Source organism: Tribolium madens, unplaced genomic scaffold, assembly GCF_015345945.1.
Source record: "Tribolium madens isolate multiple individuals breed KSU strain unplaced genomic scaffold, Tmad_KSU_1.1 Scaffold_96;HRSCAF=242;Tcas5.2_LG5, whole genome shotgun sequence".
Taxonomy (NCBI): domain Eukaryota; kingdom Metazoa; phylum Arthropoda; class Insecta; order Coleoptera; family Tenebrionidae; genus Tribolium; species Tribolium madens.
In genome coordinates, this window is record NW_025401068.1 from 4,216,701 (window position 1) to 4,286,701 (window position 70,001).

Genomic DNA, 70,001 nt, shown 5'->3' on the forward strand with positions numbered 1-70,001 from the left:
GAGACAAACCTCCCTAAGCATTTTAGCTGCCATGTTCAGTTGATTCAAAATTCATTAATTAAGCATTGTTTCGTGTTTTGCAACCAAACCACAAACACTTTGGTGGCTAACTTGACTATAAGCACCTTACATTACATGCAACATTTAGACACTTGGTAAATACGACTCATAAAATTACAATGGAATTTAATTTTACTTTGACGTACCTAGCCATAAATGCTAAAGCGAGCAATCTGGATGAAACTAACCGCCAAACACACCTAAAAACACATACACCACAACTGTTAACAAAAACTTCAACGAACGAGAAAATCATAATTGCAAAACGCGAAGAAATGTAGCCAATTTCGTCCCTCGGTGTACATCGACGTCTATTACAAATAAATTTAATCTTTGTTCTTTAAAATTTTGTAAAAATTTCAATAAATAAACTTCTAGATTATAAAAACAGTTGATTTAATTTCTATGTTCTTATTGTTTTCATGGTGCCGGAAGTCAACAAAATTTAGTCAAAACATCCAGATGTTATAAACGTAGATATGTAGATAAACATTTTTTTAAACAGTACGATCTGATATTCATAATGTTTCATTTTATGTTGTAAAAAAAGGCGCCAATCCACATTTTGCTAAAAATTTTGATTGGCTTGCTAATTAAGTTAAAAAAATCATACAAAAATAAAGAATTCGTAGACTCTTATACACTTGTGTCAGACATATTCTTATGTGTTGTATTTGTTAATCCAGGCTCTAGCAATAAGAAAACGATCTTTGACTATTTAAGATAATTTTGCGGTTATATTTTGCAATTTTTTAATGATCAAATTGTAAAATAGTAATTCTCAAATTATCTCAATATCTTTTATTATTTAAACTGGTGGAAATTCAATTTTATAAAGATGAGGAGATTTTCTCGAAATTACCTACGAGAAAACAAAGTTGTTCAAAATTCTGAAACGATTTTACGTCTATTAAAATTAATTTACAAAAATTATTAATCATCACTAATTGTCAGTTCAGTGAGAGATTTAAATCTATTTAAAAATAAAATGACACTAAAAATGAATTAGAAAAACGTATTATAACATAATAGACTATTCGATATTGGAAGTCCCAAAAAAACTATTATTTAATAAATTTAAATACAAAAACATATTGCATATACGTATATCAGATATGCTTTTAGCAAAATTTCATTGTTCACTAGATACAAATACAAAAATAGCAAAAGTAGATATTAAATTATTAAAATAAGTCACTGAAATGAAGATACACGAGTTGCATACATTTGTTTCCAGTAATCATTTAAAGTTTGTTCTAACTATTTTTAAAAACATTGGAACATTGAGATCGATCGATATTAATTTTTAAGCTTTAATAATATAATATAGTCCTCATGGTTTTGTTAATTGTCGAAAAAATATTGACGCTCATATCAACAAATAATTTTTTGAGAAAATTTCGAGTAAAAAAATAAATAATTTGACAAAAATACAAACACAAAAGAAAACAACACAAGATGATTCAAAATAAGGACCGGACCATCACTGGGCCACTGTGTAGAATCATTTAATTAAGTTCAAAAAAGCAAACAAAACTTTTCTAACTTTCCTGAGGTAGATACATCTCCTCAAAGGTGCAACTTCTACATTCATTTTTTATTAATTAAAAAAAAAATAACGTGTAACAGTACCTATATCGATCTAGAGAAAAAATGTTTATCTGCAAACGTCACAAAAGTGACCACTTTTTTGACTAAATGACACAGGTAAAAGTTTTACTTTTCAGACATGGAGTAAAAACACTGTTTTTACGCCTAGGCGTTTTTACTTTTACTTGACACTTACTTTGACATTTATCACTGTTGTCTCTTTCGCTTTTTCAGCATTTTCTGGAGAGGTACAAGGTAGATTATCAGCATTCGACATTTTGCACTATAAACTACACCAGTTATTCACCAGTTAAATCAATCCACACTTGTGAAATCTCAACACAAATTCCGAAACTGACGCGTGACGTTTGTTATGATTTTATTGCAAAGCGTCCTGACTATTGAGGTGATTTACTTGATTATTGGTGTGTTGCTCTTTTCGTTCCATCTGAATCGTTTGCAGATAAAATAGTATATGTTATTTGGAGTAAAAGTGAGTTTATGTGGATCAGCTGAATCCATTTGCCTCACTCCGTTCGGCAAAATGAACGTTCAGCTTCGCCACATAAACAATCACTTTTACTCCTAATAACATAATCTACTATTATTTATTTTATATCTACTAGTAAATAAAAGCAACCCATATTTTTTTCTATTCTGGGGATTTAGAAAATACTTTAATTAATTTATATTTTAATAGACACATTTAGATACATTTTCGCCCGGCGCATCCACTATTTTTATTCACCAGCTTTGAAAAGATATTGTAAAAGCAAAACTTCCGTTACTAATAAAAACAAAAAATTCCAATAATTACATTTTTCTTTTTTGACATTAACTAAATGAATTTCTAAATGTTTCAACATTTTAACAATCTTAAACGTTAAGTCCTACATTTTTTAAAATATCTAATTAATTAAAAACCTAAAAACTAAAACTGAACTAAGTTTAATCAGGAATTTACTTAGATACACGTTAGATTAAAAAAAAAACGAAAAAAGCAATAATGGTTTCATTCTAAAAATTACGTTCTTATTACACCGAAAAAATATTATAAAGAATCGTATATACCTACTTAGTCATAAATCTTATTGAGATTAATTAAGTGCGATACAGTAGAAAGTTGATTAATAAGACAATTATTATTACGAGTACATTGATTGACCAAAATGAAAGCAATTATCTCTGAAGTGTTATTTGTTAGAATTGCAGAAGCACTAAACAGTAATCCAGATGCAAGTAAGTTTCAATTCGCTCCAGAGTCGTTGATAAAGCGAAATGTCGGAAATTGTTGATCCACACATCGCATATAAATTAAACGTACGTTGATGCCTTGAAGAGAACAGAAATGTAGTAAACAGGTGTAAAGTTGTAATTGCAGCAGGAGCAGTCGTGTCAGGTATAAACATGTAGTCGAAAAGCACAATACTGTCGTCGTGATATGTGCTCGCTTGCAGTTTCCAATTATCCAGGTTGGAAAGTCGGGCTATAAATATTGGGAGCAATAAAATAAATTCGCGAAACAAACCTCTTTGAAAAATATCAATTTGCACATATAACAATAAATCGGAAACAATTCAATTTGCATGCCGGCTATATATTTCCGTTTCCCCAGTTTAAGATCGAATCTGTGGCCAAATAATAAAATATTGCTCTTAGGCCCTATTCGTCTTCCAAATTTATCTTGTATATTGGTATACAATACTGCGACCACCCCACATAATTCAATAAGAAGGAAAACTAAGTCGTGTGACTAACATTAAACCCTACCAACGTTTTCAAGCATCCACTTGATGTAAAAAACTAGCTATTTGAGCGTTGTGAGTCTTCATTATCAATTCAGCATGGTGCTTCTGTACATATTTTTCGCATTCGGACAATTGAAATGACCTTTTAAGTCGTATTTTATGGCTAAGCTTGCTTTTAAAGTGAGCTCTCTCAAATGCATTTCGGTTAGTGCTTCTCGAAGTTCATTTTGCCGCTGAGAAGAATTAAAATATTTTTACTGCGTCGGCGACCATTACCTCCGACGCTAATTAAGTAAGTTTCATTCAGGAATTCTCAAATCTGAGATAAAGAGATTTTATTAACGCCCCTTATTTTTATTTCGCGCTGCGAAGCTCTCTCTGTAATTAAAAATTAATACAGTTCTAAGCGCTCGCTTTAAAGTAATGATTAGCAAGATTGCCAAACCGTTAACATCAAATGCTGCATAGTTATTTCATTATCTCATAAACGGCTGTCATCGTTTCATTAGATTTTTAGTTCTCGGTCAAAATATTTCAAATATTCAACTCAAATTAAATTCCGTTTTATTGGCAAAAAGTAATCAGATGCATAAAAAAGAAAAACATCTTAGTATTAATAAAAGCTTGCCAGAGAGGATTTCATTTTCCAGAGCATAATTATGAAAAAAAAAAATAATAATAAACCAAAAAAACTGCTGAATTTAAAGAAATTCATTTGCAAAATACTGTCCAACAAAAAAAACTCGTTTTAATTTTCAGAAAATTGCACTTGAAGTTTTGGACTTGTAGAAACTAACAGGTTAAAAAGCATTTAAGAAAATCTATAGAAAAAAAAATTACTCATCGTAATATTTCAACCAGTTCCTAGTGCGGAAATATAAGAGGTCATTTAATGACAAAATAGAGTTGCAAGCCCATAACTTATCATGTTCGTGAAAGATAACTTAAGGCTGAACCACAGAGCGTAATAAATTAATAAAAAAATCACATTTATTGATGATACCTCAGCTGTGTTCGTGTCACATTAAATGTTCCCTAAAAATGAATAATTTATCCACCTCCAAAGCAAATCCCCAAGTCCAAACAGTCTCGGATTACAACGATATAAACCTCGTTTTGTATGTAGCTGATTTGTTTCTGTATTCTATTATTGACGCTTTGTAGCCGACAAACAAGTCTCCGATCATTTAGCCGAGGAGCGACCCTCGAAAACAGGAAACAATCTCTCAAGTGTGCGAAACCTATTTTTCGGAGATCAAAACCCATGGCTAATTAAATTCCTTGTAAACGTCCCATTGCCGTGACAGTTCACCTCGTCCCATCCCACATCTAACATACTATTAGGAAGTCATTCAGACGGTCGCCGTCAGGAGGCGGGCGCTCTCAACCCAGACAATATCGCATCGCGCCCGATTGTGTTCTGTTTTTCCCCGCAAACTGTGATACATGCCGCGGCAAACACTCCGAATCTGATGTCATAAATATCCGCTTGAAAAAACTCGCTGTCAACACAGGGCCGTACTTTGCTGCTTCTTTATCGCTATCACCTCATGAAAAATTTATAACCGCATACGGTAAGATTTTCGCGGACGCCACTAGGACCATATGGAAATTGGGTTGGAACACCAGGAAATGTTTGCACTGCTAATAAAATCAAAGCGAGTTATGAGAACCCAAAAAACATATTGCGGACCTGTGCAAACAATCGAACAATCATGAATACGGAACATTTAACAACTATATACCATAATACTTCTACAATTTTCGGACTCAAGCACCAAAATTTACAACCGGATTTATCATTGTTTCTAACTACGTTTATCATATTCATAAAAGTGCAACTTTAACATCAATTTCATGAAAAATAAATCTGAATTTATAGATCTCTAAAATGATCTACCTTTCGGTTAAAAAATAGTAACCTTTCTATGTTAACGATAATTAAAGCTTATACTAAATTAAACTGAAATACAGAAATAGGTTTTTGTCTTACCGTACCGTCACTTATCTATGACCGACGTACCATAAAACAAATTGCAGTTTTTGATTTTTTTTACAATCTTCATCCTTTAATTATCCAAATCACAAAATAATAATAATTAAGAAACAGACAACATTTTAATGTGTAGTCTTCTTATAGTGAATTACAATTTCAACAACAAAAAATGTATTATACATATGTCTATTTAGATATTAAGTCATAGTTTACTGTTAATAATTTAAGATTTGTGCACCCCACTCACAAATTTCTCAGTTAGTGCATTAAAAAATTTTCAAGAAGTTTCTATATTAGGTACAATGCAACATTATGAGATTCATAGAAATAGTATATTTAAGAAGCAATCAATCAATGTTAACAATTTTTTGAATATATACAGAGTGTAACGAAAAGATAGGGACTAAGAGGAAAAATTTTTTATGTCTATTTAATGATATTGAGGACCTTGTACGTTTTTTTCATAATTATTTAATAAAAGTACAAAAATTTTGCCCATAAAAGCCACAAATAACATTAAGCAGAGTTACAATTTAGGATACAGCTTCCTTGTTTCCTCTTCCAATAGCCTGTAACAAAAAAAATAGAAAATTATTTTGTAATTTTTTCCATGTTCCTGGTACCCTACCTTTTTCTTTGGGGGGTTCTGGCGCACCCTTTATAGATAAGTTATGTTAAATAGCCTTATTTTGACTTGGGGTCTCTCAGATTACCTCGTCCCATCTTTTCGTTACACCCTGTATAAAAACGGAAACTATAAATTTTAACGGCAGTTATAAAGCATCTAAACAACCTTAAAATTATTAATAAAACAACAGAAAACATACGTAGACTAATATTTTTCTAAAACTGGAACACAAAAAAGAATTCCATTTTATTTCAATAAAATATAAAAAAAATTAAAGTAAGTAATTGTAAAGCATTATAACTATATAACCTACCATGTAACTACATAATTTCTTTTTATATAGAAAATTTAGAAATATTTGTATTTTCGCCCGGCGCATCCACCATTTTATCAATATATAAAAACTTCCTTTAATTGAAATAACGTAAAAGCTAAACGTTTGGAAAAGTATTTGTTTATTATTTGCTTTTTTACAAGCAAACCTTCAAAAGCATTAATGTTTCTTTCTTAATAATTATCATTAATTGTATAATTCTCTATTATTTCAAATTTTTAACCATGGATTCTAATGTTACTACAAAAAAATATTACAAGTCGTCAGCTATTTTTTCTAGAACATTATTTAAACAACAAACATATTTCTTTTTTCCTACATTCTTTTTCAATTATCGAAGAATAGTTTAGAAAGATTAAATTATATATTTATAAATAATGAAAAGGTGATATGTAAGTAGAACTTATTCGCAAAGGATGGTAATAAGAGGTAATTTGAAGTGGGCGAAGAGGCCTCGGAATTTCTACAATTTAAATTAAGTACCTACCTCCCACCTCAGTAGAACAATTTCCTGGTTAGACCAAACTTGATACTCATCCTCATCCTTGACATTTAGTTTCAGGAAAACGACGCTACATATTTCACCTGCCAAACATATCAAAGCGACAGATTTATTCAGTTTGAATAAAAGATAAGAAAAACATTAAAATTATTTGAATATACCTTCTGCAAGCAAACTTTTGTGCTTTTTTACCATTCAAGTCTGTAATTAAATTATTCATGACGATTATTCATTTGCGTCGCAAAGTCGACTCCATTTTGCATAAAAGTCCCTTCTCGATGTTATTTTTAAAAATTATGAGCAATGTTTCATTCCATTGGCTTGAAAACTAGTGAAAAGCTGGATGAACCGGGCCTTTACTCGCAAAGTATTTATCACTTGAGCAAAACAATAAAGCCCACATGGACATGAGTGAAGTGCACAGCGTGGGTTCCTGCTAGGCCCCAACTGGCGCGCCATAAATAAACACAGCATGAACGAATGCAGATATCTTTGCGGCGCGTTTTTACGAATCAGAACTTAAATAAATCCATTATTCTTTTCCTAATCCAGTGCGCTCGCTTTATAAATCATCGCCGAATGAACAACATCCCGAAAACACATAGCCTTCCGACTTATTGGAATTTTAAAGTTGGACGAGAGCGATATGAATTTTCAGCAAAGAATCGGAGAAAAGAACTAATGAAAACCTGCGAGATACATAAATTCGGTCGCAACACTGAGCAATTATTGACAATACATCAAAAGTCGTCTGCGAGCTCTCAGCTAACTCGAATTTCTTTCATCCACTTCATTATTAAATTTAAAACAAAACAAACTTCCATGGCAGTTTCGCCCCATCGAAACAAGAACAAATTGCTTCTTAAGATCTAATTAACAACAGACATTGCGACTAGAGACACCCCAAACCGTATATATACCTTAATCAATCCTTGAAGGATTTATAACATTAAACAGTAATTTCGTCTTTCGATTCGGAATGTTTGCTTCTTCCTTTAAGCTGCAAGTATTTACCTACTTGTTTTCATTTTAGAAATTAATGAAACAATCTGGGATGCTCGGAATTCTCGGCGTAAATTCTTATTTCTTCCAATGCAACGACGAGATGCGAGGAATTTACAAATCCCATTACAAAAATAAAAATTCAACATGCAGACATTCCGCATTTAAAATTCAAAATCAAACAACTTTATATAGTCAATTTGATTGATTTATATTCAGCATAAAACCTCTACATTCGGATTGTTTGCAGAAAATTTCCCTGTACTTCAAGACCAACGAGAAGTTTTTGTTTATGAATAAATAAAATCATAAAACATTTCGTATTTCTAGCAACAAGCAAACCCTTTCAACATACCAAAAACTAGACTTCAAACGTTGAGGATTGTTGGTAACAAATAATCATCAATCGTAAAAAGAATTTAAACAATAAACTTGTAGGTGTATAGTTGGTTGCCTATATTTAGTAAAAAAACTACAAATGACATCTTATTTGATTTGTACAGTTGGAGACAAAATACTTTGGTCGCCACATTTCTGACACTTTAATGTAATTCAAGTTTTAATGAATGACAATTTCAAATTAATGACAGCTATTATATCTTTCTATCAAAAATATATACAACTTGTCAACTATGATTGACAGTAGCTAAAAATAAGGTTAACAGTCCTAAAGCATGCTTTACAATTTAATGTCACCCAAGTGACATTGACGACCAAAGTATTTTGTCTTCAACTGTATTTAAAAAATTCTACTCGAATCTATAATTTTAAGTACAATGCATATTATATTTATTTTCACAATTTTGTATTGCAACAAAACAAAATTTTAATTTGAAAACAAAAGTCCTATTTAATTTTTTGTATGTACAATTCGTTAAAGCGCAATTCCAAATAAATTGTTGCAATTATTGTACAGTTGCGGAATTAAAGTTTCGGGCAGTATTGTCATTTTCATAATGTAAACTCTAAAACAACCTTTACATTAATAACCATAATATTTTTTACTCTTTGTCATGTTTATATCGTTTTGACTTATTTACTTTCAAAAATAGTGATTTGTGGCATAATAACGAGTAAGCGGCAGATCAAAGCGACGATTTAATTACACTTAGTTCAATTAATAAATTTCCTAAGCCAGACAAATTGTTTAATTAACAATTTTAACAAGAACAAAAAAGTTTAATTGTCAAATCTCAGTCATGATGACAGTAAAGGGTATAGTTTACAATGAATTTTTGAACGTGACAGAAAAATACTGCCCGAAATTTTAATTCCGTAACTGTACACATTTTGGAATATCATAGATTATCGAATATAAATAAGCTCATCTTAAATTGTTATACCCATATAATCTTCTCGTACTTGTCTAATCCTCTATACCACTGTTTTGCTATTAATTCGACATAATTCCATCAAGAGCAGTTGTTTCCGATCAGTGCTCTGATTCATACAATGAAAATATGCGCAATGTTAATAGCTTAATAAAAATACAATTAATTTATCTCGAGAAACAATCTCCAGCATTTGCTACAAAAGATAATTTATATTTCATGCTCGACTTCACGTCTGATGTGTTCATCATAGAATGTCTCAAGTCTCAAGAAACATAAACGTCGCTTGAACTTGAATTCGATATTTGCGACATTGATTTCAATTGACAAATTCCTGCCACAAGCTTTTTGTATGAAATAATGGATTTTTCAACCACTTTTATCTATCATCGGAGCTTAAAGATTCACACTTTATATGGCACTTACTTGTGTTTTATGAGTAGTAAAATGTGGGAACTATAGATATTTGATAACATCTACAGACAACGGCTATAAAGGATCACTCAGTGTTTTATATTCAACAATAAAAGCAGCCGTCGTCAGTTTCAATAATAATTATGATCAGTTATTTCATCCCTTTGGAGGAAATAAATCAGAAGATTCTCTCGTCTATAAAAATGTTAAATCTCTATCTAATCTCCAATTCTCTGCAGAAATTAAATGCAAACAGTTATTTTCTGGTAAGCTGAGTGATAATATCTAATTTCATTTGAAGTCAAAATCGCGAAATAAAATATTAAATCAATGCGACATTTCATCGAAATAAACATCTCAAACTTGTAAAAACAAACTTAGGTTTAAGAAAACAAGACAAAAAGCTGTTCTATAAAATGAAATGTGGTTAGTGAAGCGTTCAAATACTCGTCAACGATACTTTTTATCTTCCTCATTCGCGTTCAAAACTTTAGCAGACTTCCTTTTTGATTCTTTTTTTACTTAATACGCCGTTTCCTAATCCTGTTATTTCGAAATATGTTCCAACTTCCGAAGCAAACGGTCTAGAGCCGATCTTGTATTTCAAATAACTTCCACAATGTGTGTCCCAAAGCTGACAATGAACCGAACTACTACATTTACATTTTGTCAGGTATTATTTAAAAAAAAACTAAAATTCATAAATAAAGTTAGATTGACACACATGAATATTTAATTAAGCAACATTTAATATATTTATGTAATATTTGAGTATTAAACCGTAATCAATTAAGGATGGTAGAAAATAAATAACTCATTGTAATTCATCACTGTTTATTGTTTGAATTAAAAAAAAACTGTACATATAAATCTAAGGTCTGCACTTCCACTTCGAAATCGCGCACTTCCTTGATAGGGAGTAATTGGGTAGTCTCTCAGAGTACTGAAAAAATGTTTAAAAAATTCTGTCATAAAATTTTGACATTTGAATTTTTTAAAGTCTATTTAATGATACTGATGGTTTTGTATGTTTTTTTTTATAATTATTTACTACAGATACAAAAATTTTGTCAACAAAAGCCACAAATAACACTAAACAGAATTACAATTTAGGATACAGTTTCCTCGTTTCTTCTTCTAATAGCCTGTAGCAAAAACACTTGGAAAATTATTTTTCCAACAGAAATAAATAGAGTCAAAATGCAAAATTTAAACTCTTATAACTTCGAAATTTTTATAGATAGAATTTTTTAAACATTTTTTCAGTACTCTGGGAGACTACCCAATTACTCCCTTTCAAGGATGTGAGCGATTTTTTGAACACTCTATATAAACATTACTTATAAATATGTTTAAATTAGGAAATTACAAAATACAATCAGTGTTAAAAAAGTTCAAATATGTTACGTTAGTGTTATGGACCATTTAATGCAAAAAAGCAAGTTATTTACCTACTCGAATTATGCATCCTTCAAGAGAGGAGTGTTGTAAAAGTAGAAGCACAAGTGATGGAGAGATAGATGAAGCACAATCTCGAAGTATGTAGTCTTAAATCTAAAAAACAACATAAGTAAAAATAATACAGGGATGGTATTTAAAAAGTTCCTCCAATACAAAACAACAATGACTAAACACTAAAATTTCAATCATAAAACGATTGTTGATTAAGGTTATTCTTATACAAAGTACCGATTATTAAGAAAATGATTAATTAGAAATAAAAGTAATGTTCCTTATGCGCTATAAACTAACTTCAAATTCTTTGGGCTATAAAAGAATGAAGTTTGTTTCCAATGGTGTAGTGCAAAGGTGGTAACTGAACAAGGAACAATAATTACATAACTAAATTAAAAACTAATTGTTACTACATGCTAGGTTACAAATCAAAAATTATTCATTGTACACTTTTCCAAAATTCCCATTCCTCCAACAATCTTAGTTTTTGTTTTTGTGTTTTTTTTTAATGTTTTTTTAATTTTTTTTTTCGTTATTATAATTTTTTTGTTAATATTAGGGGATAATCAAGGTAGTAAATTTTTAACACAACCTACGTATTTCACTAGTCACTTGAACGAGAGGGTATGTATCTGGTGTGCGAGCAAAACACAAGCATATAAACCATGCAACATTACCGTGATACAAATATTCGAATACACATTAAAAAACAAAATATTCCCATACACATTTTAGAATAATCAAATAGTAATAATTAAAGTAAACAAATGCTAGTACATAACTTAAGTTTAGATCTTATATGATAAGCTTATAGTCTAAAAATCAAAACGAAAACTCCGATCTTGCTTCTAACCACCAAAGTTGCAAAGTTGCACAAGTGCGTTTTACTGTAAATGAAATTAAATTAGTAATAAGAATTTTTTTTTGATCGGACTATACCTCAACGTGTCTATCCATGTCTCATCTTGACGAAAGATCCTGGAAGTTACAAAAAACACATAAGTAATAAAACTATTTTTTATAGTCACATAAAAAAACGTAATTTTTAGTCTCAACACTGTCGCATACTCTTTAATTGATTAATACTCATCAAAAACAACAACAAAAATTGTAACTAAAGCACTGTAAAAAGTGAAACGTGTCAAGACGTCAGGAAAAAATTACGTTCTTGTTATAAAATTTTATAAAATGGTCCATAACAGCAAGAAGTAACATATTTACAAAAAAATATGAATAATCCTTTATTGTAATGTAAAACACATTACTGGCGTTCCTTGACGAAATTGTCGATGGTAATGATTAAAATTTGAAAATTCGGAATTCAGAACAAATCATGGAACTTCTCAAAATTTCTGATCACCTAAAAAAAATCTTTCATCAAATTTTTTATTGTAAATAAAATCTGTAAGCACTCAATCTCTACCTACATACCTTCGAGATATGAGACGCAAGTCCAGACGTATACAACATAAGCCATGTCTCTTAAATCAGAAGAGTTACAGAAAACTCTCTTGTTTCAATTAAAACCAACAGTTTTAAAATTGTGTAAAATTGTAATTTTAATAGAATAATTAAATGATATTCTACAAATGTTAAATTATGTAAATTGATTGTGTACCAACCAAACCCAAAAACATTGCTTGTATGTATTTATTTTACAACACACGGTAAAAACCACAAAAAAATGTAATAAAAAATCTAAATGGCTCAGATTATAGTTCATCTTCACGTCCAACCAACAGAAATGGGCAAAAGACTGAAGAATCATTACCTTTGCTCATCATAGCCATTTCAACCTACAAAAAAATAAAATAGGTGTAAAGCCCAATAATTACAAATTACTGTTTTTTTAGATAATTCATTGACGTTTCAATTTCTTACTTCTTTAAATACACACAAAATTTAAAAAACACTCACCCTAAATCGTGTTTTGTTGACCTGTTCTCTTCCTTCGACGAAGAATCCACTTAATACAATAAAACATTAGAAATAATTTAAAAAAAATATATGAAAAAACACCCTTGACATTTCGCTTGTTCCATCTTGAATTATTCCTGTTCCTAGTCCAATCCATCAGTTCAAGTCACAACACAAACACTCGATTAAGATCCAATTAAGAAAAAATACAATCAAACTTTCTGAAGCTCAAGAAAAGTAAAAAAAATGTCTTTTTATTACCCCAGATAACCCCAATTTAAATACTTAAGTGTTGAAAAAAACGTTACATTGATGTAATAAGACCATTTACGTTTAAAAATTAATCTAAAGAAAGTAGGTTGATTACCTGATTTATTTTATGGCGAAAGCTAAATTTGTCATACACAATGAAGACACTGGCTAGATCATTTACGAAATAGTAAACCACTTCTCAAGAGTATTCTTTACTTCTACAACAATCTTTTAAATAAAAGCAACATAAGTACATCTTAACTAACTTTCAATGTTTTTCTTATTTGTCTAAAACACAATACAAAAATTATGGCAAGAATAAACACCTAAATCTAAAGCATGCATTTTTTTTGTTTTATTAAGGTTTTTTTTTTTTTTTTAATAGAAAAGCGACATAAATCTACTTCTACAAACAAAATATGAAGTCCATAAGCATAAATATAGAATTAAATCTAAAAAAACAAACTATTTACTTTAACTATACTAACTTTTAACGACCTTCCCATTTGGTCAAATACAATTTATGTGAAAAAAGTAAAATAACTTACAACTATTTCAGAACAAACTTAAACAGTAATTATAACTAGAAAAAAGTCTTTTTAAGAATGGCCACTATTAACACATACAAGTTTATTGTTTTTTTTTTTTTGGAATTTTAATTTTTTTATATACTCTTTATATGTAAAGACCAGTAATAAAACATACATATTAGAGCAGTAACTAAAACTAGAAAAACTGAAGTACTTTTGCCATTTAGTTATGGTTTTTATTTCAGTTTATGTGAGAATAGCAAACCAAATCAAAGCAATACGTACTATAAAAAACATTGTTTTCAAATTAAAAATATACAAAAAAGGTGAACATTAAGCGGTAATAATAACCAGAAAAAACAAAATGTTCACTTTTGAGAACGACCACTCATTTTTACATGTGCAAATAAGAACAAATTAGTATGCTCCATCACAAAAATACAAGAGCGCAAACTGTTTTGTCATTAAACAATGTACCTATAACTATAATATAGAAAAGTGGTAGTCAAAACTACAAAAAACACTTTCCAAAATTTACCAGTTCTTTCCAAACCCACAAAATGTTCACAAACACTCTTCTTCACCAGCAGCCACGCGAACGAACTAAGTTAAGTCATTCTGTAACTAAAAACAAAAAATATTACAAACAAGTAAAATTTTTACTGAGGCTTTACCTAAACCAGAAGTCCTAAAAAATTCTTTGGATAAATTAAGCTTCTGAAAGAAAAAAAAAACAATAATCAATCGAAATCTACTTTTGTAAATGTAGCTTGTAAATGGTCTTAAACACCAAAATAACAATACACACCAACATACCAATAAATAAACCAAGTCGTTGATTTGACAACCGGCACATGTTTCGTCAACTAAACTAGCGTCCATCAATGAGAATTATTTATTTTAACCAAATTAAAAAATAATAAAACGGAAATAAAAAAACCAGAACAAGAATAATAAAAAAAATAAGACAGCTCAGAATTTGGCTCTTCTTCTATTGTTCTTGCCAGCGCTTTAGCGTAAGTGTGGGAAGAATTGAAGAATCTGCCTTGGATCATCATAGCCATCACATAGTTCACTTGAATAAAGAAATGTAAAATAAAATTAAAACTTACCTTAATCCCTAAAATAAGAAAAGAAAATCTAAAGCCATAATTATTTACTTACCCGAATAAAACATAATTTTCCTTTACTTACCAGTTGAAAAATATTTAATAAATATTAAATATAATTAACCATCTCTTACAACAACAGTTCACTGCACACTTCACAATTACAGTTGATGCAAAACTGCAGAAAAAATTGTCTGCATATTCCGAAAACTCGCCGCCATTAAAAAAAATCACTGACCTTGAATCCAGATTCCTTTCCAGACCTGTTGATCCTGTCCTCCTCGAGCTCCGATTTCTTCAAAAACTTACTGTTTAGTCAGAAAATGATGATTTGATTGGATTAAGAGACACGCAATTATAAAATAATAGAAATTACTAAAATGAAGATAAAATTGCGGTCCTGCTTTTCGCCATCCAGCACGTGCTCTTCCTTTCCTTTTTCTTTTTCTCCACTTTGAGAAATTATACACACCACTCACACACAAAAGAGTCAAAAAGACACAACTACACCACAATTATGCACAATTTAACATTTTTCAAAAATAAAAAAACTACTTTTTCACTTACGCAAACCCTTCGTACTCCTACTCGTCCTGGCTAAGTCGGAAAAGGAAGTGGCTATGTTCAAGTTGGTGGACTCTGGAAAGAAAGGATGGATTATGGGTAATCTATCGGGAATAACTTCACACCATAAAAAAATTCAAATAGATGTACCAATTTATCGGAAAGAAAAATATTTATTTATAATATTAAATAATTTGGATTTTAATCAACACTATCAATTATTATCCTTTGAGTGAATTATTTATTGTGATTTTACTGCAAAAATTCGTACCAATTTTTACTGTAATTTAATAAAATATTTATTTCTTATAAAAATAGAACCTAATAACAAATCTGTGTATATTGTGACGTCTACTTTAAAAACTTTCTTTTAATTTTATTATACTTTATGCTTTTTGTCTTGAGGTAATAAGTAACAAACAGTGTTTTGTAGTGTTGTAGCTTTTTAAATTAAAATTAAAATTAGATACAATAAACTAGTAAAACAGCACCACTGCTCACAACATACATTATACTGAATATTTTCTTTTCAACATTTACTCGTAGTCCTTTCTTGTTTCAAATGAGTGAAAAATAAATAGAGATGAATCACACAAGAGGAGAAATGTATCTTTTAGTAAACAGAAACAAAGACCAACATCAATGTCAAGATGAATGTTACTTTTTTCATTACCTAGTTTTTAAGAAAATAAAAAAATTATTACAAATATTTATTTAGACATTTATGTACTAAATTATTTTTTATATTACTGATATAAACAAACTAAAAAATTAAAATAAAAAGTAAAAAATGTATTTGTTTTTTTTATTTATTTAAAGCATTTTTTTTATTCATTTTATTTAGCACATAATTCTATCAGTTGTGTTATTCATTACTTATTAAAGTAAGAATTATATGTATTTCTCTAACCAAGAAAACATTCATAACTACTGTTTTTGATGAATTTTAGAAATTAACTGTTTGTTTTTTACTCAATAGAATATCTAAATTAATACATTAGTTTACTACCTAGAAATTTTAAAATGTAAATGCTTAAATCTATTGCAATTCGCGATTAATCGACTTACTTCTGATTCGATTTGGATATAACAACCCCTAATTTAATAGCGCAGTTATGTATTTTAATTTGAGCCCCAAATTTGCTATCGATGACCTGAGGGGTGCTGATATTTCAACTTAAAACCAGGCCACTATCGGGAACACAATAAATTTGATAAGTTAGTTAAAGTATCTAAGCTCCTCTTCCAGTTTTAAGCGTGCCTTTAGCGACCCACACGCAATCTACTTAATTGGCACACTTACCGACCTATTTGTTAAACCTTTTGTACACTCTTTGATTAATTATTTCGGAAATACCATCCGAGTTTAAATTTAATAATCAAAAGCTTTAAGAAAGGGCAGGCAAAGAAGAGATTAAATGGTAATTAGGACAATAAAACACTAAAGTCGTTTATAAAGCGAATAAAAATCGGACGATAATGTAATACCTACGTGGTTTTGCTGAAAATGCTCTGTGACTTATTTGCAAAACATGGCAATTTTATACTTCCCGGGGTAACTTATCATTCTTTATAGCTGTTTTAGTGTTGTTTAAGAAAGGTTTTCGCCTAGTACTTTCAAAATTAACCGTTTTATAGCCCTCTGTTTTCTAATATTACTTGATTTAAGTAAACCAATGTCGCAGCCCAATACAAATACGGTTTACATAAGTCGAGAATAGAAAATCGTCGAAAAATTTATTGTCCAAACTGGGTATGTTTTTTTAAGAAAATATATTGTTTTGACATTTTTTTCTTCTTTTATTTTCAACAGCTTGTATGAAATTATCTGAACTTTTCTACAGACCAGATGTGGTGTTTTCGTTAACTTCATGTAAAACAGTCGCTGAAGCTGAAACTTTCCTTTTGTTAAAATTAAACATCGCTGAAAACATTATAATACACTCTTAAATAAAAAGTCGTAAAAAACCAAGTTTCTTATGAAATTCATAAATCACAAAGAACTAGAGAATATTATTACTATTTGCTTTAAATAATAAAAAATAACAAAAACAAAAAATGTAAGTGCCAAATTTATTCAACTATTAAAAAGAAAATTGTTAGTTTTTAATTGCGTTAGATTTTAAAAATACCGCTCTTTGATTTAAATTGCAGAGGGCAGCATGTGCTAAACTGTCATTTATCTTTTTTGCAGTTGTCAGATACAAAACTTCATTCCACGTGATGAATCAATTCAAAAAAATCGAATAAATCATACAATTGAAACAAAATGCGTATTGAATCGTGCTATTTTTGTTCTTCTCGCATATACCCAGGCCACGGCATCCAATTTGTCCGGAACGATTGCAAGGTAACGTAAAAATCAATGAAAAAACATCCAATTTTGAGGTTAGTTTTCAGATTTTCAAATTCTGTCGATCCAAATGCCACGCAGCATTCAAAAAGAAGAAGAATCCACGTAAAGTCAAATGGACGAAAGCATACAGAAAGACAGTGGGTAAAGAATTGGCCATTGATCCGTCCTTTGAGTTTGAAAAGAGGAGGCATACCCCACTGAAATATGACCGACAGACATGGACTAAGGCTATAGATGCGATGAAAAAGGTCGAACAGATTAAACAGAAGAGACAGGGAACTTACATAATGCAGAGGTTGAGGAAAGGAAGAGAACTTGAACAAGAAAGAGACGTGAAAGAAGTACAGAGAGATTTGTCACTTATTAAATCACCCGCTGCTGGTCTTAAAGAAAGGAAACAAAAGGAAGCTGCTGATGAAGAAATGCAAGAGAGTGAGGAGGAAATGGAAGGAGTTGTTGAAGACTGTGGTGAAGTTACTTTGTAATTAAATAAACAACTTTATTTCAACTAGTAGTTTACAATGAGTTAACAATATTGACTAGAGCAGCCTTTGATTCACTATTGGGGAACTTGTCTAGAGTATTTAAAGCTTCCTCTGAGAACTCTTTCTGGAGTTGGGATGTTTTGGCCAAACCAGGCCCGCCCATCACTGTTTTCCTTACAAGATCATAACTAACCTCGTCATCAGTTGACAGCCCCTTCTCAATTTCTTTATAAAAACTTGGGTCATCCTCGAGGTGAAACATAACAGGTGCCGAAACCAAACTAAATTTGTCTTCTCTGAAAAGGTCCTTTTCTAAAGAAGCCTGCCAGGCTAAGGCTAAATTCCTCCCGAAACTGTACCCCAACTCTTGGACTTCAGGCTCATGATTAGCCAAAATTAGAGCACATTGACAACACTTTCCTAATAAGCTGCCCCCTCCTAAAACATTCCTGAGGGTCCATTCAGCTTTCATATTGCCCAAAACGTGTTCTAATTTAAAAGGTTTGACTCCAAATTCAAGTGGAATTGTTATTTCTTTTTGTACTGGAAGTGGTTTGGAGGGAATTGGTTCATTGTGTTTATTTCTCAAACCAATGAATTCTGATTCTGCTAAATCTCTTAAGGTGGACGAAATTGTCTCTTGTACGTGAAAGTTTTTCAATTTTGCGACTTCATTGAAACTACTACTGAGTAAATAATCTCCAGACAATAAAGCTAATTTGTTGCCAAAATTTAAATCAGAAAAATTTGTATCATCACTATCAAGGTTAATAAGGCCTTTGTGAATCAAGTGGCTAGTTTTTATCATTTCTGTTACTTCCGCAATTATTCTCTGACTATGTAAAATATCTAAAAAACAAATATAAGAAAAAATTGTTCATAAAAAGTTAAATATTTTACCCGCAGTTCTATCACACTCAAGTTCGGAAAAATTTGAGTTTAGGCCCGCCAGTTTTGATATCAGAAGTACAATAAGCCCCCAGGTCGGTTGTTCATTCCTCAGGATTAAACTTCTAAAAATAACAATTTAATTCAACTTCTGAAACAAAAATTTGCCACTCACTTTGCTGTCTTAAGAAGGGGGTGATTTGTTCCAATTAATCTCCTTATATGAGTAGCAACATTTGCAATTTCGTCATTTAAAATCCATCTTAGACTCAAAAATGATGTTGGATAACCAACAACTTTTTCTGCTTCTTTAACTACACTATTCCGTTTAGAATTTTCGTCAGCTTTGCGAGTTAGGAATGACAAATTCCTGCTTAAAATCCCTCTTCGACTAGCATTCTTTAAATAAAACTGTAAGGTTTTGTTCAAGTTGCTCATCTTTTAACCTAACTTTTTGTGAGATTCGGCAATTTCGCAAGATGCGGAAAAACTAGTGTATCTTTAAGGTCAACAACTAGTTACATAATAAATCAAGGTTAGTAATAGTTTCCATTTCTAAACTAAGACACTTATCCAGTATTATTTACACAACCACTGGTGAAGTAGGATTGACGTCGTTTAGGACCCTTCTGCAAATTGACTGGTAAACATTTATTCACCTACTATATCACAAAGAGACAATTACCTAATCCATTTGTTAGTGTTTTTGCGTAAAACTGATTACATGACAGCTGTTCTAAATGTTTATAAATTGAAAAAGAGATCAAAGTTCGAAACAAGCGCCATTTTTAAGGCCTCTATATGATCTAGGGATATTTGAACATATTATTGTGTATGCAACATTTGTCAAATTTAAAAACATTTTTTTTTGTAAATAAAATATATTTTCTGCAAAATTGTACAAAACCTTCACCAATACTTATATAAATCCAAAAAATCACATCTCAGGTCCAAAAAAATCACTAATGATTCTTAATTAACAAGTAAAATCAGTAGCGTGTTTTTGAAACAAAGATTTCTTTTCTTCTATTGTTACATCATATCAAAATGGTATATTGTATCACAGATCATTAGTTTGCCAAACAACTGGTCCCTGTTAAATTTATCAACATATTAACCTATCCGCAAGTGTATTTTGTGATCAAAACTGAATAAAGTAATAAAAAATAAAGAGTGTGGGCTCTTAAAAATACTTTCAAAGAGAGCTATATAATAACAAATGCGCGAATATCTTTATAAATAAAATATTTTCTTACAAATCCTGCATTGCAGCAATAATATTAGCCAAAGCCGTTCTTGCATCTGACGCTGGTAACTGGTTTAAAACCTCCAAAGCAGCAGTGGAATGTTCCTTTTGTAATTTTTTGGTCAAGTCGAGTCCAGGCCCAGCTAGAACTGCCTTTCTAACAGCCTCATAGTCGACATCATCCACAGTTTCTTGCCCCTTTTCGATCTCTTCATAAAGAGAAGGATCATGTTGTAGTGTAAACATTACAGGGGCACAGACTAAACTAAAGGGTCCAGAAGTCCCAGGAAGAAAAGGTTCACGGTCTAGACAAGCTTGCCAAGCTAAGGCTAAGTGTTTTCCAAATAAATAGCCCTGTTCTTGAAGCTCAAGAGGATGACCTGCTAGTTTCAGAGTGCCTTGGCAGGATTTACCCAATAAACTGCCTAGAAATCAACTTTTTTTCATTAAAATTGCTATTTATTAATAATTGGTAAGTACCTGCATTCAAGACATGTCTTAGAGTCCACTCGGCCCTCGCGTTCCCCAGAGCTTCGCTCACAACCAAAGGCTCCAAAGTCTTATCAGTAAACTGCTTATACTCGACGATATCCGAGCGCGGCCTCGCCGGTAAAGGATTGTTCTGCTTATCTCTAGGCCCTACGAATTCAGCCTCGGCTAAATCCCGGACCGCAGAACTCATCAATTCAACTAAATCCTGGTTTCGCAAATTCGCCAATTCTGTGCAACTATTACTCAGTAAATAATCGCCGCTCAAAAGAGCGATTTTGTTGCCAAACATCATGTCGCCCGAGGCGTCAGTGGCCGCCGAGGGTTGGAGGTTGACGAGGCCTTTGTGGACTAGATGACTTGTGCGGATCATTTCAGTGACTTCAGCTAAGGCTCTTTGACTGTGGAGGACCCCGGCGGCCTTGTCTTGCTCAAGGTCGGGGATGTCGGAGGTGTGACCTGCCGCTTTGGAAACAAGGAGGACGATCAGGCCCCACGCTTGCATGTTGTTTTTGCCATTGTAGAGCAAATTCCTGCAAATATTGACAAGCGATTCATCTTATTTGATGGATTGGGAATAAACACAAAGATCTGTTATTTCTATACTCACTTGGCGGTTTTGAGGAGAGGGTGGTTCGACCCGACCAGTTTTCTTAAATGTAAAGCAACGTTTGCAATTTCATCGCTTAATAACCATCTCAGACTTAGGAATGAAGTAGGATATCCCACGATTTTCTCCGCTTCACTTACTGCTCTGTTCCAGTCAGGTTTCTTTTCCTGTGCTAACTTAGTGCACAAAAAATTATTCGTATGGAAATACTTCACTTGTGTTACAACCACAGAAAGGTTTCTTTGCCTCATTAGAGTTGCACATAACTTTGATAAAGACATGTTGAGAATGAAAAATATGTGATGGGAGTTTAGGCACTGCCTTCAACATATACAATCTGAACCAACTTTCCTATTACAAGTTTTCGTTCATATGTTCTCACTCGGCTAGTGAAAGTTGACCTTAATTGCATGACCCCATTTTTCAAACTTCTCAATGAAAATTTTCACTCAAAAAAATGTATGAAGAAAGCACAAGAATGAAGATAAACTAAAAGAGGATACGTTAGCACACTAATAATAAAGAATTTGTTATGTTCATTAAATATTTACATTAAATTAACCTATGAATGCGTATTGCATGCGCAATGAGACAGCCCCCTCGTCGTTTATTACTTGTTTCCATTTTGCAATTTATAAATCAGAAATTTTCACATAATATGTGGCCTCAAAAATAATATATGTTTCAAACGTTTCGTGCAATTAAGACTTTTTCAATAAAATATTTTTTATTTATAATTAAGTACGATAACACTTGCGTGTAATTTTGGTTGCATAACACCAGTTCTAAAATAATAAAATAAAAATGATGAAAACACCTTCGTTGTTATATTGTAATATTTATTACCCCTATCCACCAGTCACACCCGTGACCCCCTGACAATAATATACTTTTGAAACTAATTAAAAATTTTCGAACAACAATGACAAAGTTTGAATAATTTAATCTTGAGGAAGAAGAAGAACTTGAACTGTTACAAAAATAACTGTATCATCTTAATATTGGAAAGTCGAAAATACTGTAGATACATCAAAAATATATTAAATCATTAAGAAATGAAAAATGTGTGAACTAGAATTCAGTACAGCTTTATGAGCGAAGTCCAAAAATTCGTCATGTCTTTTATATTTTTTCTGTTGGTTTTTCACATTGACATCTGTTTTTTTTTTTATTTTTGAGATTGTTATTTCATTATTAAATAGTTCCATTCTAACTCCCTAAACCAAAAAGAAATGAACTTATTAATTTATTGGATAATAATGATGAAATAACTTTGCGTTGCAGAGTACTAATCCTTTTCTAGGGCACTTAGGTATTTAGTCAACTGTCTGTTCTCCATTTAGTTAGTTAATTTTTTAATACAAACAGATCGAAATGCTTGAAATTTTGATTTGTTCTGAACAGGTACACATAGTATAAACTCAAAAAATAGGTCAAAATGCTTTTATTTTTTAACTATTTAAATATAGTTTGAAAACTGAGCAAAATCCTTAAGATTTTAACTTTTTTATATACCTTATATAAACAAGTAAAAATCTTCGAAATTTTAGTAATTACGAAATCGGTAGATTTGACACCTAAAAGTCGTTTTGTTCTGAACAAACCTATAATTATAGTGTACATAGTAGTATAAGATTAGTAATATTTTGAATTGAAAACCAAAACAATTTATTGCGTTAAATTAGTTTAATAAATTACTAAATTAGAAACGTTTTTATTCATATTTTTGCTTCAAAAACAAAATGAGAGTAAATTGCAAGTATTCAACACAGTACTAAGAAAAACAACCGTGCCATTGAATAATAAATAGGTTCTTTCTTTAAACTTATTAATAAAACTAGTTGCACAACATTTTTTTCTTTTCATTTCAAAAATCCATAAAGAAATAATTCCATAATTTATTGCCGTCTAGTAACAATTTACCATTTTTTGGCTACACAATACCCAAACATTTCTTCTGTCACATTTCCCAATTCAAATTCAAATAAAAAATTCGATTTTCCTGCCTGTTGCTCCTGCTATTCTTCACCCATTCACTAAGCCGTCATAAATAACAATTAGTCATAATCCCCTTTTTGAAATTTCCCTTTGTGTGCCAGCGACAGGACTTTCGTCATTCCAAAATAAATTTTTAAACAGGTCCAACTTCAAACATTGTGCCACAAGTTGCATTTTACATAATGAATAATTCATTCCACTACGTATCTCAAAATTAAACAATTCGACGCAAGCATGCGCCAACATCAGCCGGCAACTTTAGATGCGAATGCGGTGTGGTTCGTGCGTCGTCCCTGCTTTACTTCGTGTTGGATGCTAAGGCGAAACACCAGTGTTGAACGTTGTTTATCCTGTGCTGTTTTTAATACGACCCCCAAAAACTCACAAATTGTACTCCTCTTGACTTGCCAATTTTGGAAATTATCTCCGGTATCACTACACCCTGATAGACATTAACGCAAATAGGGAAAAAGTTCAGCAAAAAAGAGATATAAGGACAACCACAACTTGTCTAGGTGAGACCGACTTTCTTCTTATTAAATTAAATACCGAAAGCTTTATTTTGGTAAATCGTGTTAAGGCTAAAACTGAAGAGTTCTGACAGGTGATGTATGTTTTTTTCTATTATTATCTCAGTTTCGGCGATAATTTTAGTTTAGCTGGAAAAGTTGCGCAAGCTTCGGAAAATCAATAAAAGCGGCTGAGGGATCATTTTCTTTATGCGAATCGCATTAGCAATATTGAGAAATAGCAAACAGTAAAGTGCTGATTATTGCAAATTGTGTGTACCTATTTGATAAACGATAAAACAAACATTTTTTTCGTTTTAAATTACTGATATGTTAAGTATTTAGCATCAGTATTATAACTGCAGTTTAATTATAAAAATACTCAATGTTTACGTTATTTTTTGTTTGCATGCGGCACAGTTTACCATCAATAATCGTTAATCACTCAAGTTGGACATAAATTTTTCTAACGTCAACCTATTTTTTCATTTTTAATGAAATATTGCATTTTAGATATAGTGCAAGGCGTACCCAAGCACCAGTAGATATTACAAATTTTAAAACATTTGGAAACATATTTTTTTACATAAAAAATTCACTCTCTTTATTTAACTGTAGTTCTACACGCTATTTAACAGTATTTTCCGGGTTTTCACATTAAATTTGAATTTTGAAAAAAAAATTATAATATTTGATTTGATTAGATTATAACAACCCTCATTTTTACTGGAAAAAAAGAGGGTTTTTTGATCATTGTAATGCATTATTTATTTAGTCAATAAAAAATTAAATGAAATAAAACCGATACTTTGTAAATGGTTATACGTACTGTATGAAAGAATCTTGCTACGAAAAGATATTGTTGTAATTTCCAATGAAAGTGGAATTTTCTAAAGATAACACTTATTTTTACGAAGTTTTAAACGTAAAAAAGTGTGTTTTCTCACTTTTTTGTCAGTCTGATACTAGCCAGAATTGTTGAAATATTTCCAATATCTAAATATGATTCTGTCAAGTCTAGACAAAGTTAGGCAAGATTCTGAAAACAAATTTTGTCATTAAGTGTTTATTATTAAAAGTGCTGATAACAAATATTCTGCCGACTTAGGAAAAAGGAAAACAATTAAAGTGATTAAAAACGAATGAGGAATTTTTTGCAAAAATGTTAATAGCACTATTGTTGATCCCCTTTATAGCAATTTTAATTAAGAAAAATAAATTCTTATCTGACCCAGCGATAAAATATTTATTATTCCACCACAACTATTGACTCATATGGAATATTTGTTCCTTCGTACCACAGAAAATGCATTATTGTTAATTATTACATGAAATTAAAATAAATTCAAAAAATTTGGCAGTACAATAAATAGTAAACAAACCACAGATAAACCTAATCATAATCATTCCAAGTTTCCGTTACATAATTTTAATTCCACCACAACTACACAGTCAAGTTACAAATATTAATTACTTGTTGTGACTTGAACAACAAACACCAGAAACGAGTCCAACTCAAAATTTAAGTCTGTCTATTTTTACACTAATTTTTGTGCCCCATTTGTGATCGGGATTATTCCAGACAGCTGTAAAAGCCCTATTTTCATCCCGTCTCCACTAAATTTAAACCTTCGACCCATCAACATTTGTATAAACCAATTTTTCTGTCACTTTGCCAAAATTCGATCGCAGCTTTTATAATGAAAATATTTCAAGCAAAATGTCAACAGTTTTAGTTGCCAGTGCGTTCATTAACCACGTGAAACTTATTTTTTAAATAAACTGGTCACGTGAACTTGAAAAGGTAGCAAGTTCAAGGATTACGGGGTTCCACCCTAAGTCAGATCTTTACATTGCTCCACTTCCTGAGTGTTTGTACACCTGGATTTTGCAATTTTATTTAAACTGGTTTTTTCGTGATGAAATTGTTCTAAAAATGGTCCCGGTTTTGGCACTGATTTATCACTGAGGAGCATCCAAACAAACATAACGTCACAGCTGCTTTAATCAGAGTTAACCTTAAGAGTGATCAGTAAATTGTTGTGTGATACGAAGTGTTTATTAGCTAATCTGACCCCCTGCAGATTTGTTTAAGTAATTTGTTGTCAACTGTGACGATTCTTATCACAAGGAAATTGGACAGAGATAATAGTGTAATATCACACACTCTTTCACAACGTGGTGTATTATTGTCGGATGTTATAAATGTTATTGTTTTAAGATTAACGTTAATCATAAGGCGTATTTAAAGGACGAATTTTTGTGATAATCGAAATTTTCCATCATCATTCAGAAGAATCATGTCTTTGATAGTGTTTTGTCCACTCACGATGGCTTGACGTCAATAAATATTACTAAAAATTAATTTACAACGTAATTATATGTCGTACTAAAATATGGCAATTAATTAGTTACCTGGTTGACACATTAGTAACAATAATAAGACGCACTTCTGCAGCAACATTCAATTATCCAATAAAATTATGGAATAGATGTTTTATTTATTCAATTTATTAATTAAACACCATTAAACCCCTGTAATCATAAAACCACTCATTTTATTGTTTATTATAAATTAAAAAATTGTGTGGTAACCACAATAATCAAAAATTTTGTTTATTCTTGATTTTGGATAATACCTAAATTATAAAATTGCATATTTTCAGTTCTCGGCAATCGTACATAGATAAAATTTTGTATACAGGATGCGCCAGAACTCGCGCCTCAGAGAAAAAAGCAATGTAAAGTGAGATGCCAGGAACATGGAAAAATTGTTAAAAAATTCTATCTATAAAAATTTCGAAGTTATGAGAGTTCAAATTTTGCGTTTTGACTCTATTTATTTCTGTTAGAAAAATAATTTCAAAGTTTTTTTGCTACAGGCTATTAGAAGAGGGAATCTTAAGATCCTAAATTGTAACTCAATTTAAAGTTATTTGTGTCAAAAATAAATGGCAAAATTTTATGACAGATAGAATTTTTCAAACATTTTTTCCATGTTCCCGGTATCTTATCTTACTTGAAATTTTTTCCTGGGGCGCAAGTTCTGACACACCCTGTACTTATCAAATGTGAGCTAGAGCAAATTACAGTAACTCGTGTGATTACAGATGAACGACCTACAACTATTATGTAGTTTTATAAAAATCATTTAGGTAAATTAAATTATGCGAAATAAAGAAGTTAATTAGAATTTGAAAACTAAATAATACAAAAAACTATTTTTATACATACAAAATTTACAAAGAAAGCTAGTACATTAATTTATTATTATTATTCTAGACTAGCATTTTCACGAACATTATGATGAATATTTAAAATATGTAAGAATATAATATAAAATCCACATAGGTAAGGCTTTTCCTGTACCTTGTTTAGTTTGATATGTTTTTAGGGTTTTACCGCGTAAGTGTTACTTGGATCACTCTCTCAGTAATATTTTAGAACCTTAAAACATCATTTTTGCATTAAAATAAAAAAAGTGGATGAAATCATTCAATAAAACTTTAAACAGTATGAGGTATAATTGCATAAATTCAAATTTTCTACTCTTTTATTTTTTGAAATACGATATAGATCAGCTTTTCTCTAAGAAAATTTTACTGTTGTCAAAAAAAAATTTTTGAAGGATTATTATTATTAATCTATCTTTCTTTTTCAACAAAATTGTTAGAGCACAAATAATTACACCAACTTTATCATTGCAAATTGGGAGTAATGAAACTAATTTATTCTTGTAATATTTGAGAAAAACGAATAGAATCTCTTCCAGTTCTACTAAATCAAGAAGCAGCAATGCCGTTTCAAGGGCGTATGAGGCAATAGATGAAGAACAACTAACACATTCAATTGATTTATTATTCGATTAAACAGACGAGTTCGAGACTTCAGTAGGGCGGAGACGATTGCATAATGTGGCAGCAGCATTGACATAATTCTCACTGTGGATAAGTTTTGATTTCTAAATATGTAACACTTATCTCAAAAATAAATTGGAGGGGAGTAAAGTCGAAACACTAAGCGATATTGCTTAGTATAAATAAAAGTTACACGTTGTGAAGTCTTATTTGATTGTTACACTAGTTGTGATTTAAATAATAATTAAATACAAATGAAGAGTGGTTTAAGTTACTACTCATTGCCTAGTGGACTTGAGCCAAAGTGTAAACTTTATTGCAAATAGCTGAAGGTTAAGGTTATCTATCTTTTTGAATTACTGCACGTAAATGTAAGTATTTTGTGTCAAGTACAGGAAAATAACGGGTTTTTTCAATTTTTTAATAAATATTTGAGGTTTTGGACCGCCGCCAATTAGTTTTCAAAATAAATCATTAATTTATTTGTGGGATAAAATTGTAAACAAGTTTGTAGACACAATGGAATATTTTCTAAATTCCACTTGAGTCAAACAATACGATTGCAATCAAATCAATCAAGATTGAATGTGAAACCAAATTTTTGCAGAAAACTCCCTCCAATCAATCAAATCTCGTCCAAGGTTCATGCAAATTTTGTAATTCGCGAACGTGCGTTGAACTTTTGCTCTTACGAAATAAAAATATTTTTAGATCAAAGTTCCTAGCGAATTACTGAAACTCAATAAATAAAGCGGAGACGTCGGTCATAAACCACAATCGACTCAATCCCTATTTAATTAAATTCTATTGCTAGACTTATCACGTAGAAGAAATGAGTCATAAAATTCAATTAATTTGGTCGACAGGTTTATCTTGTTAATGCACCGGTAAATTCAAGTTCAAGTAATCACGAAATCAAGTAATGTTATAGGAAGATAAGTGATCAAAACATGTTAACACATTTTTCACAACCCCTCTCGAAAAGTGTGACAGAAACAAACACGATCTAATTTCGCTAAAAATATAAGAGAACAAAACTAGAACCGATTAATTATTAATTTTTGAATGTTTTCAAAATTAGCACCATTTCTATGGCTACTAATTTAATTAGAGGTAGATAAAAATAGATATACAAATTATAGTTCCACGTTTTTGTTAAAGCCATAATTTTAAAATGTAAAACCAAGATATAAAAATAACTTAACTTGAACAACTGCATTTAATTTTGTCAAAGGTGAAGCACCCCGTTCTATTTTTTCGCAATAATAAAAAGAAAAATTTTGAACCCAATCCAGAATTGTAAAATATTGAATCCAGATGGTTTTTTGAAAGTCTACAGTTACTAACTTACTAATTCCTGCTAAATAAATAAATAATTTAAAATTCGGACAATCCATCAACTCATAATCAGTTCCTCAAACAGTATTTTGTTTTGGTAGCTTTTCACCTCTGACCTTTGAGTTGTTATTTTGTTAATAATTGCAAAACAGGTGTTAAGTATTTTTGCGGAAAAAATTTCAAAACAATATAAAAATAGAAAAACTCAACTTTCGGTGTTTAGCACTGAGTTTCAGTATTAATTAGAATTTAGCTAATTTTATCGTTTGTCAGTATGCCAGCAAGGAATGCGCCTCGTTTCTATTATGCACACGTTGCGCTATCACCTTTTTGATTTACAACAGCTGTAAAGTTTATTAAGCCATAAAGATTAAATCGGCGATAAATAAATAATTAAAAAAAAATCATTTGTTGCAGTGGTTAAATGGCTGAAGCGTGGCAAGGTCCGCCGAAACAGGGCTTGTACGACCCTCAGTTTGAGAAGGAAGCTTGTGGAGTCGGATTTATTGTTGCTATAGACGGTCGTCGTTCTCATAAGATTGTTCGCGATGCCCAGCGTCTTGCAATTTCGATGAACCATCGTGGCGCCTGTGCCTGCGATAATGACACTGGAGACGGCGCCGGCGTCCTCACCGCCATTCCACATGACTTCTATTCCGTCAAGCTTAGGTAAATATCCTTATCATCAAAACTTATGTATCGGTTAGAAATATTCAAAATGAGGTTTTTTATTGACTCATTTGCAAATAGTATACTATTCAGCGAGCATACAGCGTGTTCCGTTTTTATTGTTACACATTTAATTTAGAATATTAACTTTTAAGTATAAACATGTATCAAAAAATCTGGTGTGAACATCACACGACTTTCCTTATTCCACTTACCTGAAAAACATCCTTACGACAATAATTTAGTTTTGGAAGTCCGAGTAGCAAACCTAACGTTTGCGTGAATGCCACCTGCCGGATTACACGCGAAACAGATGATAGTTGTCGCAGGTTCGAGTCTAGGGTGCATTTTTTTTTAGTTTGGCACCCATTATTATTTTTATTTTATCACATTTTACTGTTTAATAAGGTATATTTCATGATTCTAAATAATTTTTATCCCCATGAATTCAACCGTATAATTTTGCGGCAGCTTTACGGCCGATTCTTGGTCTTTGCGACCAAACGGTGCGATCGATTTTTACCAATTATTTCGTGCTGCGTCCCCTGCCTACAAGTAACTTACATACCAACTTTCAAGTTTCTAACTTTTATCGTTCTCGATATAGGATAAGGAAAGCAAAAAATATTATGGGAGCTACATCCCCTGAAAGGGGTGAATCATTAATATAATGAATTGGAACAAACGAAAAATATAGTTGGTACATAATTTATTAAAAATTATTATTCCTTTTATTTGAGATTTTTGCAATTTTTAGTCTTTTTACAAAAAATTACAAAATTATAGTTTTCAAAAATATTTACTCTACCGTTCCGTAGATGGTAGTTTCTAGCCAGTTCTAAAATGTACCACCGGAAGAATTTGTCACTTGTGTACATACTCAACAGAAAGCCGTTCAAACAAGTCTTCAAGCGAAAAAATTGAATTTTTAAGAAAAATAGTAAACAAATTAGTATTTTTACAATTGGATGTTGTTCCTGAATTGAATCAGCACCTCACACACACAGTAACACAGAGTTTTATCTCATTTTGAATAATTGTAACGAATTGCAAAATTCAATAGTTTTTATTTTTTTATGAAAAAAGGTACATATTATCCAAATTGCATGAAAAAATACTGTAACATAAGTAGGTAATCTACAATACGCCAAAAATAAATCAAAAAATTTTTCCGTACGACACGGACAAAAAATTTCAAATCAATATATTGCTGCTAAGCCCATCAAAAAGTTATGATATTTTTTTCTGAATTTTTGAATTACGATTTATTTTTTTATTCAGTATAGTTCAACCTTAATAATCCTCTCGTGAGATAAAGCTTCCGATTTACACTCAAACTCGTCGAATAAATAACTATAATACAACTCACAAAAATAATTGTACCAATTTTATAAATATACTAATGGATTACCTGTTGCATAGCTTATTATTATCATATTAACTACCTACCTATAAAAACCATCATGTGAGTATTTAGACGTGATTTTAGAACAACAAAATTACTCCTAAATAATTATCTCCATTTAAAGTTCAAGCATAAATGAAACAAAACCCATAATTTATTAATAACCATTTCGTGTAATGTGCACTGTGTCTATTTTTAATTTTGTTTAAATACAAAAAATGTGAATACAGTCTTTATTCTCTGTATTTTTTCACATTCTAATCAAATGCGACAACTCATTATTATTATTAATACGTTATTTACTCCAAATCGTCTGGCTTGAAGTCCAAAGTCCACTTATGTTATTCATGCATCTAATCACGACTACTTAATTTCCTCCAGCATTAAACTTGAAAATATTTGTTTTGATCTTTGCTTTAATTTGGTTAAGTGATAGTAAACAAATATTTGAATCTTTACGTGGTCTTTCCTAGAGATGAGCAAAACGTCGACTTGCCCCCGTTTGGCAAATACGCCACCGGAATTTTCTTCTTGGACAAACTTCACCACCAAGAATCCGAAGCAAAGTTCGAAGCTCTGGCAGAGGAATTGGGGATGTCCGTGTTGGCGTGGCGTACCGTACCAACCGACAATTCCTCCATAGGCACTGTGGCCAAAAATACTGAACCTTTCATGAGACAAGTTTTTGTGAGTGTTAAGGGCGAAGTTCCCGATGAGGAACTAGACCGCCGTTTCTTCATTCTGCGTAAACGTGCCAGCCATACCATTTCTTCCCAAGGCAAAAGGTTCTACATTTGTTCCTTCAGTCAAAGGATTGTAGTTTACAAGGGACAGCTGACTTCCGACCAACTCTGGATGTACTTCCCGGACCTTGCCGACCCTCTCTTTGACACCTACTTGGCCCTGGTGCACACCAGATTTTCCACCAACACTTTCCCCAGCTGGGAACGCGCCCACCCACTTAGGTAAGTCTAATTTCTTGTAATTATTTTTTAATAATTTTGCCTAGGATGTTGGCCCACAACGGCGAAATCAACACTCTGCGTGGCAACGTCAACTTGATGAAAGCCCGTGAAGGCGTAATGTCCAACGAGGACTTTGGTGAAAGCATCAAAAAACTCTACCCTGTCGTGGAACCCAACCTCTCCGACAGTGGCTCCGCCGATTGCGTCTTAGAATTCCTGGTGCATGCCGGTAACCGGAAACTTCCAGAAGCAGTCATGATCATGGTCCCCGAAGCCTGGCACAACGACCCAACCATGTCGGAGGAAAAACGCGACTATTACCATTGGGCCTCGTGCATTATGGAGCCATGGGACGGCCCAGCGTTGATTTCGTTCACAGATGGTCGATTTATTGGGGCCATCCTCGATAGAAACGGTCTGAGACCTTCGAGGTTTTACATCACCAAAGATAATATAATGATTATGGCGAGCGAGGTATGGAGTCGTTAACGAGCTAATTTCGCGGTAATTATTGTCGGTTTAGGTTGGGGTTTACGATGTGGATCCGGCTCAAGTCATTCTGAAAAGTCGTCTTAAGCCTGGAAGGATGTTGCTAGTTGACACTCAAGCGAAGAAAGTGATCGAGGATGTGGAACTCAAACAGCATATTGCGCGGTCAAGGCCGCACTCAGAGTGGCTCAAGGAGAAGGTAATTGATAAAGAAAAAAACAATATAAGAGTCGCCTACAAATATTTGTCTGGTTAAAGTGAAATAATAAACGTTTCCGAATTAATTTGATTCACAATTTTTTGCAGTTTAGTCAGAAAACAATATATTTTTAGACGACGTTTTGCAATGTAACATAAAAAATAACTTTCAAGAAACTATTAATAATAATTTATTTTGCATGTTGGCGATCTGCAGATGGTGAGTGGAGTGGTTATTGGTGCTCTTTCTATTTTCTTTTAAAGCTTGAAACTTTTTCTTTGTTTTTTGTGACTAACAACAAAACTACAGTAGTCTGGCACTTTGTGCTCACACTTACTTTATAAATCTTTTTCTTTATGAAAAATAATTAATATTTTACTTTAGATCACAATGGAGGAGTTGCGCAAAGCCCACTTGGAGGCCAATCGTCCCGCTAAGCCAACCTACGAACCCAGCGGACTTGGCGACAAAAGACTATCGCTTTATGGATACTCCACCGAAACCATCCATATGCTGCTCCTACCCATGATTAACAACAAGTGAGTCCACTTGAAACTATTTTGCGAGTTAAAAACCTTGAATTGTTACAGAAAAGAGGCTTTAGGCAGTATGGGCAACGACATTCCTCTCGCTTGCCTCTCCTCTTTCGCCCCCATCCTCTACGATTATTTCAAACAACTCTTTGCCCAAGTCACCAACCCGCCCATCGACCCCTTCCGCGAGAAAGTCGTGATGTCACTGCAATGCCCCATCGGACCCGAAGCAAACATCCTCAAACCTGATCCTCAACAAGTCCACCGATTGTGGCTCAAACAACCGGTTATTTCAATCTCCGACTTGGAAGTCCTCAAAATGACTTCTCACCGGAATTGGAGTGCGCACGTTATCGATATCACTTTCCCGGCCGAGACTGGAATCCCCGGATTTTTGAAAAAACTACAAGATGTTTGTGATGAGGCTTACGAGGCGAGCAAATCGAACCAAATCATTGTTTTGTCAGATAGAAAAGCGGGAAAAGAGCGAGTTCCGATTAGTAGTCTCTTAGCGTTGGGGGCTGTTCATCACCATTTGATTGAAATGCGGGCCCGTATGAAGGTTGCCCTCGTTGTGGAGAGTGGCGAGGCTAGAGAGGTCCACCATATTTGTGTGCTTTTGGGGTATGGGGCTGATGCGATTTGCCCCTATTTGGCGTTGGAATTGGCGTCGAGTTTGAGGGATCAAGGAGTTCTTGATACTTCTCTTACTGATGAGGCTATTTACCAGAATTACGCACAAGCTATGCAGACTGGAATTAATAAAGTTATGGCCAAGATGGGGATTTCGACCTTGCAGTCGTACAAGGGGGCACAAATATTCGAAGCTGTAGGATTAGCCGAGGATGTTATTGACAAGTGCTTCAAAGGTAATGATTTTCCAAAATTTTCTTATTTAATTTTATTAAAATTGATCAACAGGAACTCCTTCGCGTCTTGGCGGTGTAACGCTAGAAACCCTTGCCCTAGAAACCTTCGACCGTCACCGAAACACCTTCTCCGTAGCCGCTGATTCTCTCATACTCCGCGACACCGGTAATTTCCACTGGAGAGCAGGTGGTGAGAAACATCTCAATGAACCTGCAAGCATCGCTGCCTTACAAGTACGATAAAACCATTTGTGCAATTCTCCACCAATTTAATTTTCCTACTACAGGAATCTGCAATTAATAACAACAAAACAGCGTACGAAAAATTCAAAGAATCTACAATGGAATCCGTGCGAAACTGCATGTTGAGAGGCCGTTTCGAATTGAGAACTTTGGACCAGCCTCTACCACTAGATGAAATCGAGCCTGCATCAGAGATTGTCAAAAGATTTGCAACAGGTGCAATGAGTTTTGGTTCAATTAGTTTGGAAGCCCACCAAACTCTAGCAATTGCGATGAATAAAGTGGGTGGGAAGAGTAACACAGGAGAGGGTGGTGAAGACCCTGAGCGATATCTTGATCCACAGAAACGATCGTCGATAAAACAGGTGGCTTCAGGCCGGTTTGGGGTCACCTCATCGTACCTAGCCCACGCTGATGATCTACAAATCAAAATGGCTCAAGGGGCTAAGCCTGGAGAAGGCGGTGAACTTCCCGGGTAAATAACTTATTTTTTATAATTCGATCAGGGATTTATTTTTTTAATTTTTAGTTACAAAGTGTCTGCTGATATCGCAAAGACCCGTCACTCCGTCGCTGGGGTGGGCCTAATCTCTCCTCCCCCACACCACGACATCTACTCAATCGAAGACTTGGCCGAGTTGATTTACGACTTGAAATGTGCCAATCCCCGCGCTCGCATTTCTGTGAAACTCGTGTCGGAAGTCGGCGTCGGCGTTGTCGCTTCCGGTGTCGCCAAAGGCAAAGCCGAGCACATTGTCGTTTCCGGTCACGACGGCGGCACCGGCGCCAGTTCTTGGACCGGTATTAAACACGCCGGTCTTCCTTGGGAACTCGGCATTGCTGAGACTCACCAAGTGTTAGTTTTAAACAATTTACGATCTCGTATCGTGCTCCAGGCTGACGGCCAAATCCGCACAGGTTTTGACGTCGTCATCGCAGCCTTGCTGGGAGCCGACGAGATTGGTTTCAGCACGGCTCCTCTAATCGTAATGGGTTGTACTATGATGCGAAAATGTCATCTAAACACTTGCCCAGTAGGTATCGCAACACAAGACCCGATTTTGCGAAAAAAATTCACCGGACAACCAGAACATGTCATTAACTACATGTTCATGTTGGCGGAGGAAGTCAGACAGTTGATGGCGAAGCTGGGAGTTAGGACTTATCAAGAGTTAGTGGGACGCACGGACTTGCTGAAAGTCGCTGAGAGTGGAAGTCCGAAAGCCAAAATGCTCAATCTGAATCTCATATTGCAAAATGCGCTGCATATGAGGCCTGGAGTTAATATTAAAGGCGGGTCGAAGACACAGGACTTCCAACTAGAGAATCGATTAGATAATCAGTTAATTGAGAAAGCGAAAGGTGTGATTGAGGGGACACAGAAGTCGATTAACATCGAGATGAAGATAACAAACGAGTGTCGGGCCTTCACGTCGACTTTGAGCTACCATATTTCTTGGTAATTAAGAAAAATGGGAAAAATTAGCAAATGTTACGTTTTTATTTTCAGCAAATACGACGAACGAGGTCTACCAGACGATCAACATATTAATATTCGACTCACCGGATCAGCAGGTCAAAGCTTCTGCGCCTTTTTAGTCAAGGGAGTTACTGTAACCCTGGAAGGAGATGCCAACGATTATGTTGGTAAGTAAAATAATTTCAAATACGGACTTTCAAATTGTTTTATTTCCATTAATTTCAGGTAAAGGTCTTTCTGGTGGCACTGTTGTTATCTACCCCCCGAAAACCTCTCCTTTCGAATCCCACTTAAACGTCATTGTGGGTAACGTCTGTCTTTATGGTGCCACTTCCGGTCGTGCTTACTTCCGAGGAATAGCTTCCGAGAGATTCGCTGTGCGAAATTCCGGTGCCATTGCCGTCGTAGAAGGTGTGGGAGACCACGGTTGTGAATACATGACCGGCGGAATCATCCTCATTCTCGGCTTAACCGGCCGTAACTTCGCCGCGGGTATGTCCGGAGGCATCGCTTATGTCTGGGACATCGACGGCAAATTCTCCACGAAATGTAACCCCGAACTGGTCGAATTATGCAAACTAGAAGACAAAGAAGATGTCGATCTTGTCAAAACCCTTCTCCAAGAATTCAAAGACTTGACTGGAAGTGTCGTCGCCGAGACACTCATCAACGAATTCGAGGAACGTCGCAAAGAATTCGTTAAAGTCTTCCCTTACGAGTACCAAAGAGCCCTCAAGCAGAAACAGGTGGAACAAGCCGCGATTAATCAAAACAGCGAACCGAAAATCCAAGACATCGAAGACGCGGTTACTGACGTTGCCCTTGAACAAAAGAAACTTGACAAGGTTCGCGGGTTCATGAAGTACCCCCGTGAGACTGGGATGTACCGTCCGGCTGAAAAACGTATGAAGGATTGGGATGAAATTTACAATTTCGGTCATGTGAGGAAGGGGCTGAGGGTCCAAGCGGCCCGTTGCATGGACTGTGGAGTCCCCTTCTGTCAGTCAAACTCGCACGGATGTCCCCTTGGTAACATCATCCCCAAATGGAATTTCCTCATCTTCCAAAACCAGTGGCGCCAAGCCCTGAACCACCTCCTCCAAACCAACAACTTCCCGGAATTCACTGGAAGAGTCTGTCCGGCCCCCTGCGAGGGCGCCTGTGTGCTGGGCATCTCTGAGCCGAGTGTGACAATCAAAAACATTGAATGTGCCATCATTGACCACGCTTTCGAAAACGGGTGGATCACTCCCCAACCGCCCCAATTCCGCACAGGGAAGAAAGTCGCAGTTGTGGGTTCCGGGCCCTCTGGATTGGCCTGCGCCCACCAATTGAACAAAGGGGGTCATTCAGTGACTGTCTTCGAGCGTAATGACCGCATTGGGGGGCTCCTCCAATACGGTATCCCTACAATGAAGTTGAGTAAAAACGTGGTGCAAAGACGGGTTGATTTGTTAACGGCTGAAGGAATTACCTTCAAGACGAATATCAACGTCGGGAAGGATATTTCAGCGAAGGAGTTAAGTGAGGATTACGATGCTGTGGTGCTTTGTACCGGAGCCACTTGGCCTAGAGATTTGCCGTTGCCGGGGCGGCAGTTGGGAGGCATACATTTTGCGATGGAGTTTCTGGAGAGTTGGCAGAAGAAGCAATTGGGAGGGGCGCATAATGGCCCCCATGCCAAAGATAAAAATGTGATAATTATTGGAGGGGGAGATACCGGCTGTGATTGTATAGCGACATCGTTGAGACAAGGGGCGGCTTCTATTACGACGTTTGAGATTTTGCCAGAGCCGAGTCCCAAGAGGGGTGCTGATAATCCGTGGCCGCAATGGCCCAGGATCTTCCGAGTAGATTACGGACATGAAGAGGTAGGAAATTTACAGAAAAAAATTCTGTAATTCATAATTTGTTACTATTTTTTTATTTTTCGTCAGGTGAAGGTCCGTTTCGGCAGCGACCCTCGCGTCTTCAGCATCCTGACGCAAGAATTCATCGACAATGGCCAAGGCCACGTCAGCGGTGTGAAAACCGTCAACGTTGAATGGACCAAGGACGAGAGCGGTCGCTGGCAGATGAACCAAGTCCCCGGAACTGAGAAAGTCTTTCCGGCTGATCTGGTCCTCTTAGCTATGGGTTTCCTAGGCCCTGAACGAGCCATCGCCGACCAACTCGAACTCACCCTTGACCCACGTTCCAACTTCAACACTAAAGACTACAAAACCAATCTGCCCAACGTTTTCGCTGCTGGAGGTAAACATTTTCAATAGTTTGTCTCTTTTTATTACTAGCATTTTATAGATTGTCGTCGTGGCCAGTCTTTGGTCGTTTGGGCCATTTCCGAAGGCCGACAAGCTGCCAGAAGAGTTGATGAGTTCCTCAATAAGGGGCAAACTACGCTGCCRGGACCTGGTGGTATCACTCAACCGAGTTTCAATCCTGTTCCTTGTCTCGTTTAAAAATTTCAACTGGCTGTCTCACTGTTTAACGCTTTAAAGTTTTTCTTTGCAGTTGCATTGTTACCACTTGGTGTTTTATTGTTATTGTGAGAAATTATATGCGGTAACATATCTTTTGTTTCTGTTTGAAAAACACATTTTTATTAACATATCTGAATCAGGTAGTGTAGCTACAAGCTAAGAAATTCAATTAGTTGTCAAAATTGAGAATGTTATTATTAGCCTTAGTTTAAAAGACAATAACAGCAAAAATGTGATGAAATAGTTATTACGAAGAGCAGCGAATATAGTAAAATTTTTGGTCGTGATTCCATTCAATCTAAAGTACCTATTACGCTAGATTTGATGATAGTATTTTTATAAAAACTGCTTCCAATTTATAAATTTAAAGCCCAACGCGGAATCGTGTTTTCAATTTTCGTTAAACTTCAAATTTGTTTGTACATATTTTTGTTTATTTTTATAAAAAGCAACTACGTAAATGGTTATTTGTAATGAATTATATAATGTTAAGTTTTGTCTGTTTTAAGACTATTTTGCCTATTTTTGTCAAAAGTATATTACACATTGCTCGATTCTAGAAATCGACTTGTAGTCAATATTCAATAAAATATAGATGTTGTTACAGCATTTTTCGCAATTTTGAACCTTCCCTTCGTCCAAATGTCCAAACCGATGATCTTATAATACTTACCTACTGTAAACTATGTACCATAGAAATGTATTAGATGCGCCCCATTCATAATCTATCATGCGCTTAACATCCTAGGATGATACCTTTTATTTATTTTTTTTAATGATTTCAATTTGATTTATCTAAGAGGAACAGGATAAGCAGTAAAACATAAACATTATTGCGAGAATCGGAAAAGACGATGAAATGGCGATGATTAGCTGTAAAGAAGCGGAGAGGGCAGATATATCTACAATTACAGGTCTGTAAATAAATCTACCTACAGTTCTATAGTTTCAAGCCTGTAGATAGATCTACACTGACATGTCTGTAGATAGATCTACAGGTCCGCTGATAGATCTACGGGCCTGTGCATAAGATCTACAGATCTGTAGATGAAACTACAGTTCTGTTGATTGATTTACAGGTCTGTAGATTGATCTACAAGTCTGCAGATAGATCTACAGGTCTGTGTATAGAACTACGGATAGATCTACATGCCTGCAGATTGATCTACATGTCTGTACATTGATCTACAAGTATGTCGATTGATCTACAAGTATGTATATTGATCTACAAGTATATAGATTGATCACAAGTATGTAGATTGATCTACAAGTATGTAGATTGATCTACAAGTATGTAGATTGATCTATAGGTCTGTTGATAAATCTAAAGTAGATCTACAGCTCTGTAGATAAATCTACAGTTACAGGTCTGTAGATTGATTACAGCTACAAGTTTGGAGATAGATCTACAGATAGAACTCCGGCTAAAGATCTGTATAGATAGTGTCGAATTGTATTTTCAATAAAATATTGTTAGAAATAGAAAATTGTTTTTTTGTAGTTGCGGGTTTGWTCTCTCATTTATTATTAATAAGATTAGTTATTATTTAGTGCAAAATTGGGTAGGATTGGGTAATTCACAATTATTCAATAATTGGTCGAAAATTGTAGAAGCGATTACAATTGTCAGGTGATGTGTTTTTAGTGATATGACACGTTTTCTTTGTGTTAAGGGACGTTATGTAAGTGCCGATAGCCGCTGCCGGTTGAATTGAATTGCTCATTATTCACGAAACGCTCGGACAAGTTGCCACTATCATTTATTGATAATTTTTGTAATTATTTTGAGTAATAAAAGTATTGCGTTTGTGAGTTTTGTTGTTTAATTTCTAACAATATAGATGTTGTTACAGCATTTTTTGCAATTTTGAACCCTCCCTTTGTCTAAACAGTAAAAAAATCATTTTTCATAATAATGATATAATTTTCACATTTGGTACAAATTGCCTAAATTTAGTATCGACCTGACATTAACATATTTATTTAAATAACAATACAATAAATATTTGAAATTTAATAACACCCCTAATCCTGCGTGTCCCCAAACAGCTCCTTCATCAAATGATTATTTTGAATGTTACTGTCGAATGACTCCACGCTGTCCCCATTATCAATCGCCCTTAACGTAGCTAAAAGCTTTTTTTTATCATTCACTCCAACGGCTGGTTCCTTTTTCACATTTCCATTCTTATATTTCGTTTGAAACTCAGCCTCTTCCTTTAAAATCTGACTAACAAAATCTAAATTATCATCAGTCAAAGCGTTTTTATCAAACGACAACAAATGTGCTTTCTTCAACCGCAACTCCATGTGTTCCGCATCTTTGACAGTCTCCTTAATTTTTTCGGTGTCCTCTTTAGCATACCCCAAGTTTTCTTTGTGAGTTTCAATCACGTTACTGTAATTTTTAACTGAATCTATTGCCTTCAAACAGTAGTCACCTAGACGTTTATTGAATTCGTCGTTGTTTTTATGATCTTCAATTTTTCGTATCGTGTTTTGTAAATTCATTTCGATTCTTTCCAACTTAGTTGAGGAGTTAGGCCTCGATTTAATCTCAGTCGAAAAATCGCTCCCTGTTAAACTTGTTTTGTCAATCGGGGGAGTGTCTTCGTCAGGATCTCTTCTCAAATCCGCCGATAATCTCGCTCGGACATTTTCAGAAGGACACTTGAGGATGCTTTTGTACTCTTTGCCATTTTGTAGCGAATTACTACCGTCTTGTTTCGGTTTTAATAGAGGCTCCAACTTGACGTCCGTTACAGGGGTTTTATCCAATTCTTCTTTAGTACCATTCAAAGAAATTAGAGACGTCGCCTGCCTTGGAACCAAATTTGCAAAGCGTTTGCGGGCATTGCTGATCAAAGACTTTTCTTTAGTCTAAAATAAAAACGGTTGTAAAAGAATGATTCGAAAAGTAACCAATACCTCTATCAACTTTGTTAATTTTGCAATTTCGGTCAAAGCTTGCGCAAGTTCTTTCTGACACTGCTTGTGTTTTGCCATTTCCATATTGAGTCTCTGTTTCGAAGTCTTGCTTTCCAAAGTCAGTTTTCTATTCAAAACAACAATTTCATTATCAGCCTTACCGAGTTTTTTCTTCACGTCTTCTAATTCCTCGATTAATTTCTCTCTTTCCAACAAGTGTTTATCTTTGTCGAGTTTTTCATAATGTTTCAACTGTTCTTGGACACTTTGCAATTCGTCGTTTTTATGTTTTAATTGATCATTCAGCTCTTTCACATTTCGTCTCAACTGTTTGTTTTTTTCCGTTAAAAACCTTATTTCTTCCTCGTGTGATTGTATCAGACGTGGCAATTCGGCATTAGCACCCTCGTACCTTAAACATCAAATTCCAACCCTCAAACCCCAAAAGTTTCTACCTTACTTTGTCAATGCTCTATCTTGTCGCTTCTGTAGCGTTTTCAAAGCCTGATTTTCCCGAATCACTTCCTGCACAAAACCAAATTTCAATTTTACACTAAAAAAGTAGTAAGTGGGCCCCAGTAAACACAGGAAAACACCCCGATTTTCAAGGGTAAACAGAAAAGCAGAAAAAATCGTGAAAACACCCCCGTTTTTAAGGTATATTTTAAAATTAACATTTTTTCAAAGATATTGCGACTTTAAAAGAAAAACAGTATTTATTATTAAATTAGGATTATATGCGATTTTACCCTGTTATAGCAATAATAGAGGATTAGCATAATTATACAGGATGTTCCGTTTTTATTGTTACAAATTTAAACAGGTGATAGAGTATTCAATTTTAAGACAAAAGTTTCCTATGAACATGTATCAAGAAATGTTACGTAAGCGAGCTACACCCCCTGAAAAAGATGTGTTTTTTAATGGTGTTTTAAAATATTGCAATTACAAATGTTGGTACAGCTGATAACACCTGAACAAATTCAAAGATCAGTTGTTAAAATTTTTAATCACGGGTGTCTTAAATTTAATTTTTAATTTTTATCCTCTTTATGGTCTGTAAGACCATTGTAAACTAATTTTACTTAAAAACGGTAAGTTGTATCGAAAAAACGCAAGAGACCTCTTTTTTGTAAAAAACTATGAAATTTAGAATTCTGTGGCTGAAAATGGCACGAACCAACAGCCAAAATAGTTAGGGTACTTTTACCCTAAACCCCCTCAGTTTAGGACGCCCCTGAGTAAAAATTTCGACATTTTATCTTTGAATTCGTTTGAGAGTATAAAGATTATCAGTTGTACCAAATTTTGAAATTTTATCTACAATGGTTACTGAAATATTGAAAGAAATCCATTAAAAGATGCACCCCTTTCAGGGGATGTAGCTCCCTTATTTAATATGTTTATAGGAAACTTTTATCTTAAAATTGAATATCCTATCACCTGCTTCAATTTGTAACAACAAAAACGGAACACACTGTAGGACTACTTATATCAAAAATAAATGAAGACTGATGGCAGGGTCACCCCAGAGACAAAGCCGAAGATGAAATTTATTTAAAAGAATTATGTGAGTTGGAAAATTCGGTGTATATCCAAACGGTATACGCTCCAGAAAATGACTAAGTTTATAGACCCATTTTATCTATTGAAACATCAATTTTTTATGCACACTACCCTATTTTTTATGGCCTTTTTTAAAATGTGAACTAGGTGAAAACTAGGCATAATAATCTGAGTTAAAAAGTTACACATATTAGACTACCAAAGTTATTAAGAAAACCATTGATGCCTTAGGTCCAAAATGGAACCGCCAAGTATCTGTTCATTCATAGACTACTAAACATTTTTGTAGGAAATTAAGATTTTAAAATAAGTAGATATTAGGTAGATAGGAACTTACATGTTAAAAAAAAAATGTGATATTAATGTTATTTAATTAATTAATATTAAGTATTCTAGGCATTAAGGTTTTTCATAAAATTACAGAATTCAAAATCCAACTTCTTGCATCTACAATCATCAACTGTGAATTGTACACGATACTTCAACGGAAATCCGATCAATTGTGTTTCGCTGTTTTTTACGCTAACGTTAAATGGTCGAAATTTTACGATGTCCTCAAAAGTGTTTTTTGCGCCTTCTGAGCTACATCTTTTTCCTGTCTCGGGTTTATAATCATATAGTACTTCCCAACAACATGGATGATCGCTATTTGCTAAGCATCCATTGACGGCAGCCACCTTCATGTCCTTCGGGCACGTACATGATTTTCGTCTTCGTAATGTCTTTAGCGTTAKCGCAGTCTACAACTACAACTAAAGAATATTGTCAAATATAGTGACGATTAATAAACTGCTTTATATTGACCCTCTCGTAGATTTTGTCCGACTACGTTCCTAAAACTTAGGGCCATGTCTATTGTCGTATCAACAAGAAATTACTCCCTAGGTTTTAGGGATATTCGTGAATAGGTTGCCATAAATTTGGTTAGGTTGGTTTCTAGTGGCAATAAACAAATTTAGACTGCTTAGCAGTTGACAGTCAGTGTTGCCAACAAACTTCCTTGTACGGTAAATAAACAAAGTTAATATAAGGAGGTATAGTTKGTACCAACAATATTTGAGACTCATTATAGAATAAGACGATTACCCCCCACGGTAGTTCATGGGGCTTGCGGTAGAGATGCCATAAACAAATTTGTATATCTGTCCGTAACAGAAATTTGTTGAGCTTTCATCAAAAAAAAAATAAATTAATTTTAATATTCAGCTATATTTTGAGATTGTTTCTTTACAAATCTGCATTATCACTTTAATATTAAATTAATACACAAATTCCGAAATTTTTGCCTGTAATAAATTAAAAGCCTACCACGAAAATTCCCAAATACGGCTCTTTTGTAAATCTTCAGGGCACCAACAGTGCGGCCGACCGCAAGGCTGCTTAACCCCCAATAAAGCTTTGCATACGTCAATCCCAAATATTTTTGGTTACGACTATACCTTATATGGTATTTTTCTCTGGGGTGCGAGTTCTGGCGCTCCCTGTATAATGGGTCTAAAATAATGTTAATGGAAATAAAATCAATTAACTCAAGAATTATTGATAGTAGTAATTTTGTTAAAGGACCTTTAAAAAGCTTCCCCAAAACATTCGGATTAAAAGAACTTAAAAAAGGATATTATGGATGCGCCAGAACTCGCGCCCCAGAGAAAATGTTCAAGTTAGGTAAGATACCAGGAACATGAAAAAAATTCTATCTATCAAAAAATTTTGACATTAATTTTTTGACATTTGACATTTTTTTATATCTATTCAAGGATACTGATGATCTTGTATATGTTTTTTTTTACAATTATTTAGTAAAGGGACAAAAATTTTGCCAATAAAAGCCACAAATAACATTGAACAGAGTTACAATTTAGGATACAACTTCCTTGTCTCCTCTTTTAATAGCCTATAGCAAAAAAACTTAGAAAATTATTTTTCCAACAGAAATAAATAAAGTCAAAGTGCAAACTTTAAACCCTCATAACTTCGAAATTTTTATAGATAATTTTTTTTACATTTTTTCTATGTTCCCTGTATCTTACCTTATATGGCATTTTTCTCTGGGGCGCGAGTTCTAGCGCACTCTGTATAGATCAAAATATTTATATTAAGAAAGATACAATTGCAGTTGTTGATAATCTGAAAAAAAGATCAATATTCTCAACAATAATCAATTTCTTGGTTGAATAGTTTTCAGAATCAAAATATAAAACACGCATTAAACGATGGTGAACTAAAAATATGTCGATCAAAAGGTGATGGCTTTGATGAAAACAGTAATACAGGTCCAAAAAGTTATTGTTATAAGACTAATACAGATAAGGTTGTTTATACAATAAAAGGATTTACATTAAACTATGAAACGTCCGAAAAGATTAATTCCGATAGTATAAATAATATTTTAGAAAAGAAAGACAGTAAAATCAGTACACAATATCATCGAATTACCCGAGATACTAAGACTAAAGAACTTTTAAATAAAATAGAAACAAAGGAAATTGGTTTTGTTTATGACAAGATGAGAGTTATTCTAGAAAATTTTGATACAATCCATTTGGATATTAATTAGATAAAAAAGAAAATTAAAAGTAATGAGTAAAAGTTATCTCCGGAAGAAGTGATAAAATGTGTGCATAAATTCTTTTAAATTCGTGGACGTAGTCCACTCATGACCGACTACGGCTCCGCAGGCCGAAGGTGAATAAAAACTTGGTAATTTTCTGAAGGGGTATACACCGAATTTTCCAACTCACATAATTCTTTTAAATAAATTTCATTTTATTTTCGTCTTTGCCTCTGGGGTGGCTCTGCCAGTCTTCATCTATTTTTGACATAAGTAGAGCTTGTTCCAAATCTGGTGGCGAACTGATGTCAAAAATGACTGAATTTTGTGACTAAACATATGTTTACTATTAAAAAAAATATTATTCATAGGCGTCGTATGAAATAATATTTAAAAACCACTGTTATTCTTTAAAAAATTATAATAAGTATGTACTCATACATAGGATGAAAAATGATAAACAAATTATTAAATTGTTAACACATGAAAAGAATGATATTCCTAACAATCCTTGTCTTCAAAATTTTTAGAGAAAAAAAAGTACGCCCATGTATTTTTTTATCTTAGCCAAGTGGGCGCACTCCAAGTGTCTTTTCTGTCACTGTCAGTTCGCCACCAGATATGGAATAAGCTCTAGTTCTATAATTATGCTAATCCTCTATTATTGCTATAACAGGGTAAAATCGCATATAATCCTAATTTAATAATAAATACTGTGTTTCTTTTAAAGTCGTTAACCTTATAAAACAGTACTGTGAATTCGTGGACGTAGTCCACTCATGAACGAAGCGAATTCGCATGGGCGAAACCGTATTCATTTTTGTGCTCAAGTGGCCCATTAGAAAAACAGGACAAAATCGTTGAAAAAATGTTAATTTTAAAATATACCTTACAAACGGAGGTGTTTTCACGATTTTTTCTGCTTTTCTTCCCCTTGAAAATCGGGGTGTTTCCCTTAAAAAGTAGCTGTGTTGACTAGGGGCCCACTTACTACTTAAAAAAATGCCATTACTTACCGCCAAGTGATAATTAGCATCATTCAATTGGTTTTGCACACTTTTCAACTTTAATAACTTTGCTGATAAAACTCGCTGTCTGACTGAATTTCCCGTACTTCGTGAAAGACCACTACGGAGAGAAGCAGCTAACGGATTCGTGGGTTTCCGTTTTTGAAAAAAACAACTCGAATTTGACGAACATGCCGTTTCACAACTTTTACTTCTACAATGTCACTGTCAAATTGTGAAATCACAAAAATGCAATACCTTTCTGATGGTTTTTGAGGCGTAGTACAACTTGCCATTAGAAGACTTAATTAAAAAACAGTATAAAACGTGTAGAGCCTTTTAATAATTAAAACTGCATTGCAGGATCATATGTTTGTATGTACATAAATGTGGTTGCTATAGATACTTGAACAACAATGAAGAATTTATTTCAAAAGGGACAATCAAAAGTCGATTTTGTTCCATAATTAGATTCATTTAAATTAAATGTTTTTGTATACGTATATACAGTATTTACATTAATAAAATTAACAACTGGGAAATGATAAAACTTTGTAAAACAATAGTTCGTATTTCTACACATCCATTTAAATTTCAAACGACTTTCTCGTGTTACCACCCAAGTCCTGATGGTTTTGTGTCCTCCACAATCGATAATATAAACTTTCAGGATTTTGTAGAAGAGTTTCATGAGTGCCAACTTCGGAAACTTGACCATTTTCAAGAACAAAAATCTCGTCGGCGTCCATCACAGTACTCAACCTGTGTGCTATGCAAATACTCGTCCGTCCTTGTGTTGCTCTCTTCAATGCAGTTAAAATATTCTAAAAATTAATTTTGATTAAAGTCATTTAAAAAAAAATGACTCACATGTTCAGTCAAAGAATCTAGTGAACTTGTGGCTTCGTCAAAGACTAGAATTGGCGAATTTTTCAAAATTGCTCTAGCGATAGCGACTCGTTGTTTCTCGCCCCCTGAGAGTTTCAGCCCCCTTTCACCAACTTGAGTTTCGTAGCCTTGAGGCCATTTTATTATAGAGTCATGAATTTCGGCCATTTTTGCGGCATTAATAACGTCTTCTTCTTTTGCCATCAAATCACCATAGTGTAAATTGTGTTTTATTGTGTCGTGGAACAAAACAGAGTCTTGAGGGACGATTGAAATCGCTCGTCTCAAACTTTCTAAATCAACATCGCGGATGTCTTGATTGCCGACTAATATGCGACCAGAGGAAGGTTCGTAAAAGCGGTACAAAAGACGAACTATTGTTGACTTTCTAATTTAACATAAACGAATTAAATCTACTTAAAATGAGGAAATTTGGGGGAATTACCCTGATCCCGATCCACCTATAATTGCGATTTTCTTACCCGGCGCAATCGTGAAACTCAAATCTTTCAAAATGTCTTTTCCTGGTCCATACGAAAAAGACACATTTTCGAACCGGATGTCCGATGTTTTGGAATCAACGTGTAAATAAGGTGCGTGAATTTTGCTCTATAGTCACGTATTAATAATATTTTTTTTATTATATATGTTTTACCTTAATAGCTGGATCCATTGTCATGAGAGTGAACATTGTTTGCATGTCAATTAGTGCTTGTCTCACTTCGCGATAAACACTACCCAAAAACCCTAATGGGACTGAAAGTTGGAATAAAAGTCCGTTCACCATCACCAAATCGCCGACTGTCATATTTCCTAAAGAAATACTCGAAAAATGATATTTCAATTTTTAACAAATTTACCCTTAATTATTTCATTTGCTGCCAAAATCATGATACCGCTAGTGGCAGCACTAAAAATCGCATTTTGACCAAAATTTAATAATGCCAAACTTGAACTGGTTTTTAAACTGGCAGCTTCGTATTTTTTTAAAACGTTGTTGTAACGTTCGGCTTCGAATTTCTCGTTGTTGAAATACTGAAACAAATACATTTTTTCAGTATTGGTTAAATTAAATAGCGCAAGTAATAACTACATATTTAAAAAAATGGTTAATATTTTTGCAAATTTATTTGAGAGAAAATAATCAAAGTTACCTTAACAGTTTCGTAATTGATAAGCGAATCAACGGCCTTATTTCCGGCTTCATTTTCGGCCTGATTCATGTACACCCTAAACTTGGTACGCCACTGTGTAACTCCAAGGGTATAAGCGGCATAAACACCAACACAACCCAACGAAATCCCTAACAAAATAATTTAAATAAAAATGAAATAGTTTTCCAAAAAATCACCTGCAAAAGCAGCCCCACACTTCAACCCCAAAATGCTCGAAACTAGTGCCAATTCAAACACAGTAGGGACAATGTTRAAAACCATAGCTGATAGTACAAAATTGATACCGCGAGACCCTCTATCTATTGTTTTAGACAGAGCACCTAAATAAAATTAATTATAAAACTGGACACAAACGTGTTATTTAAGTACCGGTTTGTCTATTTAAATGGAAACCTAGATCCAAGTTGTGCAAATGTAGGAAAACATTTTTTGCGATTCTTCTGATTGAATGTTGTGCAACTTTGGCGAAAACGGCGTTTCTGAGTTCATTAAAACCGGCAGCGCTGGCTCTAGCAAGACCGTCTGTAAATTTCCATTGAGTTAAATTTAAAAGAATCGGTTGCTTATGACATACAAGCAATAAGTAAACTGGTGGAAAAAGTAGCAACAGTGGCTGGAGCTGTGTCCAAATTCAAAGTGCCTGCAGAATTTAAATAATCTATAGAATATTTAAAAATGAAGGGGACTGATACATTTAAAACTTTGGCACCAATCAGAAGTCCAACTGCTAAAGTTACCCTGTCTCTTACAGCTTTGTTATCTTTAGGCCAAATGTATTGTAACATTGCTTTGACCATTTGTGTCCCCGTTACGACTTCTTTGGTGTTTAAAGGAAGAGCATCCCTGGATAGGGCGGAGGATCCTGGATGAAAACATCCTCTTACTGTTTGGCCCTTTGGTAGTGCGTTAAAGCGTTGCAATGTTCTTGCCAAGATGCCCCCGCTTACACCTGATGAATTTGATTCAACATCTTTGCTTGCATAGACCTATAAATTATTTTTATCGTAGATATTGCATAATTTCGCATCGACTGTTCGAAATATAACCTAAAAATTTTGACACTCACCCTCTGACTTTGGTAAATGACTGGTAGAAATTTCGCTGATTTTCGTTTAGTATGTATGTAACTAAAGCTTCTGACAGAGTAACAATGGGTTAAATGACGATTTATTAACTTAATATTGACATTGAAAATATTTGAAACGGTGGACATTTTGGACAAGTGTCAAAAATCAGGCGTGCCAACATTTATAACTGGCACAGATTAGCAACTAATCTGTGTAACTGGTAAATATCTGAAGTTGCGTTTACACGCTAAAGGATCCTTTACATACTTATTACATTTTATCGATTAAAATTAGTGAAATAAAAAAATATATTAAAAGTTTATAGATATATTGGGCAACTTAAATAGAACAATGAAGTAATATATTTACAAAATTCAGATCGGTTCAAATTAAAAATGTAAAAGTGTAACAATAATAGGCAATTTGTTCGCCGTGAGCTATATTAGGACCTTAACCTCATGAATAATAGCGTAAATATAATACTTAAAAAAAGTCATTTAAGACAAATAAATATTCGCCAATTAAATACGATCTTGGTGTTTTTTTTTAACTATTCATCAGCCTCTTCTTCATTTTCTTCGACATGTTTCTCTTCAGTTTCTTCGCCATTTTCGACTTTGGCATCGCCAGATTCATTATTGTCAGGCACAGTTTCGTCTTTTGATTCTTCTGTTTCTTTGGTTTCATTGGATTCTTGAGGGGCGTTGTGAATTTCACCATTGCCCAGTTTTAGTTCGGCGTTTGACGTTACAGATGGCTCAGAATCGCTAGGAGCTAATTTCAAAAATTTTTCCATTTCGTCGATTTCGTTCGCCATATCGAATTGATCATAGTCCTAAAAAGACCCCTCCACAATTCTTTATTTTGCTATAAAACCTACATAGTTTATACCATATTTACGTAAAGGCATTCTAAACAAACGTAAACATAGTAAATATTTGTTCAGGATAGCAGCATATGGCCTCTAACAGGTCCCATCAATTACGATTAATATGTCAACACAAAATTCTCGTAATTGTAAATAGATATAATGACTAGGATATAATATTTGATTGAAAAAATATGTCGCAAAACAAACTCGAAAGTCATGCTTTTTTGGTCTAAAAATGCCAAAGTAAGCACTGAAATTCAAAATAGCCAATCAGACAATTTGCTCATTTGACGTCACTAAATTTGGTTCAAGTTTCAGCCACTAGATTTGATTATGATTTAAAAAAATATTCAACAAACATGAAATAACAATTATTTGCAAAATCACAGCCATATCACAGCATTTGAGCATTTTGTGGTGTGATTATTTAGCACTTGAACATGCCATTGCATGATTTAATATTGGAATTGATGATGTAATAAGTGGAAATGTAAAACAAGACACAAAATAAACACATTTTGTTTAAAAATAAAGAGGCAAAAATCTCAAATGAAACAAAGCAATTAATGGACTTCTTCCAATCTATTTTAAGTGCATGTTGATGCTAAATGAACAAATTGTGTTGTGTTTTGATAAGACTGATAAGAAGTAAATTAATAAAACAAAATTATGCTCTTACCCCACAATAGACATCGTCGTTGAATATTTGTGGAGGTAGAGGATGCCTTGGATTAGGGTCACTGATTGTGGCTCCTGAAGACGTGGAATTGTTCTGCATGAAATCCTTTTTCTCCTCATTTTCGGGTTCAGCAATGTCTATGACTTCATAATTGATATTTTTTGAATCTAAAATCAGAAGGACCCTTTGCTGTCTTTTCTTCACCTGTCAAAAGAACAGGTGTATTTTTATAAATTAACTAAACGGATTAGTAAGAATGTACAAAATTTGAGGTTATCGGAACTGCACTCACCTCTTTATTGCCGGAAATGCCGCTAATGTAAACTTTGACTACCATTATTATTCAGTTTATTATTGTAAAATTGTAAAATTTTCTAAACCTATTTGACAGCTTCTTTGGCAGTGTGGCGCCACACCTATTTTGGTACAGCAGGTTGATTGTTGGTTGTTGCTCAGCTGAGAAACAAACCAATTCAAACACTGCAAGCTAATTTTGGAATGCACTAATTATTTTTAATTATTATTGTTGCTAAATTCTGTTATAACTGGGCGGTTATAACGGTTTGGAATTAGCGGTGAAAAACTAACGGCAGGAAAATATACATACATGCCTTATGGGAGTCATAAAACAATCATACTCTGAGTCATATGCACTCACGCACAAATTTGTCATAATTTTTAAATAAAATGTTCTTGTATTTCATTGCCTCATGAAATTTTCAGTGGAATGCAAAAACCCACAAATAAAAAGTGAATTTTGATGGAAATGATTTAGCATTTATAAAAAATATTAACGTGTATTGTATGTAGGAAAAAGTAAACTCAGTAAATAATACATAAGTAATAGCAAAATTAAAAATAGAAAACACGTTAGACAACCAAATATACAATCATAATGCCTATTTCGGTCTAAAGAACACGCGGCGAGATTAAGAGTAGATCTTCTGAACAAAATAAGGAACTACTTGTCAAAACCTGTTCTGTGGTCAAAACTGTCAATTCATCGAAAGTGTACATCATAAACAACAATTTCGTTTAAATAATCGTTTTGCTTGTTATTTGACGAAAATGGCTGAGGCAAGTGATAAAATGATTGTGGATGATAACGAACCTGCCACTTTTGGTCAACCGTTGAGTAATTTTTTGCTTCAATTGGAAGACTACACCCCAACTGTAAGTCGCAAAATATACGATTTAAAACCACTAAAGTTTTAATTTCTAGATACCCGATGCTGTAACTGCACATTTTTTACGATCTTCTGGTTGCGAAGCAAAAGATCCGAGATTAATTAGGTTGATTTCAATAGCTGCTCAAAAATTTATTTCAGATATTGCTAATGACGCTCTGCAACATTGCAAAATGCGTTCTAGTAACTCGTCTAACAGTCATGGGGGCTCAAAGGTTTGGATAGTTAGTGGAAAGCGCAATTTATGTTTAAAATATTTTTTCTAGGGATCTAAAGGATCCAAGGATAGGCGTTATTGCTTAACAATGGAGGATTTAACTCCAGCATTGGCTGAATTTGGAATTACTATTAAAAAGCCACATTATTACGTGTAGTTATGTCATAACAAAATACAAAAATCTATAATTAGGAAATACTTTATTTTTCTTGTATTCTTTTCAAAATACTGTTCAATAAAATTTGTAAAAAATTACTTGAAATACAAGTGGTCTGAAACTTCCCATATATTGAGATCTTGTAACACTGGGATTGCTTTTGAAACATAATCGCCACAATTCCTCTCAAAGTCATTTTTAAAACACCTTTCCTCATTTTTACAAGAACATTTAATCTCTGAATTTTTGGGTAATGGCAAATTAACTTTATTCGTTTTGACACACGTTGAGTCTTTAATCGTCCTTAAATCATCAACATTAGGCGTCATGAATAGTCCTAAATTTGGATAAATAACAAACGCAAAAATTGCCAACACTGTTAGGAGAAAAATAGGTATGGCAACAGCCCAATATCTCTGAGGCAAACAAGTGATTCCAACATATCTGAACCACTCTTCTGGAAGTACTGCCCAAACTAAATACAAAATGAAAAATGTTCTAAAACTCAAAAACATGGCAAAGCCATAAACAGCCCTACTTGGCGTAGGAGCAGGTGTATGTTCAGGCATTTTAAAAATGGCTATAAGTGGAACTAACAGGATCACCTGCAAACTCAATAGTTTCAGTTATCAGGTTTAAATTATCAAAAAAACTAGTGACGGCGACTCGCAACTGGCGTGCTAATTGGGCAGTGAATTTTCTACAAAAAAATGCAAAACATCAATTTTTTTCTCAATGCAAAACGGGAGGGTCTTACACTTGCAAAATATTTTTATTGTATGTTATTTCCTTAGTTACTCCACCTCTTTTGGGCTCTTTTTCCACTCGCAGAAYGTGGTAAGCAACCTCGGCCAGTCTTTCACTGGGAAATGGAATATCGATGTCTCTAGCAATAATCGTCAAGGCTTATATGTACTGAATTAAAATTTAAAAATCACTTGAAAGGATACATTTTAAGATTACTTGTGTCTTCCATTATTTTCATAAAATCACATTATTTGATTGAATTTATAATTGGTAAATATTGAGGTTATGTTAAACAAATGTCATTCCACATTATTATTTGTAAGATTTCTTTTTACTCAATTCCTAGTAGTTTGGCTATTGTGCAATAGGTGGCAGTAAACTATTAAATCTTATTAAAATAAATTGTAATAATAACTTAAAAACTCTTATAAACTAATAAGTTGTTTCATTAAAAAATGAAAGTTATTTATAACTGTCATTACAGGGTTTTATAAATTTAAATGGTAAAAACCAAAATGTTTTCAGTACTTTAAAGTTTTTGTAAATAAAATAATAGAGTTCAATATAGGTACATTTTATTTTTGCGAATCGTTTAATCAATACATAGATGATAAGGAATACAATAAGTTACTACCATTGAGTTGTATTTCAATCAACGGTTCAGACTATGAAATACAGTACACTTTTACATTATGAAAAAGTAAACATATTATTAAAAATCAATAGAAAATCCACTTCTACGTTTTACGCTATTTTTCAATTATCTATAAGATTGGAAAATAGAATAAAAATACTAAAAACGACATAAAATAATAATGAGATGAGCATTACACTTCTAAGTCTCGTGTAACACAATATTGCGAGGGTATCTGCACCCTAGGCACTGCAATGAGGTAAAATGTCGGTTATCATACAGTCTTATCACAGAAAAAAAAAGTCCGTTTTGGTGTTGTTTGAACGTTGATTAAAGCTCCCGCAAAAAAATCAACTAATCAAGTCCAAGAGAAAAACAGTCTGTAACAAAAAATAACTCTCAAAGTACGGCCATTTGGTAAATAAATTACGACGCTCCCGCATATTGTATCACCGAACTGTAACGCACTGGTGACAAGTCTATTGTTTCTTCCAACGACTTCAAGATCATCCTCGATCTCTTCCTCGGCGGAAGACTCAACTCTCGGTCCGGCGAACTTGACACTGGCGACGACGCCGGCGACACGGGATTCGAGCTGGGGGGCGTCAGGATATTCTCCTCCTCAGAGGGGATCTCGCCGACTCCCAACACCGCCTCCACCTTCTTCCTAATGGCATCTCCGGCATTCAACGGGGTGTATTGCACGGTGGGGGTCGGGAAATACGGTTGCTGCCGAATCGCCGTCATCACCGGATTCTTCGTAATGATGTTAAACACCACGTCTTCGCGTTCGGTGGCAGTGGCCGCCGCCGCCAGAAGCTCCACCCCCGTCCCCGAGTACGACTGAGGTACCATGTAGCCGGGCGACAGGGGGTCGCGGGGGTAGATGAGATACCGGATATCCGAATCGTAACTAAGAGGTTCCTGAGTTGGTAACGAGTCTTTGTTCTCTTTGTCACTAGTGCTGGATGAGCAAGACGATTCGCTCGAGGTAGACGAAGCGGGAGGAGTTGAAGCTGTGGGGGCGTTCTCTGAGTGACTCTTAATGTGGGCCTCCATGCTCTTCTTCGAGTTGAAAGTGTCGTTGCAAATCGTGCATTTGTAGACTTTCTCCCCGTAGTGGGCCACTTGGTGCAATTTCAACACGTGGTTGTACCCAAAGGACTTACCACAAATCTCGCACGAGTAGGGTTTTTCCCCAGTGTGAGTACGACTATGGACCTTCAATTGTTTACTACAAGTGAACCCTTTGGAGCACACGGTGCACACATAGGGTTTCTCCCCCGTGTGCGTCCTCTTGTGAATGACCAACTGCCCCGATTGGATGAAAGTCTTGGAGCAGACGTCACACTTGTGAGGTCTTTCCCCCGTATGAATCCTCATATGTCTGTGCAACTTGCCCGAATGTTCGAAAGCTCGAGAACAAACATCGCATTTGTAAGGACGTTCCTTGGTGTGGATCCTCCTGTGAACGCTCAAGTTCTCTTTAACGCTGAACCGCTTGTTGCAGAATTCGCATCGGAAGGGTTTTTCCCCGGTGTGAGTCCGGTAGTGGCGAGTGAGTCGGGCCGGGACCGCGAATGTCTTCGAGCAAATGTTGCAACGGTAGGGATCCTCCGTTTCGCGGGTGTGGGTTTGGGTCTGGGTGTGGGAGCGTTGGTGCGCCTGGAAGGCGGATTTTGTAGCAAACATTTTATTGCAGATTTGACACTGAATGTTGACGGTTGGATCCAGCTGAGGAGTGGCGCTGGAGGGAAATTCGGACATGGGTAAATCGGGACTGCAGACGACTTTTTTTACGGAAAGGCGGGCCTCATCAACGGCTGGAATAGGCGCAACGGCCAAGGGTCCTTCGGTGTAGTAGCCAACCATTTCCGGCATTTGCCAAAGATCCTCTGCAACGAAGGGAAACAATTCACAATATTTCTAAATAAAAAAACGCAATAGTCAAAGCTAAATTAAAACAATACAGGCTGCGTCAGAACTCGCGCCCCAGAGAAAAATGTCATGTAAGAAACAATACCAGGAACATGAAAAATAGAGTCAAAGTGTAAAATTTAAACTCTCATAACTTCGAAATTTTTATAGATAGAATTATTTTAACATTTTTTYCATKTTCCTGTTATCGTACCTTACATGACATTTTCTTTGGGGCGCGAGTTCTGGCGCAGCCTGTATATCACAAATAAACCAATTCCATTAAAAAATCTGCGTTCAATTATATGGTGGAGGTGCCAAACGCTATGGGTTCCTATCTAAAAAAATATGTTTGCAAACACTTGAAACGCTAGTACGTAAGTATTCTTCAGAAAAGTAAAATAGTTTCAATTTTTAATTGTTCATTTATTTATAGGAAAAACTTAGTTTATCTCCCGCTTTCTGGAATTTATCAAAAATTATCTTGTTCTGACGTTTCTAAAATAATCTCAAACATACTACATATAATAAAAAACAAAAACTCTAGGTACTAGGTCAGTTGGAAAACAGCAAATCCAAAAATAAGCAAAGCATGTACAAAATATAAATATTGCGAAGACTATAATAATTATTACAGAACAGTCTGTATACAGGGTGCGCCAAAACTCGCGAATCAGAGAAAATTCTCAAGTAATGTAAGATACCAGGAACATGAAAAAAATGTTTAAAAAAATTCTATCTGTCAAAAAATTTTGACATTTATTTTTTGTCATTTAACATTTCTTTATATCTATTTAAGGATACTGATGACCTTGTATATGTTTTTTTACAATTATTTAGTAAAGGGTCACAAATTTTGCCAATAAAAGCCACAAATAACATTGAACAAAGTTATAATTTAGGATACAGCTTCCTTGTTTCCTCTTTTAATAGCCTATAGCAAAAAAACCTTGGAAAATTATTTTTCCAACAGAAATAAATAGAGTCAAAGTGCAAACTTTAAACCCTCATAACTTCGAAATTTTTGTAGATAAAATTTTTTAAAGATTTTTTCCATGTTCCTGGTATCTTACCTTATATAGCATTTTTCTCTGGGGCGCGAGTTCTGGCGCACCTGTATATTTCTCTTACAGTGACGTTATTTTTGTACTTGAAAATCGAAGAGTTCTGAACCGATTAATTTTTTAGAAGTGTTTTCTTTTTCTAATATTTTTAAGTATACCAGTTACTTTGATCTTAAAAAAAGACAGATGCCTTCTACTAAACATTTAATTATTCACATCGAAAATAAATTCTTGCATAACTCACCCTTTACAAGAAAACTTCCCCTTCACAATATAATAACCGTTAAATTCGCATGACTGCAAGTAGCGAATGAGTGATTTCATGCAGTTCATTAGTAAGTTACGTATATTGCTTATAATAAAGTACACGCCAGAAATATCAAGTTAAGTATTATGTATGACAAAATAACACAAAATTATAAATTTAAATTTGGAATAAATTTAGAACAAAAACTCACAAATTATAAAGTTTGAGAAAATAAATAAATAAAATAACGCACCACTCCGTTCCGCCTTGCACCTCATGAGTAAATTTTTGATGAAAACCTCCTGCGCGTTGGTCTTATCATTGTCGCAGGTTTTTTGAGCCATGACTGAGTGTTAGTAAAAACTCGCGACCAAACAACACATCAAGACGTCCCAGAAGGCACTGCTTCCATCACCGAAAATGCACCATAACAATGCAGGAGTATGACAAGTGCGAGTGCGTTGATGATGGGACCCAGGCTCCGCCCCGTGCGTGTGCATTGCGTAGGTGGGGGTAGGGCGGCTTAGGTCGGTTTTTGACCCCCGAAAAGGGACCCGAGTCAACGCACTCTCCCTCGATTCTCACCAAATATCGCGCAAATCGCAAGGTAGGTCATGAAAAAAGAAGTGAACGTCGAAATGGCAACACCAACGCCGATATGCATTTGTTTATGGCAAGCAGCGCGTTCTATTTATAATAAACGTTGATTGGTCAGGCCAAAACAACTGCTAAATGAACGGCACGAGGAGCGATGCATCGAGGCGAACGACTGTGGCGTTTACACGAGGCCGTCAAGTCGGTATAGAAAGAATCTGTACTAGCGGCACGAGCGTGCGTACCGAAGTCATTCGCCTCCACGTGGAGTGTCGGGCTGGTTTTTACAACGATCACCGACCTCGACAACCTAGAGAGACGTAGGTCGTGAGTTAGAGCGCCCCCTGCGCCCCCCCGCCCACCGCGCCGGTCCACATTACACACATTTTATTTACTCAATGACATTTTGAGCGGTTTTTTGACAGAAATCACAATTTTGACAACTCACTGAAATCACAAAGGCCGTGTGAGCCGTACCAACCCAACCGCAAAAACTCAAAAAAAACACATTTTTTTCAAAACTGCGACAAAATTATCGGTGGAAACAGCCACAGGTGATTTAGAACCCCTTCAGAACCTGGTAAAGAACGAAAAAACTTACAATTTTTCAGGTTTGCGGGCCTGTGGATTCAGAAAGGGCCATCCGGGATTGTCAGGTTGTTCGCAGGGCGGCGGAAGGATGCACAATGCGAGTCCTAACAGCTTGTAAATTGTCAAATAGCACTCGGTGGTGTTATTTAGTACCAATTTTTCTTCTGTGCTACACTTAGTTGGGCTAAAATCAAACTAAATGTTTACCTCTCGCGCGATCGGCGGTGGCGGTGAAAGCCGATGAGAACCGAACGCGCATTCGCGTCCTTCCGCGCGCGTCCCTCGCCTACTAAATGCCGAACAGTCTGGCCCGTGTAGAGAACGGCACGTGGAGGCGAAGTACTGGGGATTTTCGCAACAGATTCGGGTTTAATAATAAACATATTTTCCAAGCAACGCTATCGCGATTATTATGCGAGTCGATAAGAAGCGTTTGGCGTTGTTTTTTTATTGTTGCGTTATCGCGGCGATCGAGTGGCATGGTTAATTAATTTTATGCGTAGCCTGGGTCAGGATCAGTTCTCAAAACTGCAGGGAAATCGAGGTGGCGGTTGACCCAGGTTTTGGTGAAGCCCAGGCCGGTCCTGACCTACCCGGGCCAAACCTAGGCTCGATTTTGAATGAATGTTACCACTCGGGAGGCAATTTGTCAGGCGTTATCATTGCCTTATTTTTGTTAGTTATTATCTGTTTGAGGTTGTAATTAGCAAATGCAACTTATTTAATGTTTAGAGAAGCTTGATAATTTGAAGGTCTACGTACAGTACTCGTGTAGACTGATAGCGAAATAAAAAAAACGGTAATTACGAAAATTAAAATACATACAAAATAAATTATACATACTTGTATCATAATTATTAGCTAAAAATATTACTGGCAATGTTGACATTGTGCACATATCAAGAGATCAAGATAACTTGTAATCGAGTCATTCGTGGATCCGAAAACCTATGTCCGTGACACGTCAAATAAAATGACAAGTCGAAAGGTAAAATGTCATAATCAAAAAGATGATGATTTTAATAACTAAATTTATGATTTACCTCAAAAAAAAAACGGTCCTACTCATATTATTATACGTCGGCGACTAATTCGAGCCCATTTTGCCGAGTTACCTTTCGACTTGTCATTTTATTTGACGTGGATTTAGTTCAAAAACAAACATACGTTTTTGGATCCAAAGATGAATCGATTACAAATTATCTTGATCTCTCGATATAATTTTTACATTCAAAATAAGTGTTTTCTGTGCAGGTTCTTTTTTTTTAAATAGTGCTAAAGTTTATATTTTAATGAATTGCTGGTGGGGGTAGTGTGAATTAACAATACGACATGACCTACGTCTATTTTTGACATTTGACAGCTCCTGACATTTTGGTACTAAAGTCAAAAATTAAAGCTACTCCCTGGCCTTAGGATTTTTATAGGGCTTGAATTACGATTATTATGATGATATAGAGGGGATAAATATTAGCCTCAAAACAGTTTTCCCCATTAAAAATGAAATACAAATGACTTACGTGACGGTAAGACACACTTTTGACGTACGTCATTAGCTCTGTGTTACTTTAATCGCATTTGTTAAAGTGAGATAAATAGCGTGACGGACCTTACGCAGAGAGCAACAAGGCTGTTTGCAAATGTTGAAAAGAGCCTAGTTATTTGGTACGTTTTTCGAATTATTAATTGATCCACACGCATATAATTAAAAAACGAACTTTATAGGTATGCTTTGAAATTGGTGTAAAAATCTTTCCCCTACAAGATTTGTAATGCAGGGTGTGTCAAATAAAACGTACTGATGCAATAATTTTGTTAGAAAATTTAAGTAGAAAAACTGACAAGAATGCCACAAAATTTGTTACTAAAAATAAATTAAATTATAAAATGTGATTTAGTATTTTTATTTTAGCAACAAAGTATACAGGGTGCGCCAGAACTCACTCCCCAGAGAAAATTTTTAAGTAAGGTAAGATACCGGGAACATGAAAAAAATGTTTAAAAAATTCTACATGTCAAAAAATTTTGACATTTATTTTTTGGCATTTGACATTTTTTTATATCTATTTAAGGACACTGATGATCTTGTATATGTTTTTTTACAATTATTTAGTAAAGGGACAAAAATGTTGCCAATAAAAGCCACAAATAACATTGAACAGAATTACAATTTAGGATACAGCTTCCTTGTTTCCTTTTTAATAGCCTATAGCAAAAAAAGTTGGAAAATTATTTTTCCAACAGAAATAAATAGAATCAAAGTGCAAACTTTAAACCCTCATAACTTTGAAATTTTTATAGATAATTTTTTTTTTTTAATTTTTTCCATGTTCCTGGTTTCTTACCTTATATGGAATTTTTCTCTGGGGGGCGAGTTCTGGCGCATCCTGTATATTTTTTAAGTATATTAGTGAAATAGTTTTATATGGGTAGTGTGAATAAAATTCAGCAAAAGCTTTTGCTATAGTTTTGTCTCTTTCTTTCTTATAAAATCTAAATTACGTCTATCTTTTACTATTACAAGTAAACATTTACTTTCATACGGCCCAATGTTTCACTATATTGTAATTGTAAAATCATTTGTGAGTCACCTTGTATAATCCTAATTCAAATCAATTTTGATAATTATGTTTAACACAATCATATTTCAAAAAAGTGCAGGCTTGCGAGTAAATAATGTTGAAATGTTTGTCAAGAAAATCACTAGTGTGTAAAAGTCACTTTGACGTAAAATTACATTATTTTCAAGTCTTCATACTCGTAGTGATAGGAAAGGTCACCGCATTATTAATGTATTAAGGATTTTTGTTCTGAAGCCATTTTTGTTTGTCTACACGTGTATTTGCCAATTTGTTTAAATCCCACTTCTAGTCCACACAAGCAAACAATTTAGTTGGTATTCTGTTGGTTTAGTTATTATGCCACGAAATATCTAATTTATTTTTTAATGCCAATCACTATAATCTGTGTTATTATTGCACGTACACGCGCCGCTATAAAAACTCGATATTTACTGTTTTGGTACGTTGGAAATGAGAATTAAATACTCAAATCGCGATATTTTGTAAACATTCCATAAAACATAATTGCATAGTATTTGAAATTGATTGTTTTTCGGCTCTGTTGAGGCTCCGTGTGGGATAAGGACAAACTTGCAATTGTCATTACCAAATTAATTAAACAAATTTGAATCGAAATTACTAAAAGTCAACAAAACGGAAATGCTAATACCTACAATTATAAATAAACATGACATCAACGTTGCAAAATTTCTTTCAACTGCACAACAATATTAGATACCTACCTGTTGTTTGGATCTTGAATTTCGCGAAGTGTGCTTTTATTGCAACGCAATTTGCACTATTTGCGTCAAAATACTTGACGATTAAGTACAGGACATTGGCTTATGTATCTAAAACTGTATACACATATCTACTTTCTTTTATCTAGAATGCTGGAACAATGAATTTCTTTTTCGTCGACTTGGGAAAATTTTTGTTTTTTTATCAAAGTGTGGAAATTTAATGTAATTAAGATGCACGAATCCAGTGGACTTCCTTGATTATAAATCTGTGACCGACATGATGCTACCTCGTAAAACCCGAGGAGCAATTAATTCAAAATTAATGACAAACCTGAACTCACCTCCTTTCCTGAGATACTTTTTATTAATAAACCGCAAAATTCCGTAAAAGTTTGTTAATTTTTTATGGCTGTATTAAAATTCATGTAATTATGAAAAAATGCTCTTTCTGCAATTGAGTGCATTTTGTTATTTTAAGCGTATGACGAGCCGAAATTTTTTAAATGAAGAGATTTGTATGTGTGTCACGTAGGTACAGATGAGAAATTGTTAAGAGACTGTTCTTTCTGGGCGGATGTTGATACAAGTGACATGACCTAAGGAATGTCTTTGTTATTTCTTGACAAAAATAAATCATTAGTAAGGGAAAATATATTTGCAATTGGTTACTTAGAGTAATGTCTACTAGTTTAGAACACTGGATTTTAGTGTTTTTGAGGTAATAAAATGGTTACGTTACTTACGGTATGTACTGAAATAATTTGGGAATATGTATATGTGTAATGTATTGGAGAACGTTCATTTTGTTGCAAAAACATCCGTTCTCTTTTAGGTGTAGATTGAACATGATTATTGATTACTATACTAGTTTACTTGTGCACTTTGAAATGAATTGTAGATACATTAGGCAGGTGTAATAAATTACTCAATAGTTACTTGGAACATTTTGCTTTATTAAATTTTTGTTAATATAAAATACATTTTTTCTTCCTCAAACTTCAAAATAAAAAAAATTCTCTAATATTAGAGCACATAATGAAGCGTTTAAAGGAGTTCCTATAGTACGACCACAATTTTTTAATACTCTCTTTCGGTTTAAATAAAATCAAGTAGGTATGTAAATATTTTTTAGAATGTAGGCTAATTAAATTTGTATCATTTTTTTTTCTCTAAATTAAAAAAGGTATACAACCAAATATTTAAGACTGCTTTCCGATATTACTTCTATAATAATTATTATTGAAAATTACAATTAAAAAAGATTTATTAAAATAAGGAATGTTTTGAACTCGGTTTTGGATAATGTCTGACACTTTTTATTACATTTTCTTCTTATGATTGTAACAATTTAGAAAAACTAATAAAAGTATGTCATTAAAATTTGTCAGACCTTGTTAAACTTACTATACTCAATTGCGTACCGTTTTTTAGTTTCATAAGTGTATCACAAAAATACCCATTTATTATTTTAAATTATAAATTATAAAGCACTCATTAAAAAAAATATTATGGAATAAAATTATAGAAACCGTTTTCATGTTATTTTAATAAAATATTGTCAGTGTTTTTCCGGAATTTTACACAGAAAATAAATTAGATTGACGATACACGTTTATAAAAATATGCTTGCGTGCTTTCTCATCCTGGAATGTTTTCTATCAAAATACAATAAAGTTCACAAACACGAAATATTTGGATTAAAAAAAAATAAATCCGACTATAACCCTATGGGTGGATTTTAGATTCATTAACACAAATTGTGATAAGTAGGTTCAGAGTCAATACATTTTTAAAAATTTGATTCGAAAAACCAATAAACAGCTTAGATGTTCAAATTATTATCACATCATGCTTATGGAATAATATTGCAAAATTTAGATTTTCCATTGCATATTTTAAAAAATAAGTCAAAAATCAAAAGTCCATCGATTCATCAAAGCATTCATAATAATAATAATGATTACAAGTTAATTAGATGCTCAACAAGACTTGTTAAATGAACAACACGAATCGTGTTTTTGTTCATCGTTTCCATACCAAGAAGATCCAAGAAGAAGAAGACTTGTTAAGCATAAACTTGTTTTTTATAGTGTCAAGTGGTCCAAAATTGGTCTGCTTCATTAATTCAACGTCTTTTTTTATTTTTAATATCCAGACACGTTCTATCGTTAATAATTCATTATTTTGACATAATTTGGTATTTGTGTCAAGTGTTATCACCTGAAATGACAAACAAAACAAAAAACAAATTTATTGCAACGGTGGTTGAAAATTTCATCATTCTTTCGCTTTTTTGATAAAACGGTACCAACTTTTCGGTTGAGTTGTCGCTTGCTCGACATGCCTTGCCTTTTTCCAACATGAAAACTTCCACTCATTTCCCKCCCACCCGCGTACTGGTGTAGAATAAAAACWACAAACTCTTCAAGCAGTGCATCCGCAGCACCTATCTTAACAATAAATACAGAGATATCGGATAATTCGTTAAAGTTAAAAATGCCATCGTATCTGGCTGTGGCCGTTAACCTCGCTCCACGTGTAGTGCTCGAAACGCCGCAGTACTTCGCCGCCTTGCGCGGGTTCTGAGGCCAACGACAGCCCCCACCACCACATCGATCGGCGTCGCATTTGGGCAAATGCGCCCGTTTCGGGCCACCCCCGGGGGTGGAGGCCATCGCGGGGTATTTTCGACAAAAGCCCGCTATTTTCGCCTAGAAAGAGAAAGTTTGCATTTCCGAGGTTATCCGAGCCGTGTCGAGGACAAGCGACTGTCACGGCCACCTTGACCAATCTCAACGTAACTTAAGTGTACCTCGTGTGGGAACACATAGGCGGGGAGACGTGATTTTGACGGCCGTGGATTTTAATTAGAATGGCATTAGACGAGGCTAGAGGTCGAGGCGGACCTCACTCTGCAATCTAGAAGGCGGGCGGGCAACAAATAACTCAAATCAAAGTAGCTACTTTTTGCTCTTTGGGAAATTTTGGATAACCCTGTGAGTCCTTTGGACACCAAAAATAAGACACGTGGCGATAATAACCATAAACGAAAGGTTATCCTACTTTTTCTCATTATCTGCACTCTCAACTATGATTTTGTTAAGTCCGAAAATGTTACGACAATATTTTCGATGAAGACATTTGACAACTTTATTAATTACCATTGAAAATCAACGTCGCGATTAGATTTAGGTCAAGGAAATATAAACACAATTTTTTTCTTCATATTGTTGTTGGATCGTTCCATTTTGATACGTCGTAAACATGGCGCCAACAATTTGATAGATATTTAGTTAGAAATTCATTGTATTTTTAGCTATAATTGTGTTACGTATTATCTATGATAAGTTGATAAGTCTTATGATATGAATCAGCGAAAAATGCATCCTGCACCAATCGACCTCGTTTCACGATAATAATAAATAAAAATAAAGCAAAAGCTTCGTTGCAAAAAAAATGGACAAATGCAGAATGCACAGGGTGAATAACATTTTTTTGTTTACTCATTCTGCTATTTGCAACACTGCAAGCGGATATGGTTTTTCTTGACAGTTATTTGAAGTTACTTCAGCTATACCAATTAATCTTGATCACTTGGTATATGGTTTAAGAGTTATGCAATAAAAATTCAGGTACAGACTATCCCAGAAATTAATGAAAATAAAACAATCTCAGATGGGTGAAGTGATAACAATTCTGATTTTGGAAAGAACCTAAAAAATCTTATAAATTTTGGAATATGTTCTCAAGGCATGTGTTTTATTGCGGCATACTTTACAGATTTTCACCTGGTTTAAGGTGGTAAAGTTTTCTAAAATTTTCTAAAGAAATTTAAAAAAGGAAGAAATTAAATGCACAGTATATTATTTAAACGTCAAGTATTTTTGTTTAGTGAAAATAATATCCACACAGTAATATAACTCACTCATTGACAAAATAAAAAACAAGGCGACAATAATAAATGCACAGTAGAAAACAATGTGTCCCATTGACAAACTAAAAGGAATTTCAAAAAATTTTATTCTTGAAAAACGATCTCGTTTTTATACGAAGTGATCCACAAAGACTGAGTCTGTTGGCAACAGATTTGAAAATATAATAATTTGAAATACTGCAACCGAATACGATTTTGCTTGACAAATACTTGACGTACAACCCCACAAGATTGTTGAGTTGTTCTTAATCAAAAGCGTACTCTAATGGTAAGCTTTAAAAATCGGGGTCAGGATTGCAAACATATTCAGTCATTGTGGATCACTTTATAGTAGTTTACACTGTATTACCTAATAATTTTTTTCGTAAATTAATTTATTTTATTCCTCGAGATTGTCAAAATTTACGGTTTTTCTCCTCTGTAAGAAAGTTTTGACAACCTTTTGGTATTTCACAATACAAAACGTCAGATTATTTTTAACTGATTTAAAGCAATTTTAAGCCTTGTTGAGTCTAATTCGAAGAATAAAATGTTATATCCAATTCGTCTTCGTGTAAATCGGTTCATTTATTCCACCTCGTGGATGATAAACCACTCGTTAACACTAATGATTTAAAAATCCACTCGTGACATAAAGCGTCAGATTTACTTTCAAACTCTTGGAATAAATAACTATTATACAAAAAATGCTTGGTTCCATACTTTTTATTCAATCGGTACCTATATGCTAAGTACCAAAAATTATAGAATGATTGCAATTGCTCAGAAGAATAATGAATGTAACCAAGACGAAAAATGAATATGTTCCATAAATTTTGATTAGAATTACCTACTGAACGTTTATTTATTTTTACTGTGCATATTGAAAGTTTTACTGTATACTTATTCTATATTGAACAAATTACAATAAATTACAGTGCGTGCTTTACTTATCATTACTTTAACTCATTTTACTGTGCAAAATATTATACATGGTGTTTCACATAATTTTACGAGGCCTGCGCCTGCAAGATGAATCAATAATACATATTCCGATACGAACTCGATTACAAACTTTGAAAAATTGGATAATCTTCTCTAGTTTGTTGACCCTTTCAAAAATTACATCGTTTTTAGTTAGTTAGTAATTAAGATAGATAAACTAGAATCATATTCATAAAGTCTCTTGATAGAAGAAAGGATAATTGTTTCTGAAAAATTGCAGTGATTCCTTTGACAACTACTGTCAAGTGTTTCCAAAAATTAAATAATTAAATGAGTATTTTTTGTATCTAGTGTTTTGTGACTTGTATATTTGGGTGCGTACATCAGACGCAAGCCTCCTAAAGTTGTGTGAAACACCCTGTAGTATACGAAGTTATTAAAAAAATTGATTAAATACTGATTATTCATCATTTTATACCGAAAAAAATCGAATTGTATTTAATAAACACTTTCTTACTACCCATAAAAAAATATTTTTCTACGTTTCTTTTTTTCTTTCAAATATTTTTAGCTTGTCTGGGGTATGATAGACACAAATTGAATGTGTTTTAAACAAATATGTATAGGTAAAAAGGTTTCTTTTGAATTACTGTGTTTTTTTTTGTTTAGATGCTTACAGCACAGTCGTTCTTGGCAAAACAAACAATTCAAATTAACAGAAATCATTGACATAAATTTTAAATAAATATTAAGTGGTTTTTACTGTATGTGTAATACAATTTTAATTAATTAATTAATCTACTTACGTTATTACGTTAAATATTATGGATTTAATGGTTTAATTGTATATTTTTTAATAGTTTCGTCGAAGCAATCAAAAATTTGAACTTGAGGAAAAATGATAGTTTACTCGTATTAATTAATCAATTGGAAAAATTGGATATTCATTAAATCGTTGTAACAATGTGCAAATTTCACGGAATTTCCACATACGTCAATCTTTATTAGCTTCAATTTACTCGCTTTTTCATCAAATCAAACCACAAACTTATACGCTAAATTTACATAATTTCCAGACATTCCAAATTATTTAGTCATGCCAAAAACCGCCGACTTTGTTGATTATTTATAAAAACAACAATCAAACATTCTGATCTTGATCAGTGATCATCCAGCGTGCCGTGTTGCACACTAAATTTACAACCTATCAAGAAAGATTTCCTGTTTTAAACTACTATTGTTGTGTCTAGCAATAAGACTAATTGTTCACGTGGTTTGTCGTGTGGAGGACATTAGTCACAATTTGAAAATAATGAACAAAGATTAAAAAGAATGAAATTTAATTGAAGAGCAGGTTAGATACCCCCAGCTTATTTAACAGACATAAATAAATATTAAAGACCTCGGGCTTCTATCCACATAATCACAAGACTAGAGTCACTGGAAGCATTTTTGAAATAAAGTCTTTCTGTTTGATGAGCCAACTTCCACTTTAATTGTGTTGAAGAAAGCAAAATAAAATAAACAAGATGATTTTATGATTTTCCGCTTTTAGAACAGATGCTATATAAAAAGATTCACGGTTTTATGGGACTCGTTGTGGGTATAAAGTCACAGGGTATAAACTTATAGTAGAGAATAGTCGTTAACACAATTACGAGTAGATTGTTGATAATAACGTCATAAAACTATTATGCAAATTGTATTTTCAACGAATTGTTGTTCACAAGATTCTAGTATTAACATAAGCTTTCTTCAAAAACTTTTGAAACATTTAAATGCTTAGCCATTATGTCATAAGAATTTTCAATTTGAATACAAACGAAAACGATATGGAGGCAATAAAACGTTGATTCTGTAATTGGTACGTGTTTTGGATTTTACCTATAGTTGTTGTTTTGAAATAAACATTATGAAACAAATGGTCAGTAACGAACAACACAAATTGCATAAAGCTTTGTATGTTGCTAAAACACCAGTAATGGGAAAAATTATAAGATAGACATAACTTTACATTCTTCTTAATGTGTTTTATAATACTTCTTTGTTTTCTGCAAAATTTAAATATGCAATAATTTACACAATACATATTTAGATGTAGGTCAGAGAAGAATACGAGAGATTGTTCAATGTTTAACACTGGTTGTTATCACGTTCCATTTTGTTTTATTTTACTGTTATTTAAAAATTTAAGCTACCTATATTGTTCAACAAAAATTAAAAATAAATACATACTTAAATTGGGCATACGAAAAAATGATTCAAAAAGGATTAAAATCAAGGAAAATTACTTCAAGAAGCACTCTAAAATACTTAGAAAAACCCTAGTTTTAGGCACCCCAAAATACGTTTTTACTTCTGAACCATAGAACGCGCTTTCATTTGGAATCGTTGGAATGGAATTAAAAATACAGGGTACGGAGTGGCGAACCTAAAGATGAAAAACCATTTTGAGGTATCAAAAAATGAGAGACTGACCTCAATTAATAACATTTTAGGCTTTAAATTCAATGGTTTTTAGTTGTTTTTTTAATGTGCCCAATGGCCCTGGTCCAGAAATAAAAAAAAAACATTTTGGAATGTTGAAAAGCGAGGGATTTTAATAAGAATTGCGGCTTTTTCTCATTTCATGTCCTTTTAAAAGTACCCAATTCGGCCCCATTTTGGGGTGTTCAAAAACAAGGGATTTTCTAAGGTTTTTTAGGTATGTAATTTTGCTTAATTTTAATCGTTTTTCAACTATTTTTTCGTATGCCCATTTTTTGGTGGTCTATAAATCTTGAGGTACTATTGGGGGTTTGCTATTTAGAGTATTTTAAAAGATTTTAGCCACTTTTTTGGTAGTTTTTCAACGATTTTTGCATATGTCTAATGCGCCTGGTCCAGAAGTAACATTTTGCTGTTTACTAAGTAATAAATACAATGTATTTTTTATTTCCAGTACTAAATTATAAATTCCTTATTGTAAGTAGGTACTAAATCTCAATTATTGTTGCTTATCTCAGAATTGTTTCCCATTTTACTAAAACTAATATTATTGTAACTATTTTTAGTGTACTTAGAGTTAGATTATGTTTTTGTAACAATCTTAAAATTAGATATTGCAAACAAGCCCATGTTATTTATTATTACATTCTCACAAAGGTAGAAAAACTGTAATAGGTATTATTTTATTCTTGCTAATTGTAGCAAATTCTTTTGCTTCTGATTTC

General features: G+C 33.8%; 9 protein-coding genes across 14 annotated transcripts; 3 read left to right on the plus strand and 6 right to left on the minus strand.

Annotated features, from left to right (window-relative positions):
• Positions 1–17,619: 17,619 nt before the first annotated feature.
• On the plus strand, positions 17,620–18,296 carry LOC123013109 (probable ribosome biogenesis protein RLP24). The gene is made up of 2 exons (XM_044411451.1): positions 17,620–17,782; positions 17,833–18,296. The coding sequence occupies exons 1-2, from the start codon at positions 17,702–17,704 to the stop codon at positions 18,271–18,273; spliced, it is 522 nt and encodes a 173-aa protein (XP_044267386.1). The 5' UTR covers positions 17,620–17,701; the 3' UTR covers positions 18,274–18,296.
• Positions 18,274–22,247, minus strand: LOC123013108 (all trans-polyprenyl-diphosphate synthase PDSS2). Of its 2 annotated transcripts, XM_044411449.1 has the most exons (6): positions 22,058–22,247; positions 21,507–21,995; positions 20,888–21,429; positions 19,847–20,832; positions 19,613–19,790; positions 19,423–19,560 (listed from the first exon to the last, which is right to left on the minus strand). In XM_044411449.1, the coding sequence occupies exons 2-4, from the start codon at positions 21,785–21,787 to the stop codon at positions 20,414–20,416; spliced, it is 1,242 nt and encodes a 413-aa protein (XP_044267384.1). In that variant the 5' UTR covers positions 21,788–21,995; positions 22,058–22,247; the 3' UTR covers positions 19,423–19,560; positions 19,613–19,790; positions 19,847–20,413. The 2 variants fall into 2 exon arrangements, with proteins under 2 accessions (XP_044267385.1, XP_044267384.1); XM_044411450.1 differs by lacking the exons at positions 20,888–21,429; positions 21,507–21,995; positions 22,058–22,247 and adding exons at positions 18,274–19,122; positions 19,174–19,286 and having other exon boundaries at positions 19,337–19,790; positions 19,847–20,406.
• A 1,520-nt stretch (positions 22,248–23,767) lies between these two features.
• Positions 23,768–39,149, plus strand: LOC123013648 (glutamate synthase 1 [NADH], chloroplastic). Of its 3 annotated transcripts, none has more exons than XM_044412322.1 (15): positions 23,768–24,019; positions 29,626–29,877; positions 31,756–32,247; positions 32,292–32,721; positions 32,771–32,935; positions 33,152–33,154; positions 33,320–33,474; positions 33,526–34,337; positions 34,390–34,571; positions 34,625–35,055; positions 35,110–36,039; positions 36,091–36,227; positions 36,286–37,931; positions 37,998–38,313; positions 38,362–39,149. In XM_044412322.1, exons 2-15 carry the CDS (start codon positions 29,633–29,635, stop codon positions 38,517–38,519), a joined length of 6,102 nt encoding a protein of 2,033 aa, XP_044268257.1. In that variant the 5' UTR covers positions 23,768–24,019; positions 29,626–29,632; the 3' UTR covers positions 38,520–39,149. The 3 variants fall into 3 exon arrangements, with proteins under 3 accessions (XP_044268257.1, XP_044268260.1, XP_044268259.1); XM_044412324.1 differs by lacking the exon at positions 23,768–24,019 and adding an exon at positions 28,092–28,241; XM_044412325.1 differs by lacking the exon at positions 33,152–33,154.
• Positions 39,150–40,436: 1,287 nt separating this feature from the next.
• LOC123013650 (lebercilin-like) lies at positions 40,437–46,992 on the minus strand. The gene is made up of 5 exons (XM_044412327.1): positions 46,851–46,992; positions 46,602–46,806; positions 41,929–41,993; positions 41,469–41,880; positions 40,437–41,420 (listed from the first exon to the last, which is right to left on the minus strand). The coding sequence occupies exons 1-5, from the start codon at positions 46,886–46,888 to the stop codon at positions 40,566–40,568; spliced, it is 1,575 nt and encodes a 524-aa protein (XP_044268262.1). The 5' UTR covers positions 46,889–46,992; the 3' UTR covers positions 40,437–40,565.
• LOC123013649 (iron-sulfur clusters transporter ABCB7, mitochondrial) lies at positions 46,914–49,910 on the minus strand. The gene is made up of 10 exons (XM_044412326.1): positions 49,722–49,910; positions 49,230–49,641; positions 49,025–49,177; positions 48,832–48,975; positions 48,635–48,783; positions 48,341–48,515; positions 48,136–48,293; positions 47,926–48,089; positions 47,463–47,868; positions 46,914–47,416 (listed from the first exon to the last, which is right to left on the minus strand). The coding sequence occupies exons 1-10, from the start codon at positions 49,866–49,868 to the stop codon at positions 47,180–47,182; spliced, it is 2,145 nt and encodes a 714-aa protein (XP_044268261.1). The 5' UTR covers positions 49,869–49,910; the 3' UTR covers positions 46,914–47,179.
• Positions 49,911–50,033: 123 nt separating this feature from the next.
• On the minus strand, positions 50,034–51,815 carry LOC123013651 (SH3 domain-binding glutamic acid-rich protein homolog). The gene is made up of 3 exons (XM_044412328.1): positions 51,565–51,815; positions 51,273–51,476; positions 50,034–50,557 (listed from the first exon to the last, which is right to left on the minus strand). The coding sequence occupies exons 1-3, from the start codon at positions 51,607–51,609 to the stop codon at positions 50,273–50,275; spliced, it is 534 nt and encodes a 177-aa protein (XP_044268263.1). The 5' UTR covers positions 51,610–51,815; the 3' UTR covers positions 50,034–50,272.
• A 408-nt stretch (positions 51,816–52,223) lies between these two features.
• LOC123012868 (transcription initiation factor TFIID subunit 10-like) lies at positions 52,224–52,931 on the plus strand. Its single transcript, XM_044411055.1, has 3 exons — positions 52,224–52,445; positions 52,495–52,674; positions 52,726–52,931. The coding sequence occupies exons 1-3, from the start codon at positions 52,341–52,343 to the stop codon at positions 52,831–52,833; spliced, it is 393 nt and encodes a 130-aa protein (XP_044266990.1). The 5' UTR covers positions 52,224–52,340; the 3' UTR covers positions 52,834–52,931.
• On the minus strand, positions 52,860–53,908 carry LOC123012867 (phosphatidylinositol N-acetylglucosaminyltransferase subunit P-like). 2 transcript variants are annotated; one of them, XM_044411052.1, is made up of 3 exons: positions 53,784–53,908; positions 53,591–53,719; positions 52,860–53,533 (listed from the first exon to the last, which is right to left on the minus strand). In XM_044411052.1, the coding sequence occupies exon 3, from the start codon at positions 53,400–53,402 to the stop codon at positions 52,929–52,931; it is 474 nt and encodes a 157-aa protein (XP_044266987.1). In that variant the 5' UTR covers positions 53,403–53,533; positions 53,591–53,719; positions 53,784–53,908; the 3' UTR covers positions 52,860–52,928. The 2 variants fall into 2 exon arrangements, with proteins under 2 accessions (XP_044266987.1, XP_044266989.1); XM_044411054.1 differs by having other exon boundaries at positions 53,258–53,533.
• Positions 53,909–54,138: 230 nt separating this feature from the next.
• Positions 54,139–58,861, minus strand: LOC123013297 (Krueppel homolog 1-like). Of its 2 annotated transcripts, none has more exons than XM_044411736.1 (2): positions 58,638–58,861; positions 54,139–56,109 (listed from the first exon to the last, which is right to left on the minus strand). In XM_044411736.1, exon 2 carries the CDS (start codon positions 56,093–56,095, stop codon positions 54,641–54,643), a length of 1,455 nt encoding a protein of 484 aa, XP_044267671.1. In that variant the 5' UTR covers positions 56,096–56,109; positions 58,638–58,861; the 3' UTR covers positions 54,139–54,640. The 2 variants fall into 2 exon arrangements, with proteins under 2 accessions (XP_044267671.1, XP_044267670.1); XM_044411735.1 differs by lacking the exon at positions 58,638–58,861 and adding an exon at positions 57,696–58,360.
• Between the last annotated feature and the right edge of the window lie 11,140 nt (positions 58,862–70,001).

Excerpts from the sequence above, each read along its gene's own strand:
- LOC123013108 (XM_044411449.1), bottom strand. The coding sequence starts at position 21,787 with ATGTCTTTATCAAAGTTATGTGCAACTCTAATGAGGCAAAGAAACCTT. Across the intron at positions 21,430-21,506 it reads CCTCTCCTCAAAACCGCCAA|GAATTTGCTCTACAATGGCA; the intron begins GTGAGTATAGAA and ends CAATATTTGCAG. Across the intron at positions 20,833-20,887 it reads AAGACATGTCTTGAATGCAG|GCAGTTTATTGGGTAAATCC; the intron begins GTACTTACCAAT and ends GTTGATTTCTAG.
- LOC123013109 (XM_044411451.1), top strand. The coding sequence starts at position 17,702 with ATGCGTATTGAATCGTGCTATTTTTGTTCTTCTCGCATATACCCAGGC. Across the intron at positions 17,783-17,832 it reads TTGTCCGGAACGATTGCAAG|ATTTTCAAATTCTGTCGATC; the intron begins GTAACGTAAAAA and ends GTTAGTTTTCAG.
- LOC123013297 (XM_044411735.1), bottom strand. The coding sequence starts at position 57,786 with ATGGCTCAAAAAACCTGCGACAATGATAAGACCAACGCGCAGGAGGTT. Across the intron at positions 56,110-57,695 it reads GTGCAAGGCGGAACGGAGTG|AGGATCTTTGGCAAATGCCG; the intron begins GTGCGTTATTTT and ends CCTTCGTTGCAG.
- LOC123012867 (XM_044411052.1), bottom strand. The coding sequence starts at position 53,402 with ATGCCTGAACATACACCTGCTCCTACGCCAAGTAGGGCTGTTTATGGC.
- LOC123012868 (XM_044411055.1), top strand. The coding sequence starts at position 52,341 with ATGGCTGAGGCAAGTGATAAAATGATTGTGGATGATAACGAACCTGCC. Across the intron at positions 52,446-52,494 it reads TGGAAGACTACACCCCAACT|ATACCCGATGCTGTAACTGC; the intron begins GTAAGTCGCAAA and ends TTTAATTTCTAG. Across the intron at positions 52,675-52,725 it reads ACAGTCATGGGGGCTCAAAG|GGATCTAAAGGATCCAAGGA; the intron begins GTTTGGATAGTT and ends TATTTTTTCTAG.
- LOC123013651 (XM_044412328.1), bottom strand. The coding sequence starts at position 51,609 with ATGGTAGTCAAAGTTTACATTAGCGGCATTTCCGGCAATAAAGAG. Across the intron at positions 51,477-51,564 it reads GCATTTCCGGCAATAAAGAG|GTGAAGAAAAGACAGCAAAG; the intron begins GTGAGTGCAGTT and ends TTCTTTTGACAG. Across the intron at positions 50,558-51,272 it reads ACGACGATGTCTATTGTGGG|GACTATGATCAATTCGATAT; the intron begins GTAAGAGCATAA and ends GGGTCTTTTTAG.
- LOC123013650 (XM_044412327.1), bottom strand. The coding sequence starts at position 46,888 with ATGGCAAGTTGTACTACGCCTCAAAAACCATCAGAAAG. Across the intron at positions 41,994-46,601 it reads ATGCTAATTATCACTTGGCG|GAAGTGATTCGGGAAAATCA; the intron begins GTAAGTAATGGC and ends GGTTTTGTGCAG. Across the intron at positions 41,881-41,928 it reads CAAGATAGAGCATTGACAAA|GTACGAGGGTGCTAATGCCG; the intron begins GTAAGGTAGAAA and ends TTGATGTTTAAG.